Source organism: Mobula hypostoma, chromosome 8, assembly GCF_963921235.1.
Source record: "Mobula hypostoma chromosome 8, sMobHyp1.1, whole genome shotgun sequence".
Lineage (NCBI taxonomy): Eukaryota > Metazoa > Chordata > Chondrichthyes > Myliobatiformes > Myliobatidae > Mobula > Mobula hypostoma.
In genome coordinates, this window is record NC_086104.1 from 46,625,847 (window position 1) to 46,686,794 (window position 60,948).

Consider the following 60,948-nt stretch of genomic DNA (forward strand, 5'->3'; position numbering starts at 1 on the left):
GCGGATGAGTATGTGTTGACGCATAAAATGAAGTTTGCCCCGAGTAAAGGCTACCAGAAGGGTAGTCAGGACGGCGGGGAGAGTCCGCCGGAAAAGTCAGAAAGTAAGCCGGGGACTATTGAGAAGGATAAGGTAGACCGGGAGCAGTCTGGCAGGAAGTCTCCTGGGGTCATCTGTTATAATTGCGGGAAAGTCGGACACTTTGCGTTCAGGTGCTTTGCCCCAAAGAAGGAGACGGGAAAAGGGAAGACAGCGATTTTGACTGGCTGTATCGAGCTGTTAAGCGAACCGCTAGGGAAAGGACAGGTCTGCCAAAGTTCAGGAAGGGCGCGAGAGGTTTATCTCGGCCGGATTGGTGTCAGTGAAGGAGAGGTTAAAACCAGTTCCAGTGCGGATCTGGAGAGACACGGGAGCGTGTCAGTCACTAATACTGAAGAGTGTATTAGAGTTTAGCTCAGAGACCCAGACTGGGGAGGTAAAGGTCAAAGGTGTTGGGGAAGGGACAGAGTCAGTCCCTTTGCACCAGATACACTTACAAAGCAACCTGGTCTCTGGACTAGTCACGATCGGGGTGAGGTCCGAATCACCGATGAAAGGCGTGGAAGTCTTGCTCGGTAATGACGTCGCCGGGGGAATCGTGTTCCCAATCGTGAGATTGACAGGTCAGCCTGCCAGCAGTGAGGCCACGCTCATGGACTCACAGGTTCATCATGGGGCTGCGGTAGTGAATTTAGCTGCAGTGGTAAATTTAGCTGAAACGTTTCTGCCAACCTTGTACGAGAAGGGGGTAGAAAATGAAAAGAAGGAGTGTAGTGAGACAAGAGGTAGTGAGGGAGCTGGGACAGACGTAGCAGTAGCCAGGAAAGAATTTGTGCAGACGCGAGAGCGAGACGAGGGGCTGATGATTTTGGCAGAGACAGCTCTCTCTGACACAGCCTTAACAAGGGAACTAGTAGGCTATTGTGCGGAGGAGGAAGTGCTAAGGAAGAAAGGGAAATCAAGTACAGTACCCGCAGATGAGGAATGGGGGGTGGTGCAAAAGAGTTATGAGGATGAGATTTTTAACCTGGCCCACAAGGTACCCCCCGGTGGACATTTTGCGGTGCTGGAGGAAACAGTTGGTGGAATCATGAAAGAGGTTTACCAGCTGCCCAGGGGGAAGGATGTTATTGATCATGACCGACGCGAACTGAGACGGTCACAGGCTTTTGATATGCTAACAAACCTAGTCGCATTAGCGTGGAAATCAATGCAGCTAGGGGCCCCCTGATAACAGAAAAAAAACATTTTGAAAAAATTAGTATGGTATCGATCAGATGGGAGAAGGTTATTGTTTTGGCCAGGTCTACTGATAAGGTCTCTCCCTTAATCCCCGAACAAAGCGACTCTTTAGGAGAAGTAATTAAATGACTCGCACCTGTGTGTTTGATTGTCCCGAGGCGATGCAAAGAACTGGGACGTTGGGGGGTGTCTGTTACAATAGGTCAGCCTAGCAAACAACATCCATAAAGAATGAGTAATTCAGTGACTAAAGGGCTGACGAATACAGAGGTGTGTATTGGCAATTTAATATGGCTGTCTGAAGCCAGCTTGATAGTGAACCTTGAAAAAAATGAGTTCGGCCACATGAAGGTCACTTACCTGGGAAATGTGGTGACACAGGGGCAGCTGGCAGCGATGCAAGCTACAGTGCAGGCTATCGCTGACCTCCCAACCCCGACAGACAAGAGGGCCCTCAGAAGGCTCTTGGAGATGGTGGGGTACTGTAGGAAGTTTTGCAATAACTCTGCGGTCACTACCCCTCCCCCTCCTACTAAGCCCTTGCGAGAGAAAACTAAGTCGGAATGGGATGACCCTTGTTATTGTGGTCCGGGGCAAAACCAAATGAGAGGTTACATTGATTGCAATTCATCAGTGTTTTTGGCCACTATAAAGTTTGCTGAGTTGGAGTCTGGTCTAAGGGATTATTAATAACACATATAAAAGGGACGGAAAATGTGATTACTGACTGTCTGTCAAGGTGCTGACAACTTCAAATTCTCTGTATTAGCCAAATAGCTGATAAAGATGTATATCTGTGTGTATCAAATAATGTACTCATGTTTGTAATTTTTACCCCGGTAAAAATCCTTAAAGGGGGGAAGTGTGACGAGAATACACATAAATTAAGATGTTTGCTGGCCTGGGCTTGCACCAGTGGCATCAGCAGTTGGTCTGCCACCTGTCCTCAGGGGAGGGAGAGATAAGGAACAATGAAGCAGCATTTGGAGATGTTAATGAAGGAGCCATCCGTCTGGGTATTGTCAAGATCGGCTCCCCCTTTGAACCCTGAACTGTTTGAAGTGATGGACAGGCGATACCCCAGCAGGGGGATAAAAAGGGACAGGTTCGCTAAGGCAGGACACACACAACACTCAAGGTAATGAGACCCTGGAAGCGGTGCGCCTCTCACAAGTCGGTGGGAAGTACGGGCCATAAACACACAGGGTGGAAAGGTACGATCAGCGGGAACCCGGTGTGTGTCCACCCTTCCTTGGGTGCCGGGTTCACGGCAGAGGATCGACCGCATCTGGAGGAGGGGTCACAGTTGTTGACCCCAGGTGACATCACAAAGGACTCGCCCGAAAGCTGCTTGTGAGAAATATCGCAGGTCTGTGAGTGGAAGCCGTTTTGGAATGATCATTCGTTCTCGTTCTCTCTCCTTCCCCCCACATTGTCCATCGCCATGGCAACGATTACTGCGAACTGAACTAAATTGAACTGAACTTTGCAACACTTTGAAATTGGTCATTTACCCCTAGACAACGATAGAGCTTGATTGATCCTGTTATCTTAATTCTGTGCACCTGTGTGTTTATCATTGCTGAACTGTTGCATTTATTATCCTTTCGATTACTGTGTTGCTTGTTTCTTTAATAAAACTTTCTTAATTCTAGTAATCCAGACTCCAACTGAGTGATCCATTTCTGCTGGTTTGGCAACCCAGTTACGGGGTATGTAACAATGTGGAGTCCTGAATCACAAGGAAAGATTGTATAGACTAGGACTTTATTTCCTGGAGTGTAGGGGATTGAGGGCCAACATGGCAGAGGTGTATAAGATCATGAGGAGAACAATCAGAGTGAAAGCACATACTTCTTTTTTTACAAAGGAAAGGCTGCTAAAAACAACAGGGCATAGTTTTAAAATGAGAAGCAGGAAAGTGAAAAGGGGCTCAAGGACATTTTCTTCACGCAAAGAGTGTGCATATTTCGGATGAGCTGCCAGAAAATAGAAACTGAGGCAGTCACATTAATGACATTGAAAAGCCATCTAGATAAGTACATGCATAGGAGAGGTTTAGAGGATATGGGCCAAATATGGACAAGCTCACTGGTCAACACAGTTATCATGGACAAGTTGGGCTAAAGGTCCTGTTTTCTGAAGGGTCTGCATCAGCGTAAGTGGACCATAGATATTCGACATCCTGATCCAATGACCTACAGCTTAACTTCAGTTAATAGGTGGTGAGAAGTCTACAGATTATGTCAGAGAGGTTGAAACTTTTTCTCATCCCATATGAGATCATCAGCTTCAGGGAAGATTGAACAGAAGGCAAGTAATACAGTCTAACGACATTTCAGTCACCTTCCAAGGTTATCACCTTTCTCTTAAGCCGCTATTCTATTTCCTAGCACGATTGGTTGAGATCGTTTTTTTTGGTGAGAATCCACCCCTGTTTGTTCTTTAGAAGTATGGGTGTCTATTTATCTTAAAAATAAACAATTCTCCACAAAGATAATGTACCAGAGGGTGACATTTCTCCAAGTGGAGTAATTAATTAAGTTGGTAGGCATTTGTTTTCATTGCTATGACATCTACAGTATAATGTTGCTGTCTCATCACAAAGTACAGGCTGCTTTACATCTCTTATGGTGACTAGTTATTTTCTGCACAATGCCTGCTGATATTGATGCTCATCTGACCTATTCATCTGAGTTGCTGTCTTTACCTTCATCTCATCCAGCCGTTCCATTCACACCTAGATTTATGGTCTTGCTAGATTCAGTTAACTGTCATTTTAGATTCCAGCTGCCACTTCTCTTCCTGCCGTGAACTACATTTTCTAAATATGCACACCAAATGCATCAGCATTTCCAATCAATTTTCTTAAATTCTGTTTCCCATCTGTTAGGAACAATTTTTAAGCTTAAAGCAACATTTGTCCATATGTTTGGCAACTGGCAAATTCAGTTGCTTCTATTCTTCCTTACCATTCTCAATCTAACCATCCTCCTATACTTTTTTCTGGACTACAGAATATTGGTGAAGTCCCTAATGCAACAGTGGACAACAACCTGGGTTATCTCATTGACGTCTGCCATTTATTGTCTCCTGGAATTTTCCCTTGACAAAGAAATTCATGGCAGCTGTGGCCTTGAAATCCACAAAAAGCATTACCCTTGTTTTAACATGGGACACGTTGCAGGTCTGCAGATGCTCGACACCAGGTAATGTTCAAAGTAAATCTACTATAAAGTATTATTAATGTAAGTATATGTATGTTACCAGTTCCCATTTAAATCTTTCCCCTGTCACCCTAAACCTATATCATTAATTTTCGGCCTGAGATTTAAAAAACCTGTTAACAAATACCTTGTCTGTGCCCCTCATTATTTTAAGCATTTCTAAAAGCTCACCCCTCATCCTCCTACATTCCAACGAAGAAGAAACCTAGTCTGGCCAACCTCTCCCTATAACTCAAGCCCTCTATTCCTGACAACATCCTCATAGATCTTTTCTGCCCTCCATTCAGATTTCAGATTAATCACATTTTTCCTATAACAGGGTAATCAAAATGGTACAATTTTGTACAATCTACAATTGTACAATCTAAAGTGCTGTTTAACAAGCAGTTCAACAACAGCTTATACCCTGCAGTATAATGTCCTATTTCAGTACTCAGTGCTGACTGATGAAGGCCAGCATGGTAAACAGCTTTTTCAACATCCTATCTACCTATGACACCACTTTCAACAATCTATGCATTTATACTCTTAGGTCCTTCTGTTTCATTTTGCTCCCTGGTGTTCTACCATTCATAGTATGTCCCACACGTTCGACTTTCCAAAATGCATCGCCTCACATTTATCTGTATTGAAATCATTTTCCCATTCCTCAGTCCACTTCCCTTACTGATCAAGGGCCCCTATAATCAACAATATCCTCCAACAACACCTTCTAGTTCCATATAATCCTCAAACTTACTGATCAAACCTTGCGCACTTACATTCAAATCATCCATTCAGATAATGAAAAATAATCCTGAGGTGCACAGCCTCCATCTGAGAATCAAAATTCAACTACCACACTTTACTTCCTATTTCTAAGCTAATTTTCAATCTACCTACATTATCTAGCTCCCACTGGGCTCCATTGGATCTCACCTTCCAGACCAACCAATCATGCAAGATCTTGTCTAAAGCTTTGCTAACCTCCAAACAGGAAACATCCACTGCCCTATCATCATCTACCTTTTTCAAAAATCTCTGTTAAAAATAGTCAAGCACAGCCTCCCACACACAAAGCCATGCTGACTCTCCTTGTCAGATTCTGTCTATCCAAATGCTGATAAATCCGACCCTCAGAATTCCTTCCAGCATCTTCTGACTGGCCTGTAGTTCCCTAGCTTGTCCTTGCTATCCTTATTAAAGAACAGAACAACATTAGCCACATTCCAGTCTTTGGGAACTTCACTAGTGGCAAATGATATAGCATGTCTCTCCGCAAACGCCTCTGCAATTTCTTCTCTGGCATCCCACAAAATCCAATTAGATCCAAGGGATTTAACCACCTTAATATGCAGTAAGGCCTCTAGTTTTGTTTTTCCATGATGAAATGAGTGCTTAATTCAAGAGTTAGTGAATGATATGGCCTGTTTATCAGGTGTCTGGACTGAGTGTTAATAGAGCTGATTATGGTCTGAGAAAAGATGTTGACTTTGATTTACTTACCGTACCTGTGTAATTGGAGAATTATACTGACAACTTTCTTCTACATTTCCTGTTGAAGATGTTTTTGAAGTGCACCAAAGGTTGGGGATCACTGCTGCCCAATACACCAACAACTTGGTGCCATGTAATGAAGCAGCCAAAAAATACTGTTTTGGAATAACCAAAAAGCAAATGTTATAACATTTCAACAAGAGATTTAAAGCACTATTATTATAGCTAAGTTTGTGAAACACTGGTCCAACAATCTTCATTGCAGCTGGAAAGGATAGAGACTAACCTTAATGGAAATGGGAACCACCTTGACTGCTGCTCCAACCATGATTTACAGGCTAGGTTATAGGACTAATATTTCACTACTAATATGGTAAAGTGTAAGAAATGGATCTAATCAAATCAAGGACCCTCACTACTGCTATAATTGTGCTGATTTTGGAATTTGTCAGAGCCAACCAGGACACATCTGCCCCAGTATGGTGATCTGTGCAATTTCTGCTCACCCAGTCATGAGAGATTAACAACAAAATGGATTAAAAAAGAAAGATACAGTATTACCGACTTTGTCTTCCTTAGCATTCTCTCACGGAATTGCCATAGAGCAAACTACTTGCTCATCTTAAAACGAACCCAATATATTTCGCTAAAAGGTTATCCTTACCATTATTCTTACGAACCAATAGCTACAATTAACTTCTCAGAAAAAACTTGAAGTGTGCGGAATTATTCAAGATCAGGAGAAGCACCTCCTGCAGATTTACCAACCCAATTTTCCTGCACTATCTTCAGCCTCTGCAGTGGTAAACATCACAGCAAACCTGATTCAATGGAATTATTTACCTCTACTGATTGCATGATGGCATGACATGTGGTAAAGGCCTGCACTATTTTCTCTATCATATCCATATCGTGAGAACCAGAAAACAGGCTAATATTGTTCTTACTTTTATTAATTTATAATAGGTTGCATTGATGAAGTATCCCCCAAATACTTCCATCACTGATTTTAACCATATATCGTGAATAGAAATTGGCAGCCAATTACAATTAACTGTTGACAGAAGACCTAAAAAATCTTAAGATGAACTTTCTCTTCTGAACAAGTGGGAAGGACAACCACTGCAGATAAAGCAAATCAGTATGAGTGTGAATATTATAAGAAAGCTCCTGCTTTATTGGCAAGCCAAAGTTGGGAAGAGAAAACATGATGATTTGACTACATCTGTCCATCCTTTATGGTATCAGAAAGAAGAGAGCTTCCCAGTTCCCACAAGAAAACTATTACACCATCATTTAGGTTCAGCTTTCCTCTTCCCATTTTCAGGCCTCCCCGAAATTCCCTCCTGTTCGCTCACCTTAGTGCCAACACTGCACTTTCAGTCATTAGTAATTGGCAGCTTGTAACATTTCCCTCCCACCTGCCAGCCAGCTGCTACTTCCCATATAGATGTGAGATGATAATTAAAATTCTACACACCTTTTATGCCACTATCACATCTGACTGGATCAGGATAAAAATAAAAATAGGCAAGATGTCAGACTTTTCTACCTATTTCCATCGACTCTGTTCCTGGCTATGAACACATGCTGATAAATGGTGATTGTTTACTCCATGAACAACTGCTCAACAATCTGCTTTAACATAGTTTTAAAATCCAAAAAAATGCATTGTGAGGTGACTCAAGTGCATAATCATCAAAAATCTTCCACATTTTTTTTTCCTTTTCCAAGAAATAAAAATGCTAAATAATTTTGCTCCGTAAAGGGCAGTATGATTGATTTGTTTCAATAATGCTCAAGTCACCACTTTGCTGTTTCTTGGCAAATTCTTAACACTCATGCAGCTGTTGGTTCCATCCACATCCACTGCATCCTAAGCTAAGTTAGGAGAACAAGTTTACACCAGGTACTTCTGTTATTTGGAGCATTTAAGTAAGCATACCTACTAAAAAAAAGTTTGTGGTTTATAAATGACAAGGTGAGAAGAAGCCCTAAGATACTTCTGGTATTCAGAAGAAGAAGAAGAAAGCCCTTAACTCCGAGTGGAGTCACCGTCATGACAGTGTTTTTTTTAGCAGGCTTTCTTATTTTTACGAGGCCGAGTTCCTTGCTCGATGCTCAACCCAGCCCGGATGGAAAGCGTGCAAGGGAGTCAGGTGGATTCGAACTCAGGAGCCTTTGCTCCAAAGTCCGGTGCTGATGCCACTACACCACCAGCTGGCTATTCAGAAAAAAAAATAGGAGCAAGAGTAGGCCATCTGGCCCATCGAGCCTGCTCTGCCATTCAATAAGATCATGGCTGATCGGGCCATGGACTCATCTCTACCTACCTGCTTTTCCCCCGTAACCTTTAATTCCCCTACAGGGAAGAGGGTAAATTCTGTCCCCCCATACGCGACTTCACCATGCATCACTTTCTGCCACATAACTCATCAGAATAATGACTATCTGCCCAGTCAGCCATGTAATGGTCATGAGTGGAAGGTGCAGTCCATTTTGAGAACCGATTGCAGTATGGGCTGAAAAGGAATTCACTGGACAGGTCAGTCATTCCATGTACTGAATTATTGTAGTGCCCATTATGCAGCTCGGGGCATCAGAATTCAGAGTTAAATTCCAATGCCATCTGGAAGAAGTCTGTACGTCCTCCCCGTGAACAAATCGGTTTCCCCTGGGTGCTCCAGTTTCCTCTCATGTTCCAAAGGTGTACTGGTTCATTGTGAATTGTCCTGTGAATAAGCTGGGGTTAAATGGATGGGTTGCTGGGGGATCTGGCTCATTGAGCCAGTAGGGCCTGTTCTGAACTGTTTCTCTAAATAGAATAAATGAAGTAAAAGTAAAATAGAGTAAGGTCATGGGACATGAACCTACTGCTTTGAATGTTTGTCTTCTTTACAATTTCATAAAAACAAATGCAGCCTTCCAAGCTCCACTAGGGCATATTATGGGGCCCACTAAATTTCGACCGGCCTACTCTATTTCCACATCAGCCTACAGAATCCAAAATTCATTCCTTTTATGAACAAGTCAGGCATTAAATACATTTCATACATATATCATTATGAAAACACCCATTTTCAATGGCAGAAGTCCCACTATTGGAAAATTGCTGAATAACATTTAGCAATTTAAGCACCATTATTTCTTCCCTGTGATCACTTCAGATTATCTCTACTCCTGGCAGATTCACCCTGCCTCCTCACTGCCATTGTCACGACAGCTCCAACTGCCTCCCTGCTGGGCCCCAGCACCACTTGCAATGTGGTCAAGGGCTTGCATTAGGGGACTTTCTGGCCACTTGCCAACGAAAAGTGGCCCAGAAAAACTCTAAAGTGCTGCAATTAAATTTGCGGGGTCCTCACCTTTTCCGGTATTTTTATCTTAGCTTTTTTCCTACATCTTTACAAACACATTTTTATCTCATTCAACTAGGTGATTCAAGTAGTTTTATAATGCAGAGGTACTGAAGAGAGGTGCATGTTGAAAATGCACTGACAGAAGCTGCACCATGTCTTTGAATTATGGTACCAAGACACTAAATTGTTAAGGTGCTGTACTTTACTAAAATGGCTTAAAGCAAAATGTCTACATAGAAAGATGGCTGGATTATCTAACACAAGGGTGGACTCAGAATTAGGCTGGAAATCCTATTCAGAAGCTGGTAATTGCAAATCTGAAGTATGCTCCTTCTCTACAAAGAGAAAGAATGCATGAACATTATGATTGTGACAGTTCAAATTTCTTTATGTAGCAGGAGAGTAGAAAGCAGTCCGGCTTTTGCTAAAAAGAGTATAATGCCAGTGTCTGTGATAACTGAGACTGTATTGATCAATGATATCAAAGTATTTCTCTTAGATGAAAGGTCTACTTCTATTAGGGTTTATATAGGCTATCTTTAGGAGTCCCCTACTGTGTTTCTGTTGTCAGCTTCAGTGCCGTGGAATTTTTTAAATATAATTTTATCCAATCAATTATACTAGAACCTTATTCCATTATAATAGAAATATTTATTTCCTTTATGGACACACTTTATTTCATCAGCAGAAGTTTTGAGTCATCGTGTGTATTATTATTATGCATGCATAATTTCGTGATTTGTGGGATTGATAGTTTCCCTCAGAGACCAAAGGCAATAGCTGCAGTGGTCAGGATTCATCTTCTGTTTCCATGCATTGTCCACCAACATGACATACTTCTTGTTCTTTCAATGCCAATGTATGGTTTACTATTAAGTGGTGTCACTTTTGGCAAAATTATTACATAGCAATAACACTCTATACTCCAGTGTCAGCAGTTGAAGCCTGCAGACATTATTACAGTCAATGAGGTCAGTTTTGAAACTGTGGGGTGAAAGGGGTTCCAAGAGATAGTGCTAGTCGAGCCTCAGCCCTTGAACTTGCACAATGAGTGTAAGCTTGTTGCTCCCTGTAACAATAAGGAAGGATGGATGAGCAACTGAATCGTGGCACTGTGATTCAGGGGGTCTTTCAAGAGAGGGGGAAGAGAAGAGAAATGCAATTGTAATTGGGATAGAAACAAAGCAAGGACAGAGAGTCCTGAAAGCTATGTTGCCTGCCTGGTGCCCAGATTCGCGATGTATCATCTGCAATGCAGAGGAATTTGGAATCTTTGTGGTTCATATGGTACCAACAATGGAGGAACAGAAAGGAAAGAAGTTCTGCTGAGGAGATTTGGACAGCTAGGGACTAAATTAAAACACAGGATCAAAACTATAATAATCTTCGGATTGTTTACTGAGCCACGTACAACTTGGTACAGGGTTAATAACATCAAAGGGCTAAGTGCAATGCTCAGTGATTGAAGTGTGAGAACTTTGTAGAACATTGGCACTGGTATGAGGGAAGGAGGGAGCTGTTCTGATGGGATGTGCTCCACCTAAACTCCATTGGGACAATGTCCTAACAAATCACATATCAGGGGTTATGTGGTGGGTTCAACAGCTTAGAAAAGTGTGGATAAAGTAAAAGGGAAAGAGAGTGAAAGAAAGGTTACTGAAGTCTCCAGAATAAAGAATAATACAAATGTTTAAAAAGGGAGAAGAATTTACATTCAGGCAACATGGAAACAAAAATTGAAAAGAAGGCTGATGAATGCAGGACTGAAAGTGTTATATTCGAATGCATGCATTGTGTGAAATAAGGTACTGTAGATAATCATGTAGCACAGATAGAAATTGACAAGTGTTGCAACTTTTTACATTGTATATTAATGGTCTGGATGACGGAGTTGAAGCTTTGTGGCCAAGTTTGTGGACAATACTAAGATAGGTGGAGGGGAAGGTAGTGCTGAGAAAGCAGGGTCTGCAGAAAGACTTGGACAGATTATGAGAATGGGCAAAGAAGTGGCAGATGGAATACAATGTTGGGAAGTATATGCTCATGCACTTCGATTGAAGGAATAAAGGTGTAGACTATTTTCTAAACAGTGAGCAAACTCTGAAATTGGAGGTGGAAAGAAACTTGAGAGTCCTAGTGCAGGATTCCCCAAAGGTTAACTTTCAGGTTGAGTCAGTAGTAAGGAAGGCAAATGCAATATTAGCTGCATTTTGAGAGAACTAGAATATAAAAACAAAGATGTAATGCTGAGGCTTTATCAAGCATTGGTCAGACCACATTTAGAGTACTGTGAGCAGTTTTGGGTCCCTTATCTAAAAAAGGATATACAGGTATTGGAGAGGGTCCAGACTAGAATGATCCCAGGAATAAAAGGGCTATCGTATGAGGGGTATTTGATGGCTCTGGATCTGTATTTCCTAAAGTTTAGAAGAATGAGGAGGATCTCGTTAAAACATGGTGAATATTGAAAGGCCCAGATAATATGAATGTTGAGAAGATGTTTCCAATAGTGAGAAGGTCAAGGGTGAGAGGACACCGAGTATAAGAATATCCCTTTAGAACAGATATGAAGAGGAATTTCTTTAGCCAAGGAGTAGTGAATCTGTGGAATTCATTGCCACAAAGCACTGTGGAGGCCAAATCATTGAGTAATTTTAAAGCAGAACAAAGGGTTCTTGATTAGCAAGGACATCAAAGGTTATGGAGAGAAGGCAGGAAATGGGGTTGAGAAGAAAACTAGATTAGTCATGATCAAATGGCAGAGCAGATACGATGGGCCAAATTGCTTAAATCAGCTCCTGTATTTTATGGTATGGTATTAGAAACATAATATAGAAAATCTACAGCACATTACAGGCACTTTGGCCCACAATGTTGTGCCAATCATGTAACCTACTCTAGAAGCTGCCTAGAATTTCCCTAGTGCATAGCCCTCTATTTTTCTAAGCTCCATGTACCTATCTAAGAAACTCTTAAAAGACCCTGTTGTATCCGCCTCTACCACCTTCACTGGAGGTGCGTTCCATGCACCACCACTCTCTGTGTGAAAAACTTACCTTAAAACTATACCTCCTCATATTAGCCATTTCAGCCCTGGGAAAAAGCCTCTGGCTATCCACACGATCAATACCTCTCATCATCTTATACATCTCTATCAGGTCACCTCTCATCCTCTGTTGCTTCAAGGAAAAAAGGCCAAGTTCACTCAACCTACTTTCATAAGGTATGCCCTCCAAACCTCGCAACATCCTTGTAAATCTCATCTGTGCTCTCTCTATAGTATCCACTTATATTCTCCAAGGAAATTTCAGTTACATTATGTTTTAAGACATATTGCTTATATCCTTCTCTATGAGCTGGAAGAACTATATTTGATCAGTATGTTCAGAACAGAAATAGTATAAAAATTTGACATCAGAAAGTATAACCACTGCTTCAGCTGTTTACTTACAGATGAGAATTAATATAAGCATTCCCAAAATGAGTTGGCCTGCTATTTAGTAATGCACACTCTGCTGAAAATCATAATCATCTCCAGTTTTACACTTATTGCATATCTTCGAATACAGTGCCTATAAAAAAGATTCACCCCCCCGACCGAAGTTTTCATGTTTTATTGTTTTACAACACTGAATCTCAAAGGATTTAATTTGCTACTTTGAACAACAATCAACAGAAAAAGACTCTTTCATGTCAAAGTGAAAACAGATCTCTACAAACTGATCTAAATTAATTAGAAATATTAAAAAAAGTATTCACCTCCCTTTAATATGACACACCAAATCATCACTGGTGCAGCCAATTGGTTTCAGAAATCACATGATTAATTAAATGGGGGATCACCATGTTTTAATTGATTGTAGTAAAAATATACTGGTATCTGGAAGGCCCAACTGCTGGTGAGTCAATATCCTGGCAAAAACTATACCATGAAAACAAAAGAACACTCCAAGCAACTCCATGAAAACATTATTGAAAAACATGTCAGGAGATAGATACAAGAAAATTTCCAAGTGACTGAATATCCCTTGGAGTACAGTTAAGTCAATCATCAAGAAATGGAAAGAATATAGCACAGCTGTAAATCTGCCTAGAGCAGTCCGTCCTCAAAAACTGAGTGATTATGCAAGAAGGGACTAGTGAGGGAGACCTATGACAACTCTGGAGGAGATACAAGCTTCAGTGGTTGAGATGGGAAAGACTGCACATACAACTGTTGCCTGGGTACTTCACCAGTCCCAGCTTTATAAGAGAGTGGAAAGGAGAAAGCTACTGTTGAAAAAACTTGCATGAAATCTTGGCTAGAGTTTGCCAGAAGGCACGTGGAAGACTCTGAAGTCAGCTGGAAGGAGGCTTTATGGTCCGATGAAATCAAAATTGAGCATTTTGGCCATCAGACTAAAGCTATATTTGCCATGAGCCAAACACCGCACATCATTAAAAACACACTATCCCATGGTGGTGGGTGCACCATGCTGTGAGGATGCTTCACTGCACCAGGTCCTGGAAGGCCTGTGAGGTAGAGGCAAAAATGAATGCAGCAAAATACAGGGAAATCCTAGAGAAAAAACCTGATTCAGTCTGCCAGAGAACTGCAACTTGGGTTTTCCAGCAAGACAATGACCACAAGCATCAAGCCAAAGCTACACAGGAATAACTTAAAAACAATAAAGTTAATGTCCTGAAGGGGCCAAGTCAGAGACTAGACTCAATGCAATTGAGAATTTGTGGTTGGACTTGAAAAGGGCTATTCACTCACAATCCCCATACAATCTGACAGAGCTTGAGCAGTTTTGTAAAGAAGAATGGGGAAAAAGTGCAGTGTCCGGATATGCAAAGCTGATAGAGACCCATCCACGCAGACTCAAGGCTGTAATTGCTGTCAAAGGTGCATCGTCTAAATACTGATTTGAAGGGAGTGAATACTTATGCAATCAATTATTTTGCGTTTTATATTTGTAACTAAATTAGATCACTTTATAACAGATGTGTTTTCACTTTGACACAAAAGAGTCTTTTCTGTTGATCAGTGTCAAAAAAGACAAATTATAACCACTGTGATTCAATGTTGTAAAACAATAAAACATGAACACTTCCAAGGGGGGGGGTGAATACTTTTTATAGGCACTGTATAATTTTATTGAGGAATATGGTGTACCATTGTCATGCAGCCATAACGTTGCACAGAACTCAAGTTGGCTTTCATTGTGAGGGAGACTTAAGCTGCTCATAGCTGCAGGCTATGTTAAAGGACAATAGAAATGGAGATACATACACTGTTCAACACTGCTGTTAATGGTTAAAGCTAGGAATGTCTTGAGATTGTGCCAATAGGGGAAAAATACAATCTAATGTTCTTAAATTGTCACTGCAGTTATTTGATCGTCTTCTAAATGTTGTGAGAGAAAGTAAGAACGTGGGTGCAGAAGAGAAACTGCAGGTGCTGGAAATTTAGAGGGACTGCTGGAGAAAATCACTGGTTCAAGCAGCAGCTATGCAAGGAAATGAACAGTCAACACTTCTGGTCAAGATCCTTTTTCAAGAATGTAAAGAGGTAAGATCACCAGTATAAAAGGGTGGCGGAGGTGCAAGATGATAGGTGAATCCAAGTAACGGAGATAGGCTGGTGGGGGAGCAGGACAGTGGGAATGATGTAAGAAGCTGGGAGGTGATAGGTGTAAGTAACAAAGGGCAGGAGAAGATGGAATCTGATAGGAGAGGACACCCAACCATAAGGAGGGAGGTGATGAAGTGAACCAGAGGGAGAAATGTGTAGGTAATAAAGGAAGGGGAGAGGAAAGCGAAGGGATATTGGGAATGATGGGATAAAGGAGAACAAAGGGAGGCTGTGGACAGTGGTTACTGAAAGTTGGAGAAATTGATGTTCATGCTGTCAAGCTAGAGACTACCAAGGCAGAATATGAGATGCTGTTACTCCTATTTGGCTTCAGTTTGGCAGTAGAGGAAGTTATGGACAGTCATGTCAGTATGGGAATGGGAAATGTAATTGACAGACAGAGCAAAGGCGCCCAGTGAAATGATCTCCTAATCTGCATTGGGTCTCATCTTCGTAGAAGAGGCCCCACCAAGGAGCACTGGATTCAATAAGTGACACAGATGGCTTCACAAATGAAGGACTATTCAGGTACTGAATGGTGGTGAGGGAGGAGTTGTAGGGAGGGTGAAACTCGTAGTGCTGTGGCAGGGGTAAGTGTCTGGAGGGAGATCAGTGGAGACAGACGAGATAGTCATGGAGACAGTGACCCCTGCAGAAAGCAGAGAAGGGAGAGGAACAGAAGATGGTGGTGGGATCACGTTTCCAGTAGTATAAATTGTAGAGAATGCCAGGTTGAATACTCATCAGGTGGTAGGTGAAGACGAGGAAACTCTATTTCTGTTATGTTTATTGATATAGTAAGGGCAGCCATGCCTGTTTTCTGGGGGAAAAAGATGCCCATTCTTCTTTTTGATCAATGAAGTCTATTCTACCACCCAGGAAGTCACTTTTCAGCCACTAGAGCTTTTCTGCCACTGGCAGTTGAGGAGTACCCTTGTAAGGACTTTTGCTGTCATGGGTAATAGAAAGATTCCTCTGCACAGGCAGTTCGTCTCCATTCTCGAATATAGTCATGAAACGTTCTCTCTGGGGTCTTTTGACACGTTGAAATCTCTCCAAGGAGAAGAAATGAAATTGTGAACATGTGTCAGACATTTATCTCCACTATGCTTAATAACATCAGCAGGAATACTATTTGCACCAAGGGTCTTGACATTCAATTTTTTATCCTCTTATTAGGCCGCGAGAGCAGCAAGAGCAGACTGAACAGACTGCCATAGAATAGAGTTAAGGACATGTGTCAAAGAGGGAGCACCAGTTGTGAAGTTTTTCAATGTATATATGATAACATCCTCATTAATACTGTGTTTACATATCACATATGCCATAACTGTGCTTACGTTTTACTCACAGTATTTCTGATCACTACTAATTTCAGTTAGTGGTTCCCAAACCCACGAGCATGCCTCCTTGGATTGTTCTGAAAGAAAATGATTAACCATGATATTCCTCAGTTTTCTACATCTATATAGGAAAAATGTCATTAAACTGTAAAGGGTGCAGAAAAGATTCACAGGGATTTTATAAGGAATGGAACGTTTGAGCGATTAGATAGACTGTGTCTTTTTTCCTTGTACCATAGGAGGTTGGCAGGTGACCCCACAGAGATATACAAAATCATGAAAGCTATGGATATAGTGAATGGTCACAGTGGTTTATTTTTCCCAGAATAGAGGGGTCTAGACCCTGAAGGCATAGAGTCAAGGTAAGAAGGAAAAATTTAAAGTGGGCTTGAGGGACACTTCGTCACATCAAGGGTGATTGATATGTCGAATAGAGGAAGTAGTAAACAAGGCTACAATTACTATGTTTAAATGACATTTGAACAGCTATGTGAGTAGGAAAGATTTAGAATGATGTAAGCTAATGGAAGGAAAAATGGATGAGCTCAGGTAGGCATCTTGGTTGGCGTGTATGATCTGAAAGTCTTGTTTCCATGCTGTGTAATTTAATGACTCTATATATCAGATGTGTTGATCAAAATCATCTGATACATCAGTGAAATAAGTTAATTACTACTTTAGTCAATTACTTTAATGTACTTTGTAAAGAATAAAATGATTCCTGGTGTGAAAATATATAAACAAATCATTTTCTTAACTTTATTAGAATGTTTTTGACAAGAAGTTTGTCAAATTCCTGTTCACATAGTGTGTTGAAATAACTATTAAGTTTGGATTTGCAAGTCTCTGAGGTACTACTCTTAACTGCACAACTAGCTTGTGTGTTCCATGTGTCCACAACTTGCTCTGTAAAGAAATGCTTCCTGATGTAAGTCTGAATTCTCCCCTTAACCAATCTCCACCTATGGTCCCATGCCCTTGATGATGGATTAGTTTTGAAATAGCAGCTAGCATCCACTTTACTTGTACCCTTAATGATTTTGAACACTTCTATCATGTCTCCTCTCATTATATGTCTATTTAGGCTAAAAAGATTTAATTCCTTGAACCTTTCTTCATAGCTCATACCCTGCTGACCTGGAATGAGTCCTGTCGCCCTTCTCTAAACTCTCTCCAGTGCCCTCACATCCCTCACACAATATGGAGACAAAACTTCTACACAGTATTCAAGGTGTGGCCTCACAAGCACGTTACACAGCTTATGGAGAATGTCCCTTGACTTGAACTCCACTGAGCACATTATATAGCCCAACATTCTATTAGCCTTCCTAATTGCTTCCGTGCATTGTCTAGATGTTGATAGTCATGGGTCTACCAGGACACCCGAATCCTTCTCATACAGTGCATTTTCTAACTCAAGACCCCCCATTGTATATTTATATCTAATATTTCTACTTTCAATATGTAATACTTTACATTTACTTACATTAAGTTTCATCTGCCATTTATCTGCCCATATCTGGATTGGAAAAATTCATGTTAGGGGTTTGTATATATAATCACAGACCTCTTTAAGTGCCTTGGATATATGTTTGCTGGCCCTGGAGATTTATTAACTTTCAGCCTTTTCAGCTGAAGCAGGATCTCACTTTCTAAGATCTATAAGTCACTTAAAACAACCTTATTTTTCTGTACATGCAGTAGCATATTGCTAATATCTTTGTGGGTGAATACTATAGCAAAATATGAGTTAAAAGGATCCACTATGTCCTTCTCTGCATAATTTAACACAACACTCTTATTCCTAATACAATTAACTTCTTCCTTGATTTTCCTTTTACTACCAAAGTATTTTTTTAAAAATCTCTTGGGTCAATCTTCGCATTATCAGGAATATCCTTCTCAACCTGCCTTTTGGCAATCTGAATTTCCCTCTTGACTATAGTCCTCATTTTTCATATGTCCAATGGTTAACATCATTACTATTTTTTCTGCATTCTTTATATAGCTGTCTTTTCTTCAGTATTTTTATATATATCTTTATTCATTCATGTAGTTGATCTATTGTTTTTATTGCTTCTCCTGACCTTGGGTATCAACATTTCCTGCACTGCATGCTTTACCTCTTTAAATCAACCCCATTGTTCCTCAACTGACTCAACATCAAGCAGTTCCTTCCAGCTTACCTTCTGAAGTCTTAGTTGCATCTCACAAACTTCCTAAAATTTAATTTAATGGTCTTGGTTTTTACTGATACACTCTCCCAAAAAACAGAGACTAACAATGTTCTGATCACTTGTTCCTAAAGGCTCAGCAACTTCCATACTCAAAATTCTATCCTGATTGTTGCAGAATATCAAATCTATTCAGGACTCCCCACTTGTTGGTATGTTAATAATCTGGGTCACAAAAACAATCACTTTCCTGTAATCCAATAATCACAGGGTTCTCCCACTCAATATTTGGGAAATTAAAATCACCGATAACTATAATGTTACCCTCAGAGCATGCTTTTTTTTAATATTCTGTTGGAGTTGTTTATTAAAATTACTATCAGCATTGGGGGGATGGGGCCTATAACATACACACAATGTTATTCCTTCATCATTATAGCTTTCAATTCTCACCCAGATATCTTCACTAAGTCTCGATTCATCTCCTATCATAAGCAGCCTCACATTTAAACTCTCTCTCATGTTTTTGGTCTCTCACCTTTACAGTCTTGCCTATCTTTTCTAAGTATATCATTTAATTCTATATTCGTCACTGCCCTTTGAGGTCAATAAGTTTCAGTTATTGTTATTATATCATACTTAGGCGCACTTACGAATAATTCCAGCTCATTTATTTTATTCTTAATACTTCTTGCATTTATACAAGCCATCCTTAGTCTATTGCTGATGTTTTTCATCCTATTCTGACCCATTTTTATATTCTTGAAGCCTATAATCAGTTTATGTCCTAATGTGTTATTCTCCACTATGGTGTTTAAACAGTTGAGCTTGGCCTGTTCTAAGTTCCCTGCTCTCCCATTGCCTAGTTTAAACAGCCCTCAACTAACTGAAGCATATGCCTGCCCTGTACATTAGTGCCTCTCCAGTTCAAATGCAACCCGTCCCACTTACAGTTCTTTGAGGAAACGTTAGCACAGAAAATGATTCAGCTATTGAATCCCTTTACTAATTATTCCATTCATATGGGCATGTACTTGCTTTGCAGAAAAGGACCTAAGGCAATATGTATTCCTAATCCATCAGCTGCTGCCAGTCAGCCCCCTCCACTGCTGCACATCTTAAAATCAATGAGTGCTAATTTACAGTGGGACTCTCCACTGATACCTAATAGTAATGTTCAAAGATAAGAACTGTTTTAAGATATTTAGAACCCAAAAGTAGTATGAAATACAATCTGAAAATAAGGGAGATTTTCTCATGTACCAACACTGAACAAAATTCAAAGGTCAAAGTAAGTATTATTATCGAAGTACATATATGTCACCATATACAACATAAGATTCGTTTTCCTGTGGGCATACTCAGCCAATCTATAGAATAGTAACTATAACTGGATCAATGAAAGTTCAACCAGAGTGTAGAAGACAACAAACTGTGCAGAAATAAATATAAATAATGACAATAAATAACAAGAACATAAGATAATGAGATAAAGGGTCCTTAAAGTAAGATCATTGGTCGTGCGAATATCTCAATGATGGGACAAGTGATTGTAGTTACACCTTTTATTCAAGAGCCTCATGGTTGAGGGGTAGTAACTGTTCTTGAACCTGGTGATGTCTGCCCTGAGCCTCTTGTACCTTCTACCTTATGGCAGCAGCAAGAAGAGAGCATGGCCTAGGTGGTGAGGATCTCTAATGATGGATGCCACTTTCCTACGATAGCATTTCATGTAAGTGTGCTCAGTGGTTGGGAGGGCTTTACCCATGATGTCCTGGGCTGAATCCACTATCATTTGTAGAATTATCTGATCAAAGGCATTGGTGTTTCTATACCAGGCCATGCTGCAGCCAGCCAGTACACTTTACACTACACATCTATAGAAGTTTGTCGAGGTTTTAGATGTCATGTTGAATCTGCACAGACTCCTAAGGAAGTAAAGTTGCTGCCGTGCTTTCTTTGCAATTTCACTTACATGCTGGGTCCTGAACAGTTCCACTGAGATAGTAACACCCAGGAGTTTAAAGTTGCTAACCCTCTCCAACTCAAATCCTCCGACGAGGACTGGCTCATGGATTTACAATCAGTTCCCTGCTCATGCTGATATTGAATGAGTGTTAACCCACAATTTGGGTAAAATATTTATTACTTCATATATAACAGTAGATATTCCACAGTTTTGTTTCTTTGTGAGGGATTGTCAAGGTGCAGCCACTCTGGGAAAATATTCATTTCTGATTTGCCCTCTTTGATATCCAAACTTCCTCAAGATAATGTAAAATTATTCATGTCCAAGTACAGAAGGGAATGTGCTATATGAGGAGTCTGATCGCAAGCTTCAAAATCTTAGGACGACACAATATATTTTGTGATATTTGCATAGAAAAGACTGACCTGTTAGAGTGCCATTTTTCTGTTCAATATTTTAACAATGATATTAATATGTTTACATGCTTCAGTGCACCCATCAAAGCAGAGAACAAAGAAATATCAATTACTTCTACTATTAATTTATTTATATTTAGAAAGTAAGCTTTGACTTTTAACATGATATTGATAAAATTGCATGATTTGGATTATCAAACTTCCCAGACAGCTTTAACTAATTAACCTCCATTTCAGTGATTGAACATGTTTGTTTTTCTAGCCATGAACTGCAAAGGCTCACAGCTCATCCTCAGCCAACGCAGCCAGGAGTACAGTCTTATAAAGCTAACTCTGTTGCAGTTCCTGGTGCTGAAAAAAGCCTGACTTTCAACTTAGCAGACCTAAAGCCTTACACAATTTATAACCTTTAGGTAATAAGCTGCATCTCAGTGGGCAGCACAGCCACCAAATGGATTACTGTTACCACAAAGGATAAGAGTGAGTATGATGCAACTTGTCAAGTGGAAGAATTATGTTCAGTTACACATGGTCCCCCTATTCTCAGATCGAGTTCTCAGTATTGTCGAGAGGGAGGGTGAGCAGGCAGATGTCATGGTCCATGTAGGGCCAATGATGTGGATAGGAAGAAGGAGGAGGTCCTGCAAAGAGAGTTCAGGGAGTTAGGTGCAAAGTTGAAGAACAGGACTTCCAGGGTTGCAATCTAAGGATTGCTACCCATGCCACGTGCTATTGAGGCTAGAAGTAGGAAGATAATGCAGCTAAAAACGTGGCTAAGGAGATGGTGCAGCAGGGACAATTGGGCCTTGTTCCAGGGAAGGTGGGACCTGTTCCGACGGGACGGATTGAACCTGAACTGGAGGGGGACTAACATCCTTGCGGGAAGGTTTGCTAGTGCTGTTCTGGAGGGTTTGAATTAGATTTGCAGGGGGAGGAGAACCAGAGTGCTAGAGCAGATAGTGAGGTGGAGGAGGATAAAGGTCATGCAAGAACTGCAAGTATAGTGCATGGAGTAATGCCAGATCTAACATATAAAGAGGATTTGAGGAAAGAGAAGCAGAATAAAGGGTGTAAAGGTACAGGAACAAAGGTGATGAACTGAGAGCTTGGATACATACATGGAATTATGATGTAGTGGCCATTACAGAGTCTTGGCTGGCACCAGGGCAGGAATGGATGCTCAATATTCCTCGATTTCAGTGCTTTAAAAGGGGTAGAGAGGGGGAGAAAGAGGAGTGAGGTTGATGTTCTGGAGCATGTTGATATTAAGGGAGAAAAGGTGTTGGAGTTGTTAAAATATATTAGTTGGGAGTTAGATATGTCCCTTGTGGCTAAAGGGATCAGGGGGTATGGAGGGATGACTGGTACAGGGTTCTGAGTTGGATGATCAGCCATGATCATACTGAATGGCGGTACAGGTTCAAAGGGCCGTATGGCCTACTCCTGCACCTGTTTTCTATGTTTCTATGTTTCTAAGTCCCCGGGTCCTGAGAGAATATACCCCCAGGCTGCTCCACGAGGCGATGGAAGAGATTGCTGAGCCTCTGGCTAGGATCTTTATGTCCTCGTTGTCCATAGGAATAGTAGCGGAGGATTGTAGGGAGGCGAACGTTGTCCCCTTGTTCAAAAAAGGTAGTAGGAATAGTTTGGGTAATTATAGACCAGTGAACCTTACGTCTGTGGTGGGAAAGCTGTTAGAAAAAATTCTTAGAGATAGGATCTATGGGTATTTAGAGAATCATGGTCTGATCAGGGACAGTCAGCATGGCTTTGTGAAGGGCACATCGCATCTAACAAGCCTGATAGAGTTCCTTGAGGAGGTGACCAGGCATATAGATGAGGGTACTGCAGTGGATGTGATCTATATGGATTTTAGTAAGGCATTTGACAATCCAAATGGTAGGCTTATTAAAGTCAGAAGGTATGAGATCCAGGGAAGTTTGGCCAGGTGGATTCAGAATTGGCTTGCCTGCAGAAAGCGGAGGGTCGTGGTGGAGAGAGTACGCATGGATTGGAGGGCTGTGACTAGTTGTGTCCCGCAAAGATCGGTTCTGGGACCTCTACTTTTTGTGATTTTTATTAATGACTTGGATGTGGGGGTAGAAGGGTGGGTTGGCAAGTCTGCAAAGGCACAAAGGTTGGTGGTGATGTGGATAGGGTAGAGGATTGTTGAAGATTGTAGAGAGACAGTGATAGGATGCAGGAGTGGGCTGAGAAGTGGCAGATGGAGTTCCACCTGGAGAAGTGTGAGGTGGTACACTTTGGAAGGACAAACTCCAAGGCAGAGTACAAAGTAAATGGCAGGATACTTGGTAGTGTGGAGGAGCAGAGGGATCTGGGGGTACATGTCCACAGATCCCTGAAAGTTGCCTCACAGGTAGACAGGGTAGTTAAGAAAGCTTATGGGGTGTTAGCTTTCATAAGTCGAGAGATAGAGTTTAAGAGTCGCGATGTAATGATGCAGCTCTATAAAACTCTGGTTAGGCCACACTTGGAGTACTGTGTCCATTTCTGGTTGCCTCACTATAGGAAGGATGAGGAAGCATTGGAAAGGATACAGAGGAGATGTACCAGGATGCTGCCTGGTTTAGAGAGTATGCATTATGATCAGAGATTAAGGGAGCTAGGACTTTACTCTTTGGAGAGAAGGAGGATGAGAGGAGACATGATAGAGGTATACAAGATTTTAAGAGGAATAGATAGAGTGGACAGCCAGCACCTCTTCCTTAAAGCACCACTGCTCAATACAAGACGACATGGCTTTAAGGTAAGGGGTGGGAAGTTCAAGGGGGATACTAGAGGAAGGTGTTTTACTCAGAGAGTGGTTGGTGCATGGAATGCACTGCCTGAGTCAGTGGTGGAGGCAGATACACTGGTGAAATTTAAGAGACTACTAGACAGGTATATGGAGAAATTTAAGGTAGGGGGCGTTATATGGGAGGCAGAGTTTGTTGTCATAACATTGTGGGCCAAAGGGCCTGTTCTGTACTGTGCTGTACTGTTCTATGTTCTATGTTCTATATGTTCTTGATGTGTTAATTTGCTCAAATTAGACAACCTACAAATGATATATATTAAGAGATGTTACACTTTTTTATATATTGATGATGCACAAATATTAGGATTGCATCTTTAAATACTGTAAATTGTAAATTATTAATCAATGTAATGATTTGCTGACTTCTAATGTAGATTGCGTTCAATTGATAATTACCTATGCTTTCTATTAAGTGGGAGGTTACTGGTTTAATTTTTGTTCACTCAGATGTTTTTATCCCAATAGGTTGAAAAATATCAAAATCCAATGCTCCAACTAGCATTCGGAGCCTTCTCTCTATCAAACCATCTGCAGATTGATATACTCTCTGAGAGCTGTCTACATGAATGACTGATTTAATCTAACAAAAGGATACTGATGTCACATTAGATTTTGCTTTCTTTTCTAAATTTCAGTCTCTTGAAAACACTTAACCAGACGTGCACAGTTTTCAGATAAAATAGCTGCGCATAAAATGGATTAATTGGCAGATCGGGAAACCATAGATACTGAGGTTCATAGATATTTAGGGTTTGTCCTCTACAAATATGACAACTTATATCTAAAATCATAAGCTTTTGCACTACCAATAAGACTCTGCATAGGAGTGTTATAAAAATCCGATATGCCTGGATTTCATCAACACTGAAGAATTTCAAAATCATCTAGGTAAAGGCAGTCTATTGGAGTGGCGCAGCACAGTTTACACTGAACGCTCATTCCCTTCAACACCATTTCATCTTTTCATCAGCCTCAAAACTAATAACTAGGAGGGGGGAGGTGGGAAGGAACTCAAGAAAATTACAATTGCCAAGTAATGAGCAATGTATTACAATTTCAAGCTGAACATATTGGTGGACTTCATTCTTGGGACTTAAAAGCAATGTTGGGTGAGAAAGCTGAAGTGTTGATTTTAATTTTCCAAAGGTCTTTGGATTTAGAGAAACGTTAATTGTAAATCCTTATGACAAAGGTGAATTGCTGGATATACTACACTACGTTTAGATTTCCAAAAGGCACTTGATAAGTTGATGTATTGATGTTTATTGTGGAAAATAAAATTTTATTGCGGAGGAAGCTGGATATTGGCAAGAATAAAAGATTGCCTCAGAGGAAGCAGAGAGCAGGCATAAATGTGTCTTTCTCTGTTTGACAAGGTGTAACAAGTGATGTGCCACAGGGATCATTGCTGGGACCTCAGCTTTTTACAATTTATATAATTGAATTGGACGAAGACCAGGAAGGTACGTTTACTGAATTGCTGCTGATGCAAAGATAGATACAAAAGTAAGTCCTGAAAAGGACATAAGATGGTTACAAAGGAATACAGATATGTTCCTGAGCAGGTAAATATTGGGCTACAAAAGTATAACATGGAAAACTGTGAAATTGTTCACTTTGGCAGAAAATTTAAAACATGTAATGCTGCATCTGCATAATGCATTGAAAATATTTCAAAGAAGGTTTATTTACCTCATGCCTGAATTGGTTAGGTTGTTTCATGAAAAAGATTGGTGAGGCCAGGTTTATTTCCATTGGAGGATAGTTGAGTGAGAGAGAATAATTAAAACAGGTAAGATCCTGAGGGGTTTCAGCAAGGGGGTTATGGAGAGGATATTTCCTTTATGTGACTACCTGGAATTTGGAATCTTTGTTTAAAAATTAGGGATTACCTACTTAATAAATAAATTATGTGATTTTTCTTTCTCTTAAAAATTTGTGAGAGAACTTTCTTCCTCAAGGGTGAAGAATACAGAAGGATAGAGATAGAGATAGAGATAGAGATAGATAGAGAGAGAGAGGGAGAAATTGAAAAGCAAAGAGTTGAAAGAGTACTGTTGGTATCTGGGAATGAAGAGTGATCAGATCAGCCATGATCTCAATGAAGGACCAAGGGCCTGCAATTTCCCTTCCATCTCAAATATCATCCTGACTGAAAAATATATCACCATGCTTTTATTCTGTGAATACTGCAACTCCTTACACTGAATACAAAAAAATACAAAAAAATCATTAATTGAAAAATATTGTAGGATGGATTTTTCTAAGCACAGTGATTTCAAAGCAGTGACAGAAAATTTCTGAGATTCTATTTCTCAGGTATCTTTCATAATTGCTACTAAAGATTACTCCAGACATTCTGACATGATGAACACTATCCCCTAAACAGAGATGATCATTTTGATCCATGTGGAATATCCATGGTGTTAAGAGCTGCTGAGACATAAACTAAACATTAAACTTACTTGAGGCATGATGTAAATGTTCAAAAAAAAATTTGTTTATTTTTATTATTGACTGAATTATATATGTACCTGCAGATTAAGGTGGAAGGTGGGATTTTTTTTTAAATATTTAATTCTTTTTTTCCTATGCTACCATGATTGAGCCTGAATATAAGCCCTGATGTAGTATTTGCCAATTTCCACTAGTTCATTTTTAATCACATTAAAACTCCATGGACTTTTACATAGAAACGTAGAAAACCTACAGTAAAATAGAGGCCCTTTGGCCCACAATGCTGTGCCGAACATGTACTTACTTTAGAAATTACCTAGGGTTACCCATAGCCCTCTATTTTTGCAATGGTTTGGCCAATTTCAAGTGCATTGGATTGGAAACTCCTGATAGAGGTGTATAAGATAATGAAAGGCATTGATCGTGTGGATAGTCAGAGACCTTTTCCCAGGACTGAAATGGCTAACACAAGAGGGCACAGTTTTAAGGTGCTCTTGAAGTAGGTACAGAGGAGATGTCAAGGGTAAGTATTTATATGCAGTGAATTGTGAGTGTGTGGAATGGGCTGCCGGTGGCTGTGACGGAGGCGGATACAATAAGGTCTTTTAAGAGACTCCTGGATAGGTACATGAAGCTTAGAAAAATGGAAGGCTATGGGTAACTCTACATAATTTCTGAAGGAAGTACATATTCAGCACAGCATTGTGGGCCAAAGGGCCTGAATTGTGCTGTAGGATTTCTATGTTTCTATGTATCACAAAAAGATTTAACACTTATTTCCTATGTTACTGGACAACAAAGATTTTGCTTCCCGAATTCTTTTGGATGTATCTAATGGATTTTGGATTGCTGATCATGAAAATTACCATAATATTTCCCTATCATGCACTAATTTTTTGAAATTTCCTACTTTTTAAATTTCAGTTCATAATTCAAATCAATTAAAATGTCCAAAATGTAAGTTGAAAAGCAGGCATACCTGAGCATGCTTAGGCAGGGTGGATGCTGCATGCTAGGATAGGGTTTAGAAAGGCTGTTATTCTGAATGCAGCTTGGATACACCAAGTACTGTTGTTTCATTCGCAACAGCCATGCTAAAGAATCTCATTACGTTAAAGAAGATTAGCCATTCCATAAGCAGTCGGTTCCAGGCAGAGAAGTGTGACATGTAAGCCATCTGTAGACCCAAGAAAGATATTTTTGACTCCTCTTCCTGTAAAAGCGGGGAATAATGAAGGTGAAAGATTTTGATATTTGAGACAGATATTTCCCAGAATAACTGATGCCAAGATTGAGGAAGGCATTTTTGTTGGTCCACAAATCAAACAGGTCACCAATGACAGACAATTTGAAGAACATCCAGTGGGACCAGAGAAAATTGCATGGAAAGAATTCAAGGATGTTGTTGAGTATTTTCTTGGCAGCTACAGAGCACCAGGCTATGTGTAGCTGGTTGACAACATGCTTTAAGCATACAAAACCATGAAATGCAACATGTCACTAAAGATCCATTTTCTGCATTCACATTTAGACATCTTCCCTGCAAATTTTGATGCTGTCAGTGACGAGCATGGTGAGAGGTTTCACCAGGACACTGTGGTCACGGAGTAATGGTATCAAGGCAACTCCAGTCCATCAATGCTGACTGATTATTGTTGGACACTTAAGCAAGAAGCCTCAGACACTGAGTACAAATGAAAATCATCAATAAAACATTTGTAGCTTAGTTGAATTATTGAAAAGTGTCAGCACTATTATGCAACTAAACACATTATATTCAATCAAAGTTACTTTTTTGTTTCTCCAAATTCCTACATAATACAATCAGTCTGAAATTATATTTGTGTTCAGCTTCAAGTGGTCTATCATAAACAAAGAACAATTCTCAGGAAGCAACGCTTTCGATAAAAATTGTCCAGTGTCTGGAAGGCATACCACTCCATTCCATACATCCACAATAGTTGCATCTATGTAAGCCTTTACATTCTTCATTTATTCAATTGGAGAGGGGGATTTTTGGGAAACAATTGAATTTGTCTATTATTATATTGGCTCATGCTGAGCTCTTCATGCAACATGAATTCATCTACAGTATTTTCAGCTTTCAGCATGTGAGGTCATTTTCTCTCCAGTATCCCATATCAGAATACTATTCAGTGTAACCAGCAACTTACCAACAAATTATCTGGACAAGAGTCAAACATTCCTGCCGAACGGACAGCTCAGACAGTACAAGGTACAAGAGAATAATTTTCAAATATACAGTGGCTTCAACAATTGATTCCATATTTCCAAGAACATTTGTAAAGTTCAAAAAGCTGTTCTGATTACCCCTGTCACAATTCAGTTGATTAATGTAACCTTACGGTTATCACACAAGAAAGTCTATCTGGTAACATAAAGCTGTAAAACATTTAACTTGATATATTATTGAAAGGTTTCTGTGTTTACACAGAAGTTCTCTGGTTACTGCAGCCCTAATTTGGCCTGGTGGCCTCATCGGCAATGGCACTAAGGTAGGTAGTGAGTGATCAGGAGGGTGGCTGGTATGCCCTGCAGCAGTCCTTGGGAATGCTGTGGGAATGGGAGGAGAATGATGATAGATGTTTTTCTACTTTCACATGTCATCTTATGTTTTTGCATTGAAAGAGCTTTTTTATTGTTTAATTACTGCTGCTGTGTTTTTACCCAGGTTTGCAATTCTCTCTGTGACTTTTAAGTAGTCTTGCATGTTTGTTCTAAGGAATTCTGTCTCCTTTCTCTCCATATGATATGTAAAGAGTCTTTCCCTCTCATCACTTCTAATGTGTTAATCCATTTAAATGTCACCCGAAGATTTACTGCTTAATTGGCATCCAGCCAGTCTTCAGTGAACTGATGGACGAAAGCTAGTGGTTGGCCATTTTCTTGAACTACAGAAGTCCTTGGTGATAGTGTCATTGAGAGTCTCATTTAATGAAAGCTGTTCTCCAACTAACAAATACCCAGTCTGTGGTCCACTAGCTGTGTTCAGCTCCAGACGATAGCATCACCTTTATCAAGACACAGAAATACCAATTGCTAATCAGAGAATGCGTTTCAACCATCTTCACCTGCTTCTTCAGTTATCTTCCCTCTGTCACGGGAAAACTGGTGGTCATTTTTTTTTCTGATGATTCAATGCCCAACCTACATGAAATCATCTCCAGGCTTTGGCAGATTAGTGTATGGCTACAGGAGTATACACACGAGAGTTCACATTTTCTCTCCATGATACGTAAAAGAAAGGCAAACATGTGTCTGTTTCAAGATATCTATATAAAGACCCAATGTATAATTTTCAAGTGCAGTCTGTATAGTAACGCAGAAGAATGAAACCTAATTTCCTAAAGCCTCCTACCATGTACAGAACACAGGTGATGGGATATCTTTCACTTTCTGATTGAGTGTAGCTCCAGACAAGCTTATTGAGCATGATAACATGAGGTCGCAAGCACCCTATCTAAAATCTGCCTTAAGCACTAGTGCATATGGTTGCACAGTGTACTATCTACAAAATATATTGTGCCAACTCACCAAGGCCTCATCAAAAAAAAACCTTTCCAAAGATGACTACCTGGAAGAAGGATGAGTTCAAGGAAGAAAATCAGGGTGCTAGCACATTAAAGTAATCCTTCAAATTATGGATCATTGGAGTTTTAACATATATTTTCTCAATCAAAACCATGAACTTCCCAATTAGCAACATGATCGGAGTGCCTTTGTCACACAGTCTGCAGTGTTTCAAGAAAACAGCTCATCACTGTCTTCTCAAAGGGAAGGGGCCTCCATATCCCATGAAAGAACTTTAAAAGGTACCAATTTGTGCACAACAAGCTTCAATATACAGCAATATAAGAAATAAACAGATAGCTGCTTTAGTCACGTTGATAGAGAAATTAATATTGGCCCATGCACCAGGAAGAACAGCATTACTTTGAAAGAGATGGGAATGAAGTTCGTCTTCCTCTTTATTTGCAATACTCATTCAGTAGCCTATGTTAATCAGTTATGCATTGGAATGGGATGAATCCATAACCTTCTGACTCAGGCAAAGGTGTTGCTGAATAATCAACAGCTTTCACACTGTCACTATTACACAGCTACCCCAAATGAATTGTGGCCATAATTCACTTATCACTTCTCAGGAACCCATGAACAGCCTCCGACCAAGAGAGAGCATCTGGCCATGTATTAAAGACCTGTGCTGAGCAACAGGCTGGAGTTCACTGAGATTTCAAACCTCTCACTTCAACAGTGTGGGGTGCCTCAAGTAGACTTCATTTCCACTGGTGCCTAGTAAGTATGTAATAATCTGCCTCAATGACTATCATCCTGCCGCACTTACACCCACAATGATGCAGTGATTTGAGAGACTGGAATTGAAGTATATGAACCCCTGCCTGAGAAGCAACTAGGGTCCACTCCAACTAGACTACTGGAGCAACGGGTTCAAAGCAGATGCTAACTCATTATCTCTTCACTGAACCCTGGGACATCTGGACAGCAAATGTGCATACATCAGGATGCTCTCTACCAACTACAGCTCAACATTCAATACTATTATCCCCTTAAAATTAATCAATAAGCTTCAAAAGCTTGGCCCCAATAACACCTTGTGAAATAGGATCCTCGATTTCCTCATCAGCAGCCCAAGTCCATTTGGATTGGCAACAACATCTCCTCCACAATCTCCATCAGCACAGGTGCACCACAAGGTTGTGTGCTTAGCCCCCTGCTCTACTCACTTTACACTTACGACTGTGTGGCTAAGCATAGCTCCAATGCTGTATTCAAGATTGCTGATGACCCCGCTAACGTAGGTCAAGTCAACGTGGTGGTGAATCAGCATACAGGAAGGAGATTGAAAATCTGGCTGAGTGGTGCCACAGCAACAACCTCTCGCACAATGTCAGCAAGAGCAGGGATCTAATTGACGTCAGGAGGAGGAAACCAGAGATCCATAAGCCACTCCTCATCAGAGGATCAGAGGTGGAGAGGGTCAGCAACTTTAAATTCCTCAGCATTATCGTTTCATAGGATCTGAACTGGGCCCAGTACGTAAGTGCAATTATGAAAAAGACATGACAGTGCCTCTACTTCCTTAGGAGTTTGCGAAGATTCAGCGTGAAATCTAAAACTTTATCAAACTTCTATAGATGTGTGGTGGAGAGTATATTGACTGGCTGCATCAAGGCATGATATGCATCAATGCCCTTGAATGGAAAATCCTACAAACAGCCCAATGCATTATGGGTAAAGCTATCCACACCATTGAGTACATCTAGGTAAAGCATTGTCACAGGAAGGCAGCATCCATCATCAGGGATCCCTACCACTCAGGATCATGCTCTCTTCTCACAGCATCCATGAGGAAGAAGGTATAGGAGCCTTTGGACTTACATCATCCGATTCAGGAACAGTTATTAACCCTCTACCATAGGACTCTTGAACCATAGGGACAAGTTCACTCACACTTGCCCCATCATTGAACTGCTCCCACAACCTATGGAATCACTTTCAAGGACTCTTCAATTCATGTTCTTGTTATTTATTGTTTATTTATTTATTATCATTATTACTTTCTTTTTGTATTTGCACAGTTTGTTATCTTTTGTACACTAGTTCAACAGCCATGTTGGTACGGTCTTTCAGTGATTCTATTGTGTTTGTTATTGTATTATGGATTTATTGACTATGCCCACAAGAAAATAAATCTCAGGGTTGTAGATAGTGGCTTATATGTACTATGATAATAAATTTACTTTTGAACTTCCGAACTTCGAACTTTTTAATTCCTCTAAACAGTGAGGTATTTGGGCCTATTCTGCTTAATCTCTCTTCATAGACCATACGGTATCCCACCCCACTCCCTCCATCTCAGGAATCTGTATCATGATGACAGATACTAGACTGAATGGAGATTACTTATTCTGCAACAATAGTCCAACTCCTGTTCTTCAAAGGCTTTCCACCATTAATAATGTTTATTAGTAGGCAAGCAATCATGTTGGTGTTTGTTTCCCGGTCCTGCCTGTACCTGTATATGACGAGAAAGCTCTAAGACGTCAATAGGTATTACACCTCTTGTTGACAATGGAATACTCAACTCTCCCCATGAACATAACCAGAACAACTCACAAAACTATCAGCCCCATCCAACACAAGCATTTGATTGCTGTCCTTGTTTTTCAGCTGCAAAATTTAGTATCAGCCTACTAATTTTCACATCGTAACTATCATGCATGCTTACTGGTCTAACTTCAGGTGTTTCATGCAAATTCTACTACAGTGTTTATATCAATCTACAAACATATTTGTCTTATTGTTTTACCGTGACTGAATGCTTGAGCTTAAGTATTTTTGACTGTCAGAGGATGTTAAATGTTATGTTTAAAAATTGATTCCCTACACAATCACTGGGTGTTTTTGCATGTACTTATAACTTCATATTTGCAACACAGGAATGCTTTTTTGTTGTTGATTTAGTAAACCTGTACATGAAACCTCGAGATTACGTGGAATTGTAATTTCTCATAAATATTTGATGAAGTTTTTCTCTTCCATGTTTTGTCCATGGCAGAAATGGGAAGTACTAATACACCGATCATCAGCTTAAATCCAGCCACAGATGTTGGTGAGTATGCATTTGTATTTGTTTGATATAGGGATGCTTTTATTAAAGGTCGTTACTCTTTTTATAATATTCGTACACTGTTAAATATCGTTTATACTCCCTCACAAAATGTTCCTGAGTGTGTTATCTCTTTAGATGCCGAGAAAGCTTTTGATAGAGTAGAATGGCCTTATTTATTTAAGGTGCTTGAAAGGTTTAATTTCAGCTTGAAATTTATATCCTGGATTAAACTCTTATATTATTCTCCTGTGGCCTCGGTCCGTACTAACTCTTTAAGTTCACCTTTTTTCCCTCTTTTTCGAGGTACTCGACAAGGCTGTCCTCTTAGTCCCTTATTATTTGATATTGCATTAGAATCTCTTGCGATTGCCATTCGAGAATCTTCAAATATTACTGGGATAACTCGGGGCTTAAAGTCCCATAAATTATCACTCTATGCTGATGATTTACTTTTATATATTTCTAATCCTCAAAAATCCATCCCGGCTGTTTTAGAGTTATTAGCACAATTTGGTCTTTTTTCAGGTTATAAATTAAATCTTAGTAAGAGTGAACTCTTTCCGATTAATAAACAACTTCCCTTATATTATAAATTTCCATTTAAATTGATTAATAATTATTTTTCATATCTTGGGATTAAAATTACTTGTAAATACAAAGATTTATTTAAGACTAACTTTTTACCATTAATAGACCATATTACTCAACTTTCATCTAAATGGCTTCCTTTATATTTAACTTTGATTGGTCGTATTAATGCAGTTAAGATGTTTTTTTTGCCAAAATTTTTATATATATTTCAGGCGTTACCAATCTTTGTTCCAAAATCTTTTTTTGACAAAGTTGACTCTAAAATTTCTTCATTTATTTGGCAGAACAAAAACCCGAGACTGGGTAAAATACATTTACAGAAAGCTAAGAGAGATGGAGGTTTAGCATTACCTAACTTTAGATTTTATTATTGGGCAATTAATATTCGACATATGAAATTCTGGTTACTGGACCAGGATATACAATCCATTCCTAAATGTGTAGTATTGGAATTACAATCTGTTCAGGGTTTTACACTTGGCTCCATTTTAGGTTCCTCTCTTCCTTTTGATTGGAAACGCCTTAAACAGGTGTCTAACCCGATAGTTAAATATACCTTGCGTATTTGGTTTCAATTCAGAAAATTTTTTGATCTTAATCAATTTGGGTTAGCGATTCCTATTTTAGGTAACATTTTTTCCTCCCTCTTTTACGGATCGTGCTTTTCAAATTTGGAAGACTAAGGGTATTTCACGGTTTTTGGATTTATTTTTAGATGGTTCCCTTATGTCTTTTGAACAATTATCTAATAAATATAACTTATCAAGAATACATTTTTTCAGATATTTACAAGTTAGAAATTTTCTAAGTACTATACTTTCTTCCTTTCCAATGCTCCCTCTTACATACATTTTAGATACTATAATCAACCTTAATCCATGTCAGAAAGGTGCATCGGCTATGATTTATAATATTATTATGAAACTTAGGAAAACTCCATTTGATAAGATTAGGGTAGATTGGGAACAGGAATTGGGGTTTACCATTTCTGTGGATGACTGGGGGCAGATTTTACAATTAGTCAATACTTCCTCTATCTGTGCTAAACATTCCCTAATTCAATTTAAAGTTGTTCATAGAGCACATATGTCCAAAGATAAGTTAGCGCGCTTTTATTCTCATATTAATCCTTTTTGTGATAGATGTCCGGGGCAGATAGCCTCTTTAACTCATATGTTTTGGTCTTGCCCTACTTTGGAAACTTTTTGGAGAGACATTTTTAATATTATCTCCAAGGTATTGAATATAGATATCTCTCCTCACCCTATTACTGCTATCTTTGGACTACCTAAAATTTCCAGTAATCTCTCCCCTTCAGCCCGTAGAATGATTGCATTTCTTACTTTAATGGCGAAAAGATGTATCTTACAACATTGGAAAGAGCTTAATGCTCCAACTACCTTTTTTTGGTTTTCTCAGACGATATTATGCTTGAACTTGGAGAAAATTAGAAGCAATCTTTATGACTCCTCTTTTAAATTTGAACAGACTTGGAGATCTTTTATTCAATATTTTCATTTAATGTAATATATACCCTTCTTGTTTTTTTCACTGTTTTTAATGGAGGTCGGGATTGAGGACGTGATTTTAAGTTTAACTCTGTTTGGTTTCAAGTTAGCCCATTGCTTTGCGTTGCTTTTAGTTAGTTGCACGGTGGGTTTTTTTTGGGGTTTTTTTTTTCTTTTTCTCCATTGATATATATATAAAATTAGTATACTATTATGTTACCTTGGTATAATATGTTTAAATTACATTGTTTGTAGTATTTTTTTGTATTAATATCTTCTGTAATTTTATTATATTCTAACAATGTATTAGTGTCTATATGGCTTACCTTTTTGTATACTTATTTAATAAAAAGATTTAAAAAGATATAGGGTTGCTTGCACTCACTCACTCATAGACACATACACAGTCACACATATGTTTTTTAAATGGTTTTATGGATCTTTAAAACCATCTGAATTAATACTTATATTATATGAAGCCTACTAAAAGATATGCATATCTAAAATAATCTACTGTAAATTACTACCATGATCTACATTCCAAATATATCTAATATTACCAGTTTCACTTGGAATAATTTTCTAAAATGCAACCCTATTTTAAACTTTGTTCTTGGTCAGTTTTGAGACAAATATTAAATCTGACCATTTTAAAATCTGATCTGAATGTCAAATTGTGTAGCAGCCAATTTACAGTTGCCATTTCAGTGATAACCATTTCAGTAACAACTTTGTTTTGGTTTAAGATTAAGTACATATTAGTATCCGTGGTGCTTACTCAAGATCTTATGCATAAAGTACAATGCTTTACAGTACCAGTGACCCAGGTTCAATTCCCACCACTGTCTGTAAGGAGTTTAACGTTTTCCCCGTGACCACATGGCTTTCCTCTGGCTGCTGCGGTTTCCTCCCACATACCAGTTGGTAAGCTAATTTGTCATTGTAAAATGTCCTGTAGTTAGGCTAGGGTTAAATCAAGAGTCATATGGTGGAGTGGCTCAAAGTACTGGAAGTAGTTTCTAGAGTAGGTTACATGGTCGGCACAACATTGTGAGATGAAGGACCTGTAATGTGCTGTAGAGTTCTATGTTCTAAGTTCTATGATCTAGATATGAAGCCTTGTAATGGTCTTGTTCTTGAATAGTACAAATACTAAACTTCTAATTATCAGTGCCTTTCAGTTAACTGAACAAGATGGCCTAGAATGTGCAAAAATGCAGAAGAATAGGCATGCATATTATTCTTCAGTTGTCTAAATAGAGTTAACTGATAATAGTTTGATTTTGAGTTAGTGTGATATCTTCTTGTTTTCAAGGTCCTATACTGCCCACTGTTGATGATAAGACAGGAGTGCTACAATCAAACATTCGATTCTACCATGAACTGTGGTTCATTATACTAATGGCAATTCTTGGGTTGATGTGTGTTGCTATATTCTTGTCCATCCTACTACAAAGGGCAGTAAATAAACAACCATACAAACGAGAAAGGCCACCTTTAATTCCATTAAAGAAGAGGACTAATCTACCTAATGAATCCTTCATGGTAAGATAGTTACTTGTCTTCCTTTATTAGCACTTAGAAATTATAAGGCATAAGATTCAGGAATATGCTAACAAAATCATAATAGTTATCCATGCCTAGTTAGTTTGAAATGTTGCAAGTGAGCTTTCTCTTGAAACACTGCAGTCGTCAATCTTGCAAGATGTTAGGTAAGCAATTACAGGAATATTTACAGAATGCTGATGATGGAGTGAGAATTTTTGTCTAAGTCATGAGTGTGTGACTTGGAGTTACCCCATGACATTACTGCTTTTGTCCTTCCTGTTGTTAGTAGGTGCTGGGGAAGGAAGTTCTATTATAGTAACTTTAGTCAATCGCTGCTTATGTTTCATAAATCATGCAGGATACAGTCAATGTATTTTCAAAATCCTTCACTTCCCCAGACTACATTTTTTCAAGACCTCTGTGAAAAATGTAAAATCCTCACTGCCCCAGGGAAATCCTTGGCCCAAGACCAGGCAAGAATTCAGGAAAGCACCAATCACTTCATCTCTCTACAAACAAAAAAAAAACCCCAAGCAACAAAATAAATCCCAATCAAGTCTCTCACCTATGGTTAGGTTCTCTGTGGCAGCTTTTGTCAGTCCTACATAGGAATCAACAATTATCAATTAATTGTATAGAAAGCAAGTTATCATCAACGCCAGAGGACTGCCTAAGAAATGGTAGATTATGCCCGAGTGATTTAAATGGGTCATTATCAAATTGTAAAACTTCATTTTGGGTGGAAATACTGAACAAACAAGTGGAAATTTAATTTTTTAAAATAAAAATGGGGAAGTTGGAAACACTCTATTGGTGAGGTAGCATCTATTGATATGAAAGCAGTTAACTTTTCAGGTTGAAGATTTTTTGATAGAGTTGGAGAGAGAGAAAACAAATTGGTTTTAAATTGCAGGGAAGATGGAGGAAGGATGGTTCGGACAAAGGGATATCTCTGTTAGAATAAGGCTGTGAGTGCTATGGGGATAAAATGCTGATGAAGTGAACATTTTGTTAGGTTAATGAGTGACACTAGAAGTAAGAACAAAGTCTCTCTGAAGAGACTTGTGGCAGTTACATCAAATATAGTCCTAATGCTACCTCAGCCAGGATCAGCTTTCTCAGTCATCAAACATTAGAACCTGTAATATTATTTTCATTTTCTAAGACGATGCTTTTACTCTTTTGACCACCAGGGTGTGCTGGTTCTGCAATTTAACTTTTAGTAACAACCAATGGCCATCAAAAGTATGTGCTGCTCAAAACAAACAAACCTCACTGACTGTGACAAACAAGCAAACAGTCTTTTTTAAAAAAACTTCTTCCATGTTAATGGAAATAAATTTACTCAGAGCTTCCTCCTTACTGTTATAACTTCAGAAACATGATTTCTGTTGCATTTCTTTTAAAGTTTCAGTTGCAGTTTAGTCAAAAATCTGAGGTAACATATTGACTTTTTCACATTAATATCAAAATCAATTACCTTGAATTTATCTATAATCCTTCCTTCAACATCTTTACAAGCATCCTTAATAATCTATGTTGGGTGTGCTCTCTACCTTATGTATATAACTTTCTTCTAAACATCTTTATTTGAATTCCAATGAAATATTATAAAGTATTATTTTAATGAAACAAGCATCTTTAGAAAGTGTAAAACTCTCAGGAATTTTGAGAAAGTAATATAGGAAATGAGCACAGAAAATTAAAATGTTTTATTTTTAGCATTAACGATTTTACAATGATGTATCAGCTTTTGTACTTTTGTATTGGAGTAGAATTTTTACTAATTTTTTAACATTTGCAACTTTGTTAATTGTGCATTAGTTTGGCACTTCTGTGTTGATTAGAGTTTTACAACAGTATCTATGATCCACCAGTCTACTTTCTTTTTGATTACATCAGTGCGTTGGGCACATGAAAGACCCTCTGAGATATTGACACCCAGGAACTTGAAGCTGCTCATCTTTTCCACCACTGACCCCTCAATGAGGATTGATGTCTGTTCTCCCAACTTCCCCTTCCTGAAGTCCACAATCAAGTTCTTGGTCCTGGGAGGGTGTTGTTGCAATACTAGTCTACCAACTGATCCATTTCACTCAACACTATCTGATATTCTACCAACAACAATGGTGTCATCGATGAATTTACAGATGGCATTTGAGCTGTGCCTGGCCACACAGTCATAAGTGTAGAAGGAAGAGATCAGTGGGCTAAGCATGCATTCTTGAGGTGTATCAAAGTTAATTGTAAATAAGGAGGAGATGTTATTACCAATCGGTACTGACTGTGAGCTCCCCATAAGGAAGATTAGAATCCAGTTGCAGAGGGTGGTACAGAGACTCAGGTTTTGAAGCATGTTGATTAGTAGTGATGGTGTTGAAATCTGAGCTGTGATCGATAAAGAGCAGCCTTAGAGTATGTTTGCTATTGTTTATGTGCTCCAAAGCTGTGTGGAGAGCCAGTGAAATTGTGATCTGTTGTGGAGATAGAACAGTCACAGTAGGTCTAGGTCATTGCTCAGGCAAGAATTAATTGTTGCCATAACCAACCTCTCAACGCATTTCATCATGTTAGAATGAGTGCCACCGATCGATAGTCATTGAGGCAAATCACCCTTTTTTTCCGGGGCTCTGGTATGATTTTGAAGCAGGTCAGAATCTTCAACTGCAGCAGTGAAAGGCTAAAGATGTCCTTAAACTCTCAAGTCAGTTGGGTGACACTGACTTTCAGTACTCTACCAGATACACCGTAACACCTTGCGAAGGCTCACGCTCTTGAAGGATATTCTGATGTCAGCCTCTGGGACAAAGATCACAGGATACACAGATGTAGTGTTCTTTAGCAATAATGCATTTAAACGATATTTAAACTTCACCAAATTGAAAGTATTACCAGCATTTATGTGTGCAGTTAGAGAATGAGATTCCAAAAATCCCTTTAAGATTATGTGGTTTTGCAGATTCACTTGTCTCCCTGCAGGTGAATATTCACCTTCATCTTCAGTGCTTTGGCTGTGTGAGAAGAGTATTTAAAATCAAATCCTTAAAACCCATGCAAAGTTCACCTCTACCTTCATTACTAATCGACAAGCTCCAAAACTTGTATTTCCTTCTGCAGCTAGATCCTTGTCTTCTTATCAGGAGATCATTGTCAATGTGGATCAGTAATAAAATTTCCTTGCCTCTGATTGTCAACACAGGCTTAGCCCACTGTGTTACTCTCTACACACTCACGGCTGTGTGATGAGGCACAGCTCAACCACCTATAAATTCATCGATGACACCACCTGTTGTTGGCAAAGTCTCAAAATGCAATGAAGAGGGAACAGGAGCAAGGTAGACTGGCTGGCTGAGTGGTGTTGCAATAGCAAATTTGCACTTGGTGACAGCAAAACCAAAGAATTGATTGTGTCTTTCATAAAGGGGAAGTCGGGAGAACACAAATCTCTGAGGGCTCAGGGATGGAAAAGGTAAGCAGCTTCAAGTTCCTGGGTGTCAACATCTCAGAAGATTTATCTTGAGGCCCAACACATCGATGCAATCACAAAGAAGACACACCATCCGTCAAGGACATCTTCAAAAGGCAGTGCCTCAAGAAGGAAGCATTAAGTCAAGACATCCACTCTTCTCAGGGAGGAGGTACAGGAGCCTGAAGACCTACACTTAATGTTTTAGGAACAGTATCATTCCCCTCCATCATCAGATTTGTGAAGGGTCCATTAACAATACATCACTATTCCTCTTTTGCAGTATTTGAAAGTATAAAGAAATTTGGTCTGTCCCCTAAAACCCTCACTAATTTTTATAGATGAACCGTAGAAAACATTCTTCTAGGGTGCATCACAACCTGGTATGGAAGTTGTCCTGTCCAAGACCGGAAGAACCTGCGGAAGATCGTTAACATGGCGCAGCACATCACACAAACCAATCTTCCGTCCGTGGACTCACTTTACACCGCACGCTGTCGGAGCAGTGCTGCCAGGATAATCAAAGACACGACCCACCCAGCCAACACACTTTTCGTCCCTCTTCCCTCCGGGAGAAGGCTCAGGAGCTTGAAGACTCCTACGGCCAGATTTGGGAACAGCTTCTTTCCAACTGTGATAAGACTGCTGAACGGATCCTGACCCGGGTCTGGGCCGTACCTTCCAAATATCCGGACCTGCCTCTCGGTTTTTTTGCACTACCTTATTTTCCATTTTTCTATTTTCTATTTATGATTTATAATTTAAATTTTTAATATTTACTATCAATTTGTAATCCAGGGAGCAGGAAGCGCAGAATCAAATATCACTGTGATGATTGTACGTTCTAGTATCAATTGTTTGGTGACAATAAAGTATAAGGTATTTATTTATTTTATCTTATAGTAATTTTGTGCACTGCTGCCACAATGCAAATACTTTCTTTCTCAATGTCAACAAGACAAAGGAGATGGTTATTGACTTCAGGATAACTCACACCACTCACACCCTTCTTTACATCGGCAGCACAGCAGTGGAAACTGCGAGCAGTTTCAAACGCCTGGGAGCGCACATCTCACACAACCTCTCGTGGTCCCAGAAAACACACTATACAAAATCAGGAAAGCTCACCAATGCCTTTGCTTTCTGAGGAGGCTGAAGAGAGCTGGACTATGCACATCTATACTCACATGGTTCTATAGGAGCACAGAAGAGGGCATCCTAACGTGCTGCGTCACTGCATGGTACGGAAACTGCACGGCGGTAGACAGGAAGGCTCTACAAAGGGTAGTCAAAACTGCCCAAAACATGACTGGCACCAGCCTAACCACCACCAAGGTGCCAGAAAAGGGCCAGTAACATCATGAAGGATCCCACCCACCCTGCTCATGGACTGTTTGTCCCACTCCCGTGAGGCAGGAGGCTACGTGGCATCTACAGCAGGACCACCAGATTCATACTCCTTTACACTTACATACTGGAAATAGCATTAAACAATCTTGAAATGTGTAAATGACAAATTTCACAACATACATCTGTGAAAATAAAATATTCTGATTCTGATAAAAAGTTCAAGGATGACCTTAAATCCTCTTTGGTAAGATGTAAGATACTCAGCGACTCATAAGAATACATCTCCCCCTAAATGGAGAAAGAACATTTAGGAAGTGTTGAGAACCTTGCATCCATGTATCTTCCACAGAAGCCTAGTCCTGATAAACATCTTGGCCCAATACATCAACAATTTATTCCCTTCCATAGATGCTGACTGACTTGCTGAGTTTATTCAGCATTTTGTGTGTGAAGCCCAGTGAAGATGCCTAAAATACCTCCCAAAAAACTTAGCTGCACACACAAAATGCTGGGGGATCTCAGCAGGCCAGGCAGCATCTATGGAAAAGAGTACAGAGGGCATTTCAGGCTGAGATCCTTCAGCAGGGTCTCGGCCTGAAACATCGACTGTTTACTCTTTTCCATAGATGCTGCCTGGCCTGATGAGTTCCTCCAGCACTTTGTGTGTGTTGCTTGGATTTCCAGCCTCCACAGACTTTCTCCTGTTTGTGATTGGATTTCCCAAAAAACTTATCTACCTGGCCCATCAAGTACCTCCTCCTGCTCCCCCTGTGTCTGAGAACATGGATACCAACTTGGCCTTGGCCTTGAACCCCAAAGAACTGGATTGGAAACAAGTTATCTTTGATCACAAGAGATTGACTAAGAGAAGATAAATATAGTAGATACATTAAGAATTCAAGGGTTTTAACCAATGGATAATTTGTCAAGGTTCACATTTACTAACTACAACATCTCACGATTATGTAAGCTATGTTAAATGTAGCTGTTAAATTTTTTCTTTTCAGTTTGATGCTGTTGCAACACCCTCCGATGCTTCAAGTTCTGTCACATTAAAGAGTTATACAATGTGTTTTGAGGTATGTCTAAGCGTGTGTCTTTTTTATCCTGCAGTGTTACTACTTGCATTACTTTTTTAATATAATGCATGTATCATTTATTTTCAAAAGTATAGTTAAAAGTAATTGTTGTTATGTAAAAGTCTTTGCCAGATTTTCAGAAAAGAATGTTTAAAACCAGATAATGCCATAATAAATTACACAGGTACTGTGCTTAGTGCTCAGGTTATGTTCCCAAGAAGAAGAGTAGTAATGAAATTTGTACTAAAAATGGGTCATGATAGCATTATAAATAGATAGAGAGAGAGGGAGAGAGAGAAAGAGAGAGAGAGAGAGACAGAGAAACAGACAGGGAGAGAGCCATTTTTTACTTACACTATCACTGTTCTGGGAATCTGGCACAAACACCTACTTCCCCATTATTGCACACTGTTCTGCTGGGATCATGTGAAGTGAGATCTGAGGAACAGGAATCCTTGTGGCAATGAATCACCCCACAGCTGAGTATGAAGAGGCTGCCCAGGAGTGCCAGGGGTGAGTTGGCAGAGCAAATTATCTCGTGCTGTTTATGTGAAACACAAGATTGCAGTTTGACCAGAGTTATTTGTTTTAAATGTAAAATTAATCTTTATTCACCATATATATCGTACAGTATATATATATAAAATATAAGAAATACAAAAATCAGCTGATGACTTTCTTTACATTCAGAGTATTGATTGCTAGGCCGGTACATTTGTAAACAACATTTGAGGTGGATTGTCAACAGTCTGGGTTGAAACCCTGCATCATGATTAAGAGCAGAGAGAGAAGATAACCAGTAAAGAGAAGAAAGTGGACTGATGAGACAGGAGCCAAAGTTGATTATAGACCAAGGGGGCAGCGTTTTCTAACGGACATCTCATGGTACTGGAAGATGAACAAATTTTGGGCAGGCAGACCAAAGTGCATCTATAACTGAGTTGATGGTCTTCCACCAACACTCTCTGCTCTCTCCCCAGTCCTGTGGATGCACAGCTCTGCCCAACCTGCAGTAATCTAGAGCCATGGAGGACTTCAGCAACTCGTGAATCCTACAGAATTTGTAACAACGAGAAAGTTAGAGTGGCCATTGCTCGTCCCTAACAATGGCTCTCACTCATTACTCCAGCCCTGCCCTCTGCATACTTGCACATAGCAGCTGCACTGCTGACCCTAGCCTACTCATGCTGTGAGTGACTTCAGGAGTGTCAGAAGAAGACTAGCTTTTGCAACAGACTCCTGGACCCAGTTTTCCAACACAGCAGTGGGAAGTATGGGGGTTCACACGCAGTGCCTGTCACATTGAGAAAATGTCAGGGGAGGGCTACATACCTGTGACTGTTTGGACTGGAGGACCAGGAGAACCATTACAAACCAGTGCACTGCAGAAGAGCACTAAATGGGGTACCAGATTACAAAGGAACAAATTCCCCATACAATGAACAGCAACAACTATTATTGAATTGCATTTAAAATGAAGTCAATGTTCTTTTAAATCACACTGATACAGTAATTGTGATAGTTCATTGTAATTATTGTAATGAAACAAGGCACTTAGGAGGTTCGTGTATTGGAGCATGAGTGCTACTTGAAGTCAATGATATCTTATGTTTATAATGCAGCAAAGAAAATGATGTTACTCAGACCGACATTAATATTTAGATAACAGCCTTGCCTGAATGAACACAATTTTATTTGACTCATAATGTTGTGGGTACAATTCCACTCCAGGTGCTGAAGCATATAATTCTTTCTGACACCTTAAAGTAGTAGCAAGGATTTCAACTGCAGAAACGCCTAGCTAGGGACAGATTTAGTTGTTACTGTAGAATATCAGTGACCGGGAAATGTGGTTCAGAATTTGTTAGTGAATGTGTAGAAACTGCTGGGGTTGAGTTGTTCTCCAACCTTGGCAACTTCCTTGCAAACATCTTGTCACCATGTGAGGAGACATCAGTGCTCTGTTGATTGTGGTGTGTCCTCCGAATGCCTGGCTTTTATATACTAAAGGCCAAGCATTCAGGGGACACACCACAATCAACACCGCACTAATGATGTCTCCTCACATGGTGATGAAACGTTTGCAAGTTGCCAAGGTCGGAGAACGACTCAACTCAATCATCAACCACTGAGCTACACATTATCCAGATTATTTCCAATGTGGAAACTATTACTGTATTATCAGAGATTATTGCTGAGGTGCAGCATGTAAATGAGTGATATGAAAGGACCAAGTTTTGACCATTGAGGATGCCGGAACTAATAGTTAGGAAGAAGGAAGGGAAGCAATGACAGCAATTCTCTGATTACAACTGTAGAGACAAAAACTGAGCCAAACAAGTGCTGTGTTACCCAGCTGGTCATCAATGGCAGAAGAGGATGGTGTAGTCAGCTGTGTTTAAGGTTGCAGACAAATCAGGATGAAGACGAGGGATGTTTTTGTTTAGACTACTAGGTTAAGGAGCTATCAGGGAACTTTAGATCAGATATTGTGCAATGAGCAGGTGGTCAATTAACAGTCCTGCTATGTGCAATCTTTTAGGGAAGATAAAATGAGAGAATTCCTCTTTAAGGTAGAAAGTGAATTGCTGGACATTCTCATGGAATAAATGAGTTCTGTTTTTACAGTGTTCACTAGTGAATTTTATTCAGGTGTCAGAAAACACATGTAATCAAAAGTGCATTCAACTGATCAGAGAACAATTGTTAAAATTGGAGAAAGAAGGGAAATGTGTTCTGTTGTTAATGGGAATGATGTATGCGTATACATCAAACTTCTACATTTAATAGCATTGTTGACTTGTTTGTTTATAGGGGCATCCATTAATCAGGTATTTGTAACCCAGGATGGTCTGTAGTTCAGTCTGAAACCAGAATCCTGAATCAAAAAAGAGCTGCGAAAATTGTGTTGGTTGTGATAAATAGGGGAGCTTCAGTGAAAGATATGACAGTTGTTAACATTTAAGGAGAGAATGCTGGAATTATAACTGTTATACATTCCTTTCTTGTACAAAGAAATCAAAAGAAAAACAACTCAAACTATACTGAACAGAAGAAATTAAGAATAGTATTAAATCTGGAGAGGAGTCATAAAAAGTAGCAAGCTTAAGCATTATGAGCAGTCGAGAATTCAGTAAAAAGGAACAAAGGGATGGATTTAAAGAGCATTAATAAAGTTTGAGAATAAATATGTAAGGAATATTGGATAAACTATCTAAGCTTCCACAAGTATATAAAAAGACAAAGGTTAACAAAGGCAAATGCAAGTCCCTTATAGTCATAAATATAAGAATTCATAACGGGAATAAAGAATGTGCAGAACAATTAAGCACATGGGTAAATAAGTATATTGGTTTTATTATTGTCACATGCACTGTGCAGCAGTGGAAAAACTTGCCTTGCATACCATCCATACAGATGAATTCTTTACAATAGTTTTTTTTCAGATGTACAACGTAAAAACAATGTGAAGAATAAAGTGTCGCAGTACAGAGAAACTGTAGTGCAGATAAACAGTATGGTGTGAGGTTACAAGAGGTAGATTGGTAGTCAAGAGTCTATCTTATCATATTTGGGAAGGGATTCAATATTCTTATAACAGTGGGATAGAGGCTGTCCTTGAACCTGGGTGGTATGTGCTTTCAGGCTTTGATGTCTTCTGCCTGATGGGAGCGAGGAGAAGGGTAAATGTCTAGGGTGGTTGAGATTTTTAAATATGCTGGCTGTTTTACTGAGGCAGCAAGAACTACAGACAGAGTCCATGGAAAGTCTGTGAATTGCGGAGTACAATTGATTTGGTCTTCTTGGAAGAGAATGCAAATAACTTCACAGAAATGCCAGGAGAACAGAAGTTTAATGAAAAGAAGGAATTAAAGGAATTACTGTTAGAACACAAAATTAATGAGACTGAATGCTATTAAGTTCCCAAGATCTGATTGTCAATGTCCCTGCAAATGTAACAGTACTTTGTAAATATCATGGAAGGAGAGTGAAAACAGAACAACAGAACAGTGAAGCTAACATTAGCTACAGGGAAATGCTGAAGTCTAGAATACTGGAACTAGACAATGAACATGGATTTATGAAAGGGACCAGAGTTTCTTTGAGCATGCTACTGGTTGAGTAATTAAGGGAGAACTAATTCATGTGGTGTATTTTGATTTTCAGAAGGACTTTGATAAAGTCCTGCTATAGAGGTTTGTGCACAAAATTAAACCACATGGTAAAGGTAAAATAGCAACATGAATTGAAAATTGGTTGGCAGTAGGAAACAGAGAGGGTTTCTTTTTCCGGGTAACTAGAGGGTATTGCAGGGTCAGTGCTTGCCCTGCAGCTATTCACAATATATTGCAATGGTTTGGATAAGAGAACTGTAAGAAAAAAGGAAACATGCTGTACTTTTCAAATCTTAATGTAAAAAGTTGTCTAGGTGTCCTTGTACACACTTCAATAGAAGTGAACATGCATGCAGGTGCAGCCAGCTGTAAAATGACAAGTGATTTGTTGGCCTTCATTGCAAGAAACTCTGAATACAGAAGCAAAGATCTCTTGTTGCAATTATGTAGAGCCTCAGTACGATCACACCATGTGCGGGTTTGGATTCCTTATCTAAGAATGGACATGCTTGGCATAGAGGGAATGTAATGAAAGGTTTACTAAGCTGACTCTTGGTATGGCAGATTTTTTGTAAGTGGAGTGATTGGGTCAACAAAGCCTGTACTATCTAGGTCTTAGAAGATTGAGGATCCATCTCACATTAGTATTCAGAATTCTGTTTTACTCATTTATTTAGAGATACAGCACACAGCAGGCCCTTTCGACCCAACAAGCCACGCTGCCTAGCAACCCATCTACTTAACCCTTAACCTAATCAGAGGACAATTTACAATGACCAGTTAACGGGTACGTCGTTGGAATGTGGGAGGAAACCAGAGCACCGGGAGGAAACCCATGTGCTCACGGGAAGGGCATACAAACTTCTTAAAGACTGCAATGGAATGGAACTCCTAACTCTACCCTGAGCGGTAATAGCTACACTACCATGGTGCCCTAATTCTCGCATCCATCTGTACGACGAGGAATCCTAAATTAGTGAGAAACTGCATTTCCATTGGTGAAGCCTTCCCTCATTAACTGGCAAAATTCTGTGCTCAGGTATTTAGACTTGAAGCTCTCTGTTCAGCATGTGAACACTTAATACTCAGAAATTCATAGTACACCAACATTTTTTTAAAAGATACTGAATCAGTGTGTTACATTACCTAGATGGAATTGTCCTTGACTTAGATTTCATGGAAGAACATGCCTGATTTTGTTCTAGAGAAATAGTAATTTACAGTTTAATAGCCTTCATTCAATTAGCTGTCAATATTTATCTATAATTAATAGATAATAATGTTGTGTAAGAAAGCACTGATCTGATCTGGTATGTTCCTCATTAAATAATAATGATGTGCCATAAATTGGGGAAAAGAGTTTGGGGTTGTGAAATAAAATCTATTTTCAGCATGCACGCTACAGGCTCAGAACCTGTGTTATACAGTACAAACATTTATTTACTAATCACTAATGATAGTCATGAATGAACATTAATATTTTGACTTATAGGGGCTTACGGACACCAAAATTTCAGAACATAGATCTCACATGAGTAACTGCAGCATGTCAGTGATACATGTGCCGAGCCGGAGTCAGCTGAGTCACGCCAGTTCCCAGAATTCCCTGCACCGCAGTGTCAGTCAGCTGATCGATACCCATGACAAGAAATCCCTGATGGAAAGCTCAGTGTGGGAATTCTTTGCACAGGGACGTGACAGTGGAATGGTAATTGAATCATAAATATTTATAGAAATTGTATATTTACAACATTCAGGAGGTGAAATTGGGCAATGGAAAAATGAATCAGAATTGATGAAGATGGGACTTTCCGCTTATTTATAGTCCATCATGTACGCTGAAAAGTATGAGCTCCTATATCTTACATGTCTTGTGTAAGAGGAGTTTCTTTAAAATCACTGACTTAATCCTATTTGATAATCTGAATTCATGAAGTGATTCATTAGACATAGAAAAAAATGGAAATACTAGAAATTCACATGTGCTTGTTTGAACTTAATTAGATACTCACAATGCAGTCTCTGTGAAGCTAAACACAGGTAGGGTGGCCACTTTGCACAATATTTCTGATCAGTCTTCAAAATCATCCTAACCAATCAGTTGCCTGCCACTATAAGTCTCCATCCTACTCCGATTGTGACATCTCTGCCTCTGGCCTCTTGCAGTGCCTCAACAAATTCATCAGAATTAAATACACAGTCATCCATCAGTGAACGTGAAAAGATAGGAACTGATATTTTCATTATCTGATTGTATTCACAGCATCAAGTCACACAGTTTAACAACTTTTAGTTTAAATCTGCACAACTATTTGAAGTTGTTGTAAATGAATAATACTCACTTAATATATTTTTCTCATTTCTCTTTCAGTACCCAGATGATGATGATCTATTGGAGTCTATCAAAGGTTTTAGTTCAGTTACAAAGGAGCACACAATATTTACAGACACCCAGTTATAAGAAAAAATACTCCATAATCAGGTTCCTATATCTTTATAGTATTGTTTGTTGTTTATATGTTTCTTTGTTTTGAAAAAAATGGGTAGCAAATTGAAGATTATCAGTTAGTAGCTACAATTGCCAGTTTTCATCAGCAGTATTTTTTTTTCCTATAAGTTTTAATTTTGGCATAATTCTCAATTCCACAAGTTGCAATCCAGAGTGTGAAAAGCTTTTTGTCCAGCAGAGGGCCCCATTTTAGAGTTTTTTTGTGTGTGTGTGAGTGTGTGTGAAAATAGTATCTCAATTAAAGATATAAAATTCAATGAATGGCACCCTGTACAACTTCATGTTCATACCAAGTCAAGGTTCAGGGAAATCTGAGAATCTGAAATGAAGAAAAGAAAGCTGAGGAATAGCTACGAGGTAATATAGGCAGATAGGAAAACTGAAATAACATTTCAGTTAAGTAACTTTTATTGCTCCCTCTGCACCTAAGCTGATCCAAACTTCTGCCTTCCATGTTCCAGCTAGTACCATGTTTATTCACCTATCACCTTTGCATGGGTATATCCACTATCTTCTAGCTGAGTATTTCTACAATTATAAAAATTCTCTCCTCTGTTTCTATTTACGTTGTACTAACAAGCTGACAGAATACATTAAAATAAAATAGGTTAAACAGCAGAAAAATAGGCAATGGCAACATTTTGAATGCATTTATAAGAACTACCATAGATGATTTTTTTTATTAATATTTGAAAGCAAATATTACAGACTTAATAATACATTGTATAAATGAACTAAAATACTTTAGTCCTTTATTCAAAGATGGTTCATATAACACAAATAATAGTTTGGAATGTGTATACAATTTTACAGTTGTCTATCAGGTCTACTGTAGATAAATCTGAAATATGAACTGAACATATGCTAACTATGTGCTTAAAAGATTTCACACCAGAAGTGTTAATAGTTTATAAAGAAAATCAGGTCAGTGATGCCCACAGAATGATGTTGATGAGCCAGCAATATAAATGAAAAAACCAAGCTAGAAAACGCTATGTATAAATAATTTTATATTCAGAGACACAGGAATTTTAAACTCCCTGCAGATTGAAGTTTAAATAAATCATTTTTACTTGTACAATAATTGGTAGAATATTTTTATTTAATCAGACTATTTATATTAACAGAACTGTACTAAGATCTTGCAAATGAACATTCATTTGTACAAGCTGCATACACATCCCCGACATTTTTATGTTTAAGTTCACCTACTTTTTTATATACACGCAATCTATGATTAAAAATGTCCTTGAAGATATTTTGAAAGATAAACTTAGTAGTTTCAGAAATAGTAATACCAATGATAGTTACCTTAATACAAGATCAACCTCACATGACTATGTATAGCTTATTCCAGTCTCTAAAATGATTTCACCCTTGGTGACCATCACTAGTCTCTTCTATGTCCTGTTTCTCCAGGAGCTGCTATGAGAACTTGTAAGACAAAAGTTATTTTATCAAGCTTTATAAATTTGATTTTAAAAAGTATAATACAAGATGCTCGTAACTGATTCGATCAGAATCTGCTCAGCAAGAAATCAGCATCAATTGACTAATTTTAAATTCCACATAAGTATTTATCTGCTGTTTGCTTCAAAATTCTTCAAGAAAACATGTGTTTACTGTGAGCTTTGTGTAATTAATCCATGAAAAATTGTGTTCATTATTCCCAAAGCAAATTTCAAGTTCCATAAAAATATTAAGAAATACATTAAAGGATAATTTTTTTTCTTCAAGATGATGTGATAATGTATGTAATTAATTAATTCCACTTCTAATTTAGATTAGAATGGGAATTACTTCCATTTCTAGGATAAGTGAGTGAAATGTACAGAACCAGGGTAACATCAGTGCAGTGATCAATTCTTTAATATAACAATGTGACACCACGGCAGAGTAGCGGTTAGTGTGACACTATTAACAGATCGAGGCATTGTCCTCCCCATGGAATGTGTGGGTTTTCTCCAGATACTCTACTTCCTCCCACAGATCAAAGATGTACTGGGCAAGCAGCTCGAAGGATCAGAAGGGCCTATTCTGCTCTGAACCTCTAAAAGAAATGAAAATAAAATAAATAAATTGACATTCTGTTGTTGTCTTTCAAGTTATAACTGGAAATTAAATAACTTTATTACCAAATATTTCTTTATGGATTTTAAGTTGAAAGGCTATCACAATTATTGTTGTTACAACAATTTTGACAATTAAATGTTTCTAACAACATCCAATTCAGCAGAATTTCTCAAAGAACGTAGCAAAGGTAAAGTATGGGAACAGACCATTCTCAGGTTGTGCAGCTCACTCAACACAGAGAAACGATTCTCTGTCCACAGATTCCACTAGACTGGCTGAGTTCTTCCAGCATTTCTGCCATCGTTCCAGATTCCACCATATGCCACATTATTTATTTTGCACAGAAGTGGCCCATTTGTCCCTTTGAGTATATTCAAAGCTGACCATATTTTCACTCTCTCCTTCTGTCCTCATACCCATTGATGCCCTTTGGTTCTAAAACTTTATCTCCTTCTTCAGGAGAACAATTTTCCCTCTCTATCTGTGCAATCTGTCAAAATTTCAGAAATTGAAATTTGATTCCTCTCAATCTTCCAAATTTTGGTGAGTACAAATCCAATTCACCTAATAAGGAGACCGAAACCACATATAATAGATCAGGTGTAGAATCACCTTGGCCTCATATAATCTTCTTGCAATCAAAATGACATGCCTTTCACGTTCATAATTGCTTGCTATAATATGATGACAATGTTACTGTATATATTTCTCAGCTGACAAACTGTAACTTTGTTCTGAACTACTTCCATTGTGTTAATAGTTCTATATAAAATGTGATACCTGCCAGGATAAACCAAATTGCTACAATAGTTATCTTTCCTTCAGTAATTTAACCAATGCTAGTCTTAATAACTTCATAACACTGTATTTATTGTGAGGTGCCCATTTCTTGTATTCATGGTAGCCTAGGTTTTACAGAATTAATTCTGAAATGGAATAATTCAGAGCCACTCTCAGCTGAATTGCTTCATCACTGTGGTGAATACTTCAGTAAACGTATCCAGAATGATGCAAGGATACAGCAGCCACTGAACAGTCAAAGTTTTAAAAAATATTTTTATAGGATTTTTAAAACTTTTAACAAAAGCAAACTAATAACAAAAAGCAGCATCTTTAACCTCCAGTGTGTAAAAAATATAGTAGTTAGACAATTCAAAACCAAAATTGTTGATTTCAGTTTTTCAAAACAACAAAGGAGTTATTCAGAAAGAAATCAAGGCAAAATTACAGATTTCTGAATAACTTCAGGAGAAAGAGACCAGTTCTTGCACCATTCCCTGACTCCTTTCAGAATTGCTCATGTTCAGCCATTTGAATACCTGTAAGCTCTGCTAAAATGTAATGCAACTAGTCACTGCTACCCCAAACAGCACCTACCAAACCCACAAACTCTACTACTTAAAGAACAAAGATAACAAGTGCATGGGAAGCCATCACCTGCAGCACCAAATTGCACATTATCATATCTTGAAAATATCTTAAACACGAGAAAGTCTGCAGGTGCTGGAACTTCAAGGCAACACATACACAAAAAGCTGGAAGAACTCAGCAGGTCAGGCAGCATCAGTGGAAATGAATAAACAATCAATGTTTTGGGCCAAGACCCTTCTCCATCTTGCTGATTCCTCTTTTTCACTAGGTCCAAATTCTGGAAGATCTCCTCCAACAGCATTATGGGAGTACCCTCACCAAGACTGCAGCAGTTCAGAAAGGTATATTCCCAGATCCCTACCATCTTCTCAAGAACACTTGAGATGGGCAATATTTATTTAAGTGTTGACCTTGACAAGGAAAAGACTTTTTTTTAAGAAGTCCTATTCATGCCACTTTCAAGCATTGAACTCTGGGACTTAGAATGACAATTGGTGCTACATTTACTATTACTTTTCACCAATGGACTCCACATACACAATCACAAAGCATAGTCTTGCTGGGTTTCCAGAGCAACAGAATCGTTACTTGGATCCTGTTCTTTGTTAGATTTGGCGTAGTAAACTGAATAAGAGATAAGCTTTTTCTAACTGTTTTCCTCAAATTATATTCCTTTATATATTTCCAACTGGTGTTTTTAACAATATCTATATTATTGAATGTTTTGATTTATTTAACATTTTTACTTCAGTGTTAGAATAGTTGTTAACCGTCTCAAAGACTTTAAAATTACTGGAACATCCGGTTGCTTTCATGGTGATCAAGGCCTCGCTTATCACCCTGCTCTCCTGAGTCCAAGTCACTTGACAAGGTCATTTTGGAAGCAGCAGCTCTGTACTGCATTGCCTACAATCCAGTCACTTTCTGGACATTGCATCTGATATTGAGGGCTCAGAGAGTTTAGGCTGGAAGCTAATCAAATCTACACAAGGATGTGACAGCTTCTTGGGCCTGAGAAACTTTCTCCTTTCCGGATGTTTTGTAGTGTTTGAAAACTCAGACTCCAGTTTATCAACTCTTGAGTCAAATTTCTTTAATCTGCAGGAACTTCCTGTGAACCTAACTGCTTGGGATTTAATTCCATCTACCAACCTATGAGCTTCAGGTACAATGCATTGCTTGCCCTTCTACCTCTAACCTAAAAGTATATTTATTTGTTTACAATTTATAAATGGATTTTTAAAAAATCACCGGAATTTCTTGCCTATTCCTAATTACTCTTGAGCTGAGGAGCCAATGATGAGTCAAATACATTGGTAGATCTGGAACCCAAACTGAGTAAGAGTATCAGATTTCCTTCCCTGAATAACATGAATGAACTTGAGTGTTTTTTTTTATAATAATTCAGTGGTTCCATGGGTTCATTTGCTGAGGCCATCTTTTTTGTTCAACAATTCATGTTTTACACCAATAATGTTCCCAACTGCTATAATTTTTTCAATGCACCAATACAATGCTATCTAATTGTCTTTTTATAGCTTTGCTTTAAAACTTGGTCCTTCTTCATTAGTCACAAATTTAACTGTCTCCACTTGGCTGTAAACTGTGATTGAGACCAATTCTCTAAGAGAGAAAAACCAACAGCCAATCACCAATCTGTGATGTCATATTGATTGCTTGCTTGCTAGCTGCTGTTGATTAGTCAGGCCTCTGTTCAGGTCCTATTCTTGGCTCCTTATGATGGAACTCCCTTACTGGTTTTCCACTTCCCACAGTAAGTACAGCCTTTGTATTCCCACCCCTGTTTTATAATGAAATTCTTTCAAAGGTTTGATTCAACTACTTTTGCAAGTTTTATGATTCAGGAGATTGAAGGGGAATGATGAAGTGATGTTTTGTGATTTGTAAATTATTACTGTCAGCTTAAGAGAGTAATTGTGATTTGAAGTGTGGTTCTTACCTTTGCAACTAGGAGCTTGGTTGAATATTGCAGGCACGTCCTACCATCCCAACTCCTTTGCCTTTGCTTCTGCCATGGATTTCCTTCTGGAATAGCACGTAGAGCTCTTTCTTCTGTGGAGAATATGTCTTCCCCCTGCTGTCTACCTGGAACACACACCTTTCTGCTTTTCTTGTAGACATTTAGCATATTTCAACCTTTCCTGCCAAATGTACTTAGGATCAAGTTCTTCCCTAAGAGAAACATGATGTGCTGGAGGTTATTAAAGGTGTATGATTTCCTTTACACTTATGTCCATAGCAGCTATGTGGTTAAAGCATATTGGCAGTAATGCTGGTGAATGCATAACTGATACATAATGAAATCACAGAACAAGATTTAATTCCAGTGCTCCTGTAAAGAACAATGTGTATCATTTGCACATATTTTCTGGACTAATCTAATTTTTAGGTATGTGTAATAGTAACAAAACCAAACCATAAGGGAAGATAGAATATGAGAGTAAATTAGCAGAAAATATAAAAACAGATAGAAAAAGTTTTTATAAATATATAAAGCGAAAGAGGGCGGCTAAAGTCAACGTAGGTCTCTTGGGAGACGAGAAGGGGAAATTGATATTAGGTGATAAGGAAATGGCTGAGGCATTGAATGACTATTTTGTGTCAGTCTTCAAAGTGGAGGACACGTCTAATATGCCAAAGAGTGATGTTATGGATGAAATGGGAGGTGAGGGCCTCAATAAAATCACTGTCGCTAAAGAGATAGTGATGAACAAACTAGAGGGCCTGAAGGTAGATAAGTCTGCTGGTCCTGATGGGATGCATCCCAGGGTGCTGAGGGAATGGTGGAGGTGATGGTAGATGCATTGGTAATTATTTACCAAAATTCTCTAGACTCTGGGCAGGTCCCGGCGGATTGGAAGACAGCAATTGTCATGCCACTTTTTTAAAAAGGATGTAGGCAAAAGACAGGCAACTATAGGCCGGTTAGCTTAACATCTGTAGTCGGGAAAATGCTTGAAGCTATCATTAAGGAAGAAATAGCGAAATATTTAGAAAGGGGTGGTTCCATTAGACAGACGCAGCATGGATTCAGAAAGGGCAGGTCCTGTTTGACAAACTTACTGGAGTTCTTTGAGGACGTAATGAGTGCAGTGGATAGAGGGGAACAGATGGATGTCGTACGCTTGGATTTCCAGAAGGCATTCGATAAGGTGCTGCACAAGAGACTTATAAATAAGATACTGACGCATGGAGTCGGAGGAAGTGTATTGGCATGGATAGTGAATTGGTTAACCGATAGAAGGCAGAGAGTTGGTATAAATGGGTATTTCTCTGATTGGCAGCCTGTGGTGAGTTGGGTGCCGCAGGGGTCGGTGCTGGGCCTGCAGCTGTTTACTATTTACATTGATGATTTGGAAGAGGGGACTGAATGTAACATAGCAAAACTTGCTGATGACACTAAACTGAGTGGAAAAGCAAATTGTACAGACGAGTGGAGAGACTGCGGAGGGATATAGATAGGTTACGTGAGTGGGCCAAGGTCTGACAGATGGAATACAACGTTGGTAAATGTGAGATCATCCACTTTGGAAGGAATAATAGAAGAGCAGATTATTATTTAAATGGTGAAAGATTGTAGCATGCTATTGTGTGGAGGGACTTGGGAGTGCTTGTGCATAAGTCACAGAAATTTGGCTTGCAAGTGCAACAGGTTATTAAGAAGGCAAATGGAATATTGGCCTTCATTGCTAGAGTGATTGAATTCAAGAGCAGGGAGGTCATGCTGCAACTATACAGGGTACTGGTGAGACTGCACCTGGAATACTGTGTGCATTTTTGGTCTTCATACTTGAGGAAAGATATACTGGCTTTGGAGGCAGTGCAGAAGAGGTTCACCAGATTGATTCCAGAGATGAAAGGGTTAACTTATGAGGCGAAGTTGTGTCACCTGGGACTACACTGTCTGGAATTCAGAAGAATGAGAGGGGATCTTATAGAAACATACAAAATTTTGAAAGGGATAGATAAGATAGAAGTAGGAAAGTTGTTTCCATTGGTAGGTGAGACTAAAACTAGGGGACATTTCCTCAAGATTCAGGGGAGAAGATTTAGGATGGAGATGAGGAGAAACTGTTTTTCTCAGAGTGTTGAATCTGTGGAATTCTCTGCCCAGGGAAGCAGTTGAGGCTTCTTCAGAAAATATATTTAAGATACAGTTAGATAGATTTTTACATAGTAGGGGAATTAAGGGTTATGGGGAAAAGGCAGGTAGATGGAGTTGAGTTTACAGACAGATCAGCCATGATCTTATTGAATGGCGGAGCAGGCTCAATGGGCGGGATGGCCTGCTCCTGCTCCTATTTCTTATGTTCTTATGATCTTGGAATTTAATTTATTTATTGAGTAACAACATGAAATAGATCCTTCTGTCCCTTTGAGCTGCTCTGCTCAGCAACCCCCAATTTTAAATCTAGCCTAATCACATGAAAATTTACAACGACCAGTTAACCAGCCAAAGTTACATCTTTGGATTGTGAGAGGAAACTTGTGTGATCACGGGGAGAATGTATGAACTCCTTACAGACAGCGATGGGAATTGAACCCAGGTCACTGGTACTGTGAAATGTGGTGCTAATCATCATAGAAAAGCTAAAAGAAGATATGAAGTTGCGTTGGCAAGTAAGGTGAAAATAAATCCAAAGGATTTCAACAGTTATGTTAACAGCAAAAGGATAGTGAGGGATAAAATTTGTCCCTTAGAGAATCAGAGAGGAGGGCTATGTGCGGAGCCAAAAGAGATGGGGGCGATTTTGAACAATTTCTTTTCTTCGGTATTCACTAAGGAGAAGGATATTGAATTGTGTAAGGTAAGGGAAACAAGTAGTTATGGAAACTATGAAGTTATGGAAACTATGAAGATTAAAGAAGAGGAAGTACTGGCACTTTTAAGGAATATAAAAGTGGATAAGTCTCCGGGTCCTGACAGGATATTCCCGGAACTTGAGGGAAGTTAGTGTGGAAATAGCGGGGACGCTGACAGAAATATTTCAAATGTCATTAGAAACGGGGATGGTGCCGGAGGACTGGCGTATTGCTCATGTTGTTCCATTGTTTAAAAAGGGTTCTAAGATTAAACCTAGCTATTATCGGCCTGTGAGTTTGATGTCAGTGTTGGGTAAATTGATGGAAGGTATTCTTAGAGATGGTATATATAATTATCTGGATAGACAGGGTCTGATTAGGAATAGTCAACATGGATTTGTGCGTGGAAAGTCATGTTTGACAAATCTTATTGAATTTTTTGAAGAGGTTACAAGGAAAGTTGACAAGGGTAAAGCTGTGGATGTTGTCTATATGGACTTTGGTAAGGCCTTTGACAAAGTTCCACACGGAAGGTTAGTTAGGAAGGTTCAATCGTTAGGTATTAATATTGAAGTAGGAAAAGGGATTCAGCAGTGGCTGGATGGGAGACGTCAGAGAGTAGTGGTGGATAACTGTTTGTCAGATTGGAGGCCAGAGACTAGTGGTGTGCCTCAGGGATCTGTACTGGGTCCAATGTTGTTTGTCATATATATTAATGATCTAGATGATGGGTGGTAAATTGGATTAGTAAGTATGCAGATGATACTGAGATGCGTGGAGTTGTGGATAAAGAAGTAGGTTTTCAAAGCTTGCAGAGAGATTTAGGCCAATTAGAAGAGTGGGCTGAAAGATGGCAGATGGAGCTTAATGCTGATAAATGTGAGGTGCAACATTTTGGTAGGACTAATCAAAATAGGACAGACATGGTAAATGGTAGGGCATTGAAGAATGCAGTAGAACAGAGGGATCTAGGAATAATGGTGCATAGTTCCCTGAAGGTGGAATCTCATGTGGATAGGGTGGTGAAGAAAGCTTTTGGTATGCTGACCTTTATAAATCAGAGCATTGAGTATAGGAGTTGGGATGTAATGTTGAAATTGTACAAGGCATTGGTGAGGCCAAATTTGGAGTATTGTGTACAGTTCTGGTCACCGAATTATAGGAAAGATGTCAACAAAATAGAGAGAGTACAGAGAAGATTTACTAGAATGTAACCTGGGTTTCATCTCCTAAGTTACAGAGAAAGGTTGAACAAGTTGGGTCTTTATTCTTTGGCACGTAGAAGGTTGAGGGGGAACTTAATAGAGGTATTTAAAATTATGAGGGGGATGGATAGAGTTGACATGGATAGGCTTTTTCCATTGAGAGTAGGGGAGATTCAAACAAGAGGACATGAGTTGAGAGTTAAAGGGTAAAAGTTTAGGGGGTAACATGAGGGGGGACTTTTTTACTCAGAGAGTGGTAGCTGTGTAGAACGAGCTTCCAGCAGAGGTGGTTGAGGCAGGTTTGATATTATCATTTAAAGTTAAATTGGATAGCCATATGGAGAGGAAAGGAATGGAGGGTTATGGGCTGAGTGCAGGTGGGTGGGACTAGGTGAGAGTAAGAGTTCAGCACAGACTAGAAGGGTCGAGATGGCCTGTTTCTGTGCTGTAATTGTTATATGGTTATATTATGTCCACATTTTGCTGACAGTAATTAAAAAGGATGCTTATGTTTACTAATGGAGACATATGGTAGGCTAGAATGTGAAAAGCTAGAATAGTGGTCCACTGCTAGAGTACTATCAATATAAAGTTAATGCAGCAATCTTTGGGGCAATTATAAAGGGTTTTGGTGTTTTCTAAATTGAGATCTTTTTAGTGAACTATCTTTATATTGTGCATTTCTGAAAATGTGTTTTTGTCCAATACAGTACTGAATTTAGTAATTTAAGTGTTTTTTTTATATAATAGACTCTGCAATCTGACTAAATTGTGTTGGAATCTTTACAGAAATCATTGAATAAGGGGAAAATGTTACCTCATTTTTAGGGTATGAGATATTGTATTTGTGAGCACTAAGTATTTGCCTAAAGTTTGATCTGTGCACTACAGATAATTTTAACACTTACTCAGACCCTCCAAGAAAAGTTGTGGAGTTGGCACAAACAACATTAAAAATACATTGGTTTAGATATTAAGAGAATCAAGGATATGGAATTAGGGCTGGAAAAAGGCTTTGAGATGAAAGACAAGCTATTCTTTCAATCAATTATGATATTATGTTATATTGCTCATGACAGCCTGTACAATTGCTATTAGTTTTCTTCAGCTTATAGCCCCTTGGCAGCCACACATGCACAGCATTGTCTACAATGAAGGAGTAATAAGAATTTTATCTTTCTCTATTGAAAAAGAGACCAGGAGATCTTATTAGCTGGTCGTGTCCTGTGGGGAAAAGTAGCCCTTCTAAGGTCACCATAGAGAAATCCTGCCATTCCACCTGTTTCTTCTAGGTGAGAAAGTAACCCCTTAATTGTACATCTCAGAAATAAATTTTGTGAATTGCAGGCATATTAGATTGAACTGCATGTTACTAATAAAATGCTGTTTGAGTAATGGGATTACGAGCTTATTCAGCAATGATTTATGGTTAATAGAGGTGAATGTTTGGAATTATTGTGTGTCATCAATCTTGCTCTACTGATTACATATTTGGGCTAGGGAGTATGATTTAGTGGGGTCATTATAAAAAATGTCTGTCAGAGAATCACTCAGCGTTCGTATAATCAATGTCTCCCTCCACTCTGCTGGACAACAAGTAACTTCTGCGACATTTTTTCTTGTCCCTAACCTCATCTGCCAACACTTTCCACCCATCCCCCAATTGTTCTTCCGCTGTTTAGCCCTACTTTTCCCTGTCATGCAACTTATTGCCGGGGACTTCATTCACACTTGCTTGAAGAAATCTCTGCCCAGTTATCATTAATATATCACCTGTATCACCAGGGGTCCTAACACCCTCAACCACTGCTATCCTACATTCCATCCCTAAACCGCATTTTGGAAATCTGATAGCCTGGCTGTCCTCCTCCTACGAGACAGGCAAAGGGTAAAGAGCATGGCTCCAGAATTAAGAACCATGAAAGGTGATTGCTGGAGGCAGAGGAGTGGCTACAGGATTACTCTGAGTTGCTTCAAGGACTCATCAGAGAATCTGAATGAATACATCACGGTTGTCACGGACTTTATAAAGTCAGACATGGATGACTGTCCCCACAAATTCATTCATAGTCTTTGCCAACTAGAAGTCAGAATCTGGTTTAAAATCATTGGCATATGTCATTAAACTTGAGTTGGATGAACCAAGATATCCGCAAACTTCTGAGGGCCAGATCACTGGTGTTCAGGTCTGGTGACCAAGTAAAATATAAGACATAGGAGTAGAATTAGGCTATTTGGAGCATCGAGTCTGCTCCGCCATTCAATCATGGCTGATCCTTCTTTTCCTTCCTCAACCCGCTCCACGGCTTCTCCGTGTAACTTTAAATGCCTTGTCCAATGAACAACCTTTCGAGTTCTGCCTTAAATACACCCAATGACCTGGCCTCCACAGCTGCCTGCGGTAATAAATTCCACAAATTCACCACTCTTTGGCAAAAGAAATGGACGCACTTTTATCCTGAGACTGTGCCCTCTTATCCTAGACTCTCCTACCTCAGGAAACATCCTTTCTACATC

The 60,948-nt window shown here is 39.1% G+C and overlaps 1 protein-coding gene across 1 annotated transcript; it reads left to right on the plus strand.

Moving 5' to 3' along the window:
• Positions 1-47,989: 47,989 nt before the first annotated feature.
• Positions 47,990-49,145, plus strand: si:ch211-57i17.5 (usherin). Its single transcript, XM_063055780.1, has 2 exons — positions 47,990-48,157; positions 48,821-49,145. The coding sequence occupies exons 1-2, from the start codon at positions 47,996-47,998 to the stop codon at positions 48,908-48,910; spliced, it is 252 nt and encodes an 83-aa protein (XP_062911850.1). The 5' UTR covers positions 47,990-47,995; the 3' UTR covers positions 48,911-49,145.
• The last annotated feature ends 11,803 nt before the right edge of the window (positions 49,146-60,948 follow it).

Bases quoted from the DNA above. Each gene is read 5' to 3' on its own strand.
- si:ch211-57i17.5 (XM_063055780.1), top strand. From the start codon at position 47,996: ATGTCAGTGATACATGTGCCGAGCCGGAGTCAGCTGAGTCACGCCAGT. The intron at 48,158-48,820 runs GTAATTGAATCA...TTTCTCTTTCAG, and splicing joins AGGGACGTGACAGTGGAATG to TACCCAGATGATGATGATCT.